Source organism: Salvelinus sp. IW2-2015, unplaced genomic scaffold (assembly GCF_002910315.2).
Source record: "Salvelinus sp. IW2-2015 unplaced genomic scaffold, ASM291031v2 Un_scaffold1724, whole genome shotgun sequence".
In the NCBI taxonomy this organism is placed as follows: Eukaryota; Metazoa; Chordata; class Actinopteri; order Salmoniformes; family Salmonidae; genus Salvelinus; species Salvelinus sp. IW2-2015.
In genome coordinates, this window is record NW_019943111.1 from 128,376 (window position 1) to 188,032 (window position 59,657).

At 41.5% G+C, this 59,657-nt stretch overlaps 1 protein-coding gene across 1 annotated transcript; it reads left to right on the top strand.

Annotated features, from left to right (window-relative positions):
- The first annotated feature begins 22,003 nt into the window (after positions 1 to 22,003).
- LOC112071798 (serine/threonine-protein kinase pim-3) lies at positions 22,004 to 25,302 on the top strand. The gene is made up of 6 exons (XM_024139222.2): positions 22,004 to 22,470; positions 22,780 to 22,889; positions 23,036 to 23,086; positions 23,202 to 23,565; positions 24,437 to 24,613; positions 24,814 to 25,302. Exons 1-6 carry the CDS (start codon positions 22,383 to 22,385, stop codon positions 25,008 to 25,010), a joined length of 987 nt encoding a protein of 328 aa, XP_023994990.1. The 5' UTR covers positions 22,004 to 22,382; the 3' UTR covers positions 25,011 to 25,302.
- Positions 25,303 to 59,657: the final 34,355 nt, after the last annotated feature.

Sequence of the window (59,657 nt, forward strand, 5' to 3'; positions counted from 1 at the left end):
GAATTCAAAGGAGGCGATAGACAGATGGGTCAGGGAGAAGGAGAGAATGTCCACTTGGGAGAGTTGAGGATCCAGTGCCACCACCCCGCTGACCAGAAGCTCTCGGGGTGTGTGAGAACACGTGGGCAGACGAGGAGAGAGCAGTAGGAGGATCAGTGTTATCAGTGGTAATCCATGTTTCCGTCAGTGCCAAGAAGTCGAGGGACTGGAGGGAAGCATAGGCTGAGATGAACTCTGCCTTGTTGGCCGCAGATCGCAGTCCAGAGGCTGCCGGAGACCTGGAACTCCACGTGGGTCGTGCGCGCTGGGACCACCAGGTTAGAGTGGCGGCGGCCACGCGGTGTGAAGCGTTTGTATGGTCTGTGCAGAGAGAGAGAAGAGGGATAGACAGACACATAGTTGACAGGCTACAGAAGAGGCTACGCTAATGCAAAGGAGATTGGAATGACAAGTGGACTACACGTCTCGAATGTTCAGAAAGTTAAGCTTACGTTGCAAAAAATCTTATTGACTGAAAATGATATAGTACTGCTGGCTGGTGAAGTAGGCTAGCTAGCAGTGGCTGCGTTGTTGACTTTGTTTGAAAGTGTAGCTGGCTAGGTAACCTCGATAATTACTCTAAACTACACAATTATCTTGGATACAAAGACAGCAAAGACAACTATGTAGCTAGCTAACACTACGCTAATCAAGTCGTTCCGTTGTAATGAGCTGAAATAAACAATTTCAGCTCTGTAACATAGTTTTCCTAAAGCTGTCATAGGTAATTAGAGCCAACAGAAAATATCAGGAGGTATCTCAGGCATGTAAAGGATGGTGGCAGTGGTGGTAGTGGTGCTGCAGGAGGAGTGTGGAGGATTGTGGACAGGACAGCTCAGAACTCGCTTCCTGCCCGCCAGCAGGCCATCTCTCTCTCTCTCTCTCTTTGCCAGCAGCAGATCAAGGGAACCATGTACATAAATAAAGGTGACTGATGATGATTTCCCATGAGTGCAATAGTCACAGCCACATCAGTCACATAGCCTATGGTCACATGCAGGGTCAGGCTGGCCTAAACGGTTGCATTGTAACATGCCTCTCTGATAGTGTGGTGAACACACGCCTGCATGCCTTTCTGAAGAAGAGATTCATACCACCATGCTACAATACATGATGCTGCACTCTTAGAAAAAAGGGTTCCAAAAGGGTTAATTGTGGAGGGATAAGTTTCTACCAATAACCGTTTTGATCTGAAGAACCCCTTTTGGAAGACAACGGTTATTTGTAAGGCAAAGGGTTCTACCTAGAACCTTTAACATCCTAATAACAATTTTTGGAAGAAAGTGTTCTTTGGAAGGCAAAAAGGATTCTTTGGAAGGCAAAAATGATTATTTGGAAGGCAAGAAGGGTTCTTCATAGAACCATATATCATATTTCCCAGTATGCTCTATTGCAGGGTGATTTTCAGAATTGTTTGTTTTAATATCTGTGTTTTTACATGTACATTGATTGATTAATTGTATGCTACACAAAGATACATAGCATAACTGTTTCTAAACTAATCCAATCTGTTTGTAGTTCTTGCACCCGTTACTGAGAAAGTTGTTTCAGTTTAGATGATTGAGGTAGTCTCAATAATCAATCTTCACAACCCTGGCAGTTGTTCTGAATGCAGGTTGGGAGGTGATAAAAAATTCCACTTGTTGGTTATCCCAACTTTGGCTGGTTTCCAATAGGAGCTAAACATCACTTTGCAAGCCAACATAATGTGATTTGCAGACCAGATGTGGCATGTAAAGCAGGAGTTTCCTAACACCACTGTGGTAGAGTGTAACTAGGCCCTCAAAGAAAGGCCTTATGATATGTCTTGTCATAAATCATTTCATTTTAAAGGCTAAAAAGGAACTGTTCATAGAGGGTTCTAAAAAGAACCCTCCAAAGGTAAAATGGTTCTAGGCAGAACACTTCATAGAGGATTATAGGTAGAACCATATACATGGGCTTCTATGAAGAGCCCTATATAAAGGGTTCCCTAAAGTGCATTCGGAAAGTATTCAGACCCCTTGACTTTTTCAACATTTTGTTACGTTACAGCCTTATCCGAAAATGGATTAAATAGTTGTTTTTCCTCATCAATCAACACACAATACACCATAATGACAAGGCAAAAACAGTTTTTTAGAAATTTTAGCAAATGCATAAAATATAAACAACTGAAATACCTTATTTATACAAGTATACAGACCCTTTGCTCTGAGACTCAGGTGCATCCTGTTTCCATTGATCATCCTTGAGATGTTTCTACAACTTGGAGTCCAAATGTGGTGAATTAAATTGAATGGACATGATCTGGAAAGTGACACACCTGTCTATATAAGGTCCCACAGTTGACAGTGCATGTCAGAGCATAAACCATATCATGAGGTTGAAGGAATTGTCCATACAAGAAAGGATTGTGCCGAGGCACAGATCTGGGGAAAGGTACCAAAAAATGTATGCAGCATTGAAGGTCCCCAAGAAAACAGTGTCCTCCATCATTGTTAAATGTAAGAAGTTTGGAACCACCGAGAAGGGCTTCGGTCAGAGGGTGACCCAGAACCCGATGGTCACTCTGACAGAGCTCCAGAGTTCCTCTGTGGAGATGGGAGAACGTTCAAGAAGAACAACCATCTCTGCAGCACTCCACCAATCAGGCCATTATGGTAGACTGGCCAGATGGAAGCCACTCCTCAGTAAAAGGCACATGACAGCCCACTTCGAATTTGCTAAAAGGCACCTAAAGGACTCTCAGACCATGAGAAACAGATTCTCTGGTCTGATGAAACCAAGATAGAACTCTTTGAACTCTTTCCTCAATGCCAAGCATAACGTCTTGAGGAATCCTGGCACCATCCCTGTGGTGAAGCATGGTGGCGGCAGCATCCTGCTGTGGGGATGTTTTTTAGCGGCAGGGACTGGGACACTAGTCAAGATCGAGGGAAATTTGAACCGAGAAAGTACAGAGAGATCCTTGATGAAAACCTGCTCCAGAGCTCTCAGGACCTCAGACTGGGTCGAAGTTTCACCTTCCAACATGACAATTACTATAAGCACACAGCCAAAACAACGCAGGAGAGGCTTCGGAACAAGTCTCTGAATGTCCTTGAGTGGCCCAGCTAGAGCCCGGACTTGAATCCGATCGAATATCTTTGGAGAGACCTGAAAGTAGCTGTGCAGCGACGCTCCCCATCCAACCRGACAGAGCTTGACAGGATCTGCAGAGAAGATTGGGAGAAACTCAGCAAATAAAGGTGTGCCAAGCTTGTAGCGTCTTACCCAAGAAGACTCAAGGCTGTAATTGCTACCAAAGGTGCTTCAACAAAGTACTGCGTTAAGGGTCTGAATTCTTATGTAATCGTGATATTTCCATTTTTGTTTTTTTTATACATTTACAACAATTGTTTTTTTTTTTTTACTGTTTTTGCTTTGTCATTATGGGGTATTTTGTGTAGATTGGTGAGGAATAAAAATGTAATCCATCTTAGAAAAAGGCTGTAACGTCACAAAATGTGGAAAAAGTCAAGGTGTCTTTAATACTTTCCAAATGCACATTATGTATATTGGTCTACTTAGCACCTTTTTCTCCCGGAGTGTGTTGACAGATTCACTCTGCAGGTCTCATAGGGAATATCTTATATAGGCTGCTACAGTAGGTAGGGGTAAATGCATTTCCCATAACACTTAAATGTGAAGCATCGAGAGTTTGCATGTGAAGGTTCTCACCTTGCAAGGTGCTGCAGTGTCGAAGACGTTACATCTGCATAAAAGAAAACTGTGTGTCCTATATGAAGTGAGAAATATTGCAAGAAAAAAAAATCAGGAGGTAAAAACTATGTATTCAGTCTATCAAGGTTAAAGCCCATAGGATAGTTGTGTCCTATATAGTACAATCTCCTTTTATTCTTTCCACTTATTCATATGCATGAAGTCCTCCTTCCATGTGTTTCAACTTGAGAGAATAATACCTCTGGGTGTCATTATACTCCAGGTACACGTTTTGGTTTTTGGCCTTACACTACACGGCTGATTCAAATAAACAACTCATTATCAAGCTTTGATTACAGTATTTGAATCAGCTGTGAAATGACACCCTATATTTGAGAAGGGCCCATAGGGCTCACAGGACAGGGCCCAATGGGGCTCTGGTCAATAGTAGTGCACTATATAAGAAATAGGGTGCCATTTTGGCTGCACATCACACATTTACATAACTCTGGAGCTGTATAGGAAGATTAGGTTCCAGAGAAGTCTCTAATGTTATAAGCATTATTTCGCTCTTCAGTGTACACAAGGGTTATCACCAGAGCAGAGGAGATAAAGGACACGTTACAAACATAGTCAAGGTCAAGTCAGACTGGATGGAAAAAGTACACAGCTTTCGCCTTTTGAACGCCCACTCACCATGCGTTTTTTTCCTTAGGCTAAACTGGATAAAGTCAGTCCTGTGTTATTATTGAGCCAACTCAGCCAAGGTCGATTCAGACTCAGGTGTTTAGGATGGAAAAAGCACACAGCTTTTTCTTTTCGAACACCCACTCACCATGCGTTTTTTTCTCCTTAGCCTAAACTGGATAATATTGAGAATGAGACATCTTAAAAAGGCTCATTGATACTGAAACACAAAGATACCATCTTGCCTATGCCCCTCTGTCATTGCTCACGGCGCCTATGCCACTCTGTCATTGCTCATCCATATATTTATATTTACATATTCTTTACTTAGATTTGTGTGTATTAGGGTAGTTATTGTGGAATTGTTAGATTACTTGTTAGATATTGCTGCACTGTCAGAACAAGAAGCACAAGCATTTCGCTACACTCGCAATAACATCTGCTAACCATGTGTATGGACCAATAAAATTTGATTTGATTTGATTTAAAGATAAATTGTGCATGACGAATGCACCAAGGCTTTCCTCCTATTCCATAATGGAAATGATAGATATAAAACAACGTATCTATCTTTCCTTAATCCCTCCATCCTCATGCAGAGAGAGCCTAATCACTATTTAATTCCTAGTAATCACCCCCCTTTGACCCCAACCACAGCCTATGGCCAGCCCCAAGATACATTAATAAAACATGAACTCTTTGTAATAGGCCCTGCATATCATAGACCTGGTTTCCTCTTTGCTCTATGGGAAAAATATGAATCATGGGCTGCTATGGCATGTCAGGATGTGGTGTCAAATGTAGCTCTAATATATTCATAATGACACAGAACTATGGAGGAAGAGGGCTCCCAAAGGCATCTCAGTGCTAGAGGCGTCACTGCAGACCCTGGTTTGATCCTGGGCTGTATCACAACCGGCCGTGATCGGGAGCCCCATAGGTCGGCCCACAATTGGCCGTGTGGTCTGGGTTAGGGGAGATTTTGGCAGGGTCAGGCCGTCATTGTAAATAAGAATTTGTTCTGAACTGACTTGCCTAAAGATTAAATAAATAAATAAACGAATCAACTGTTTTGATTATGCAGAGATTGTTGATTCTGCCCTTCACAAGTCCTCACTGTCAGCCCTAGCTGTGTAAACACAATTTCCCATTGTTTAACAGTTGAATTACAGTTGAAAACCAGCAATAAAAAGTAAAGGTTGGCTAAGCCTAACTTCAGTAACGGATGTTACTGTTTCATCAGGGAGCCACAAAGATGAAGTAAACAAATGTAATCGCTGAATTCGCCAGAAGAAACGGCAGCCGTTTTACAGACGCCTAACCAATTGTGCTAGTATGTGGGTTTTTTCGCGTTATTTGTAACTTATTTTGTACATAATGTTTCTGCCACCGTATCTTATGACAAAAAAGAGCTTCTGGATATCAGGACAGAGATCACTCACCTCGGATTAGATGAAGATTTTCTTCAAGAAGCAGGACGCACAGGATGTCCCTCAGACACCCGACAAGGCCGTTATTGGCAAGAAGAAGAGACGCAAGTATAGAGGACACAGGGRGGGGTGACTCGTAAGGATCCGCCGACGGCGAGTGGGTAATCTGCCCTTACCATCAATATTACTTGCCAACGTACAATCATTGTACAATAAATTAGACGAGGTACCATAACGAATATCCTACCAACGGGACATCAAAAAATGTCATATCTTATGTTTCACCGAATCGTGCCTGAATGACAACATGGAAAACATTCAGCTGGCGGGATATATGCTGCACTGGCTGGATAGAACAGCACACTCCGTAAGACGAGGGAGGGCGGTCTGTGTATATTTGTAAACAACAGCTGGTGCATGAAATCTAAGGAAGTCTCTAGATTTTGCTCGCCTGAAGTAGAGTATTTCATGATAAGCTGCAGACCACACTATTTGTCAAGAGAGTTTATCTATTTCTTTCATGGGTGTTCATATACCACCACAGACGGACGCTGGCACCAAGACCGTACTGAGTCAGCTGTATAAGGAAATAAGCAAACAGGAAACTGCTCACCCAAAGGGACTTTAATGCAGCGAAACTTAAATCAGTTTTACCAAATTTCTATCAGCATGTTAAATGCGTAACCAGAGGAAAACAAGTTCTAGATCAACTTTACTCCATACACAGGGACACGTACAAAGCTCTCCCTCCCCCTCCATTTGGCAAATCTGACCATAATTCTATCCTCCTGATTCCTGCTTACAAGCAACAAATTAAAGCAGGAAGCACCAGTGACTCGGTCTATAAGAAAGTGGTCAGATAAGCAGATGCTAAACTACAGGACTGTTTTGCTAGCACAGACTGGAATATGTTCCCGGGATTCACCCAATGGCATTGACGAATACACCACATCAGTCACTCACTTTATCAGTAAGTGCATTGAGGACGTTGTACCCACAGTGACTGTACGTACATACCCCAACCAGAACCCATGGATTACAGGCAACATTCACACTGAGCTAAAGGGTAGAGCTGCCGCTTTCAAGGTGTGGTACTCTAACCCGGAAGCTTATAAGAAATCTTGCTATTATTTATTTATTTCACCAGGTAGGCCAGTTGAGAACAAGTTCTCATTTACAACTGCGACCTGGCCAAGATAAAGCAAAGCAGTGCGACAAAAACAACACAGAGTTACACATGGAATAAAGAACCGTACAGTGAATAACACAATATAAAATCTGTATACAGTGTGTGCAAATGAAGTAAGGAGGTAAGGCAATAAATAGGCCAAAATCGCGAAGTAATTGCAATTTAGCAATTTCCACTGGAGTGATACAGTTGAAGTCGGAAGTTTACATACACTCAGGTTGGAGTCATTAAAACTCGTTTTTCAACCACTCCACAAATTTCTTGTTAACAAACTATAGTTTTGGACATCTACTTTGTGCATGACACAAGTCATTTTTTCAACAATTGTTTACAGACAGATTATTTCACTGTATCACAATTCCAGTGGGTCAGAAGTTTACATACACTAAGTTGACATACACTAAGTGCATTTAAAAAGCTGAAGCATGGCTTTAGAAGCTTCTGATAGGCTAATTGACATCATTTGAGTCAATTGGTGGTGTACCTGTGGATGTATTTCAAGGCCTACCTTCAAACTCAGTGCCTCTTTGCTTGACATCATGGGAAAATCAAAAGAAATCAGCCAAAACCTCAGAAAAAAAATTGTAGACCTCTAAAAGTCTGGTTCATCCTTGGGAGCAAACACCTGAAGGTACCACGTTCATCTGTACAAACAATAGTACGCAAGTATAAACACCATGGGACCACGCAGCCATCATACCGCTCAAGAAGGAGACAAGTTCTGTCTCCTAGAGATGAACGTACTTTGGTGCGAAAAGTGTAAATCAATCCAAGAACAACAGCAAAGGACTGTGTGAAGATGCTGGAGGAAACAGATACAAAAGTATCTATATCCACAGTAAAACGAGTCCTATATCGACATAACCTGAAAGGCCGCTCAGCAAGGAAGAAGCCACTGTTACAAAACCGCTATAAAAAAGCCAGACTACGGTTGCAACTGCACATAGGGACAATGATCGTACTTTTTGGAGAAATGTCCTCTGGTCTAATGAAACAAAAGTAGAACTGTTTGGCCATAATGACCATCATTATGTTTGGAGGAAAAAGGGGGAGGCTTACAAGCRGAAGAACATCATCCCAACCGTGAAGCACGGGGGTGGCATCATCATGTTGTGGGGGTGCTTTGCTACAGGAGGGGCTGGTGCACTTCACAAAATAGATGGCATAATGAGGTAGGGAAATGATGTGGATATATTGAAGCAACATCTCAAGACATCAGTCAGGAAGTTAAAGCTTGGTTGCAAATTGGTCTTCCAAATGGACAATGACCTCTAGCATACTTCCAACATTGTGGCAAAATGGGCAGTATTGAGTAGCTTGGATGAAAAGGTGAGTAAACGGCCAGCTCCTCAGTTTCAGTTGCTAATATATGCATATTATTAGTAGTGTTGGATAGAAAACACTCTAAAGTTTCCAAAACTGTCAAAATATTGTCTGTGAGTATAACAGAACTGATATTGCAGGCGAAACCCTGAGGAAAATCAAACCAGGAAGTGGCTTCTATTTTGAAAAGTCCATGTTCCATAGCCTGCCTTTGCTCCATTTAAAGGGATATCAACCAGATTCCTTTTCCTGTCGCTTCCTCAAGGTGTCAACAGTCTTCAGACATAGTTTCAGCCTTTTATTTTGAAAAATGAGCCAGAAAAATAACATTGCGTCAGGTGTTCCCATGAGTTTTGCTCGCGCAACAGAGTTTGGGCAGCCATTGCCTTTCCCTCTCCTACTGAAAAATACAGTTGCGGTTGATATATTTTCGATTATATATTTTAAAAACAACCTGAGGATTGATTATAAAAAACGTTTGACATGTTTCTGTGGACATTTACGGAAACTATTTGGAAGTTGTCTGCGTTGTCGTGACCTCTCTTTCCTGTGGATTTCTGAACATAACGCGCCAAACAAACGGAGGTATTTTGGATATAAAAATAATGTTTATGGAACAAAAGGAACATTTGTGTAACTGGGAGTCTCGTGAGTGAAAACATCCGAAGATCATCAAAGGTAAACAATTAATTTGATTGCTTTTCTGATTTTCGAGACCAAGCTACTTGATGCTAAGTGTACATAATGTTTTGTCGAGCGATCGATAAACTTACACAAACGCTTGGATTGCTTTCGCTGTAAAGCATATTTTCAAAATCTGACACGACAGGTGGATTAAAAGGCTAAGCTGTGTTTTCCTATATTGCACTTGTGATTTCATGAATATAAATATTTTTAGTAATATTGTTTGAATGTGGCGCTATGCAATTCAGCAGTTGTTGATGACAATTATCCCGTTAACGGGATTGCAGCCATAACAAGTTAAGGACAACAAAGTCAAGGGAAAAAGCGTGTGCGAGCAAGGAAGCCTACAAACCTGACTCAGTTACACCAGCTCTGTCAGGAGGAATGGGCCAAAATTCACCCAACTTATTGTGAGAAGCTTGTGGAAGGCTACGCGAAACGTTTGACCTAAGTTAAGCAATTTAAAGGCAATGCTACCAAATACTAATTGAGTGTACGTAAACTTCTGACCAACTGGGAATGTGATGAAAGAAATGAAAGCTGATATAAATAATTCTCTCTACTATTATTCTGACATTTCACATGATTAAAATAAAGTGGTGATCCTAACTGACCTAAGACAGGGATTTTTTACCAGGATTAAATGTCAGGAATTGTGCAAAACTGAGTTTAAATGTATTTGGCTAAGGTATATGTAAACTTCCGACTTCAACTGTATGTGCAGATGAGGTTGTGCAAGTAGAAATACTGTTGTGCAAAAGACCAGAAAAACAAATTTGGGGATGAGGTAGGTAGTTGGTTGGATGGATGGGCTATTTACAGATGGGCTGTGTACAGCTGCAGCGCAGACAGCTGACGCTTAAAGTTAGTGAGGGAGATATACAGTAAGTCTCCAACTTCAGTGATTTTTCCAAATCGTTCCAGTCATTGGCAGCAGAGAACTGGAAGGAAAGGTGGCCACCATTTGAATGACGATTACCGTAAGGAATTCTTTCAAAATAATTTTAAAAATAAAATAACAAATGTACTAAAAGATCAGTGCGAAGGCCAAATGACAGAGCAATAACTTTTTGAGGCTATTAAATCCTTTCAGTCTGGAAAAAACCCAGGGCTTGATGGCATACCAGTAGAGGTATATCAAGCCTTTTTATTATAAACTCAAAGCTACATTGTTAGCTTGTTTTAACTACTTATATAGAAATGGTAGTCTATCATGTACTCAGCAGGAAGGTCTGATTTCATTATTATTAAAACAAGACCCAGATGGCAAATATAAAGATCCAGTCTATCTAAAAAACTGAAGGCCTCTTACACTTCAATGCTGTGATGCAAAAATACTATCAAAACGCATAGCACTCAGAATTAAAAAGGTTTACCAGGTATTGTTTATCCTGATCAGAAAGGTTTTTTACATGGACGATACATTGAAGATAATATACGACAACTAATAGAAATAATAGAACAAAATTAAACATCTAAGAAGCCAGGCCTGGTATTTATTGCGCATTTTTAAAAGGCCTTTGATAAAGTAAGACTGGATTTTATTTATAAATGCCTGGATATTTTCAATTTTGGTGATTCTCTTAAAAAAATGGGTAAAAGTAATGTATAGCAACGCCAGGTGTAAAATAGTAAATAGCGGCTACTTCTCAGAAAGTTTTGAATTGTCAAGAGGAGTTAAACAAGGGTGTCCACTATCACCATATCTATTATCTATTCGTTATGGCCATCGAAATGCTAGCTATTAAAATCAGATCAAATAACAACATTAGAGGATTAAAAATCCAAGGCTTAAAAACAAAGGTGTTCATGTATGCCGATGACTCAAAATGTATATTAAGTCAGCAAGCCATATCCCTGCAATGTCTCATTGAAGATCTAGAAACCTTTCCTTGACTCTCTGGACAAAAACCTTTTATTACATATTGTATCTTTAAAGAAAATACAACTTTTACATTACTCTGCAGTTTACCTATCAAATGGGCTGACGGGGAAGTAGACATACTTGGTATTCATATRACAAAATATATATTTGAGCTCTCAAAAATAAATTTCAATAGAACACTTGTGAAGTAAAAATAGATTTTTTTTCAAATCATATGAGCACTTTTTTAAAATCTGGGATGCTAAACCAGACAAGATAATCTATACTGTATAATACATATGAACTAGGTGGGTTTAGATTATTAAATATAAAAGCACTAAACCTCTCTCTAAAAGCTTCACTTATCCAAAAGTTTAGCTTGAACCCTAAATGGTTCTCAAGTAGATTACTAAGAAAAGCTCATCCATTGTTTAAAAATGGCCTTTTTGCAGATTGCCATGTCTCATTTTCGATTAAATGAAAATGAAACTTTTTCGAAGTATTTCTCTTTTTCAAACAATAATTGCAGAGCTGGCTACAATTTCAATTTCATCCCCCTGAAAAGATAGAACAAATATTATAACAAACATTATGGCTGAACTCAAATGTGCTGGTTGATAAATGTTTGAAAAGGGTATTTTGTTTTTAAAGGATATTGTAAATTGGAATGGTAGAATTATGTCTTTCATGGAGATATCAGAATTGTATTGAAGGTCTGCTCAATCCAAAATGACACCAATTGATTACAGCATTACTGCAAAAATAGAGGAGGCAGGTGGCAGTGGGGGGAGGTAGGGAACTGGTCTGTCTGCTCAATATAAAGGATCAAAACTGGTGGAGGAATGAAAATAGCATAAATAGGAAAGTATACCAGTCTCATTTGAGGACCAGGATGTTGACAGCTGTGCCATACAGATTGCAAAATAGTTGGGAAGAGATTTTTGATGTACCGATTCCATGGTACATGGTACATGGTGTATGAGTTGATATATAAAATAACGCAAGATTCAAGACTTTGTGCTTTTCAGCTAAAATTATTGTACAGAATTCTTGCCACCAACAAAATGTTAAATATTTGAAACATACAATCAGCGCAGCTCTGCAGATTTTGTTGTGAGGATAAAGATTCAATAGACCATTTGTGTTGGTATTGCCCTCAGGTAGCTTGTTTCTGGTCTCAGGTTCAGGAACGGCTGAAAATGCATAACATTGACCGGGTCAGTCAATTACTAATATACTAATACTCTTGGTAAAATAATTTATCTTCAACTCCCAATCTGTGGATTCTATTCAATTAGATACATTCAAATTGTATGTTAACATCACAGCATAGTTGAAAGATATATGGTCCGTAGAAATCCGAAGAGGGTGGCCAGCAGAGATAGGTGGGATAATTTATCTTCAACTCCCAATCTGTGGATTCTATTCAATTAGATACATTCAAATTGTATGTTAACATCACAGCATAGTTGAAAGATATATGGTCCGTAGAAATCCGAAGAGGGTGGCCAGCAGAGATAGGTGAGATGGATTAAGATAAGCTGAGGGTTGGGATGTGGAATTTTAGACAAAGGGGATAGAATGACAGTCAAAGATAAAACTAAAAAAATGAAGTCAAAATAAAATAAAACAAAAAAGGAAGTTTGAATGATACTAAGGGGCTGTAACGATTGTCGTCTGGAGAAGGAGAGGAGGACCAAGGTGCAGCGTGGTAAGTGGTCATATTTTTTAAGAAAATATGAAAACACTTGACAAACAACAAAAACGACAAACGAACAGTCCTGAAAGGTGAAACAAAACACTAAACAGGAAACAACCACCCACAAACAAAAGTGGGAAAACAGGCTACCCAAATATGGCTCCCAATCAGAGACAACGATAGACAGCTGCCTCTGATTGGGAACCACACCAGGCCAAACACACAGAAACAGAAAACCTAGACCTACAACATAGAAAACCCAGACATAGAATACCCACCAAACTAAAAATAGAAACATACAAAGCAATCTACGGTCAGGGCGTGACAGGGGCAGTGTTGTTACAGCTAATGCATGTTTGCCTGAGGCTGATGCAAACATCTACACATGCATATACACACACTCTCAGGATGGTTGAGGGCAGCTCTTGGGGAAATGTGAGGGGGATCTTGGAGGGCTGGTGGCCTAGCGGTTGGGAGCTTGGGCCGGTGGCTTATAGGTCGCTGGTTCGGGTCCACATTCTGGATGGGAGTCTGTTAGATGACTACATGTGATGTAGATGTTGAGCGGCTTCACTGCAAGTAGATGGTATGTTTTAATATTCAATAAAATCAATCAAATACTTTAAAAAGACATGGGAAATTAACAGAAATTACTTTGGCAAATGACAAGAGTGGCAAGGATGGCAATAATGTTGGCAGTGGCAGTGGCACAATGTTGGCAGTGGCAATTTTCAAATCAAATTTAATTTGTCACATGTGCCGAATACAACAGGTGTACAACAGGTGTAGACCTTACAGTGAAATGCTTACTTACGAGCCCCTAACCGGCAGTGCAGTTTTAAGAAAAATACATTAAAAAAATAAGAAATAAAAGTTACAAATAATTAAAGAGCAGCTGTAAAATAACAATAGCGAGGCTATATCCAGGGGGTACCGGTACAGAGTCAATGTGCGGGGGCACCGGTTAGTCGAGGCAATGTGTACATGTAGGTAGAGTTATTAAAGTGACTATGCATAGATAATAACAGAGAGTGGCAGCAGCGTAAAAGAGGGCGGGGGGGGGACAACGCAAATACTCTGGGTAGACATTTGATTAGATGTTCACAAGTCTTATGGCTTGCGGGTAGAAGCTGTTTAGAAGCCTCTTGGACCTAGACTTGGCGCTCCGGTACTGCTTGCCATGCGGTACCAGAGAGAACAGTCTATGACTAGGGTGGCTGGAGTCTTTGACAATTTTTAGGGCCTTCCTCTGACACCGCCTGGTATAGAGATCCTGGATGGCAGGAAGCTTGGCCCCGGTGATGTACTGGGCCGTACGCACTACCCTCTGTAGTGCCATGTGTTCGGAGGCCGAGCAGTTGCCATACCAGACAATGATGCAACGCGTCAGGATGCTCTCGGTGGTGCAGCTGTAGAACCTTTTGAGGATCTGAGGACCCATGCCAAATCTTTTCAGTCTCCTGAGGGGGAATAGGTTTTGTCGTGCCCTCTTCACGACTGTCTTGGGGTGCTTGGACCATGTTGGTTTGTTGGTGATGTGGACGCCAAGGAACTTGAAGCTCTCAACCTGCTCCACTACAGCTCCGTCGATGAGAATGGGGGTGTGCTCGGTCCTCCTTTTCCTGTAGTCCACAATCACCTCCTTTGTCTTGGTGGGGAAAACTAAATCTTGGTGGGGCAAAAAAATAAATTATGTTTTAGATGCATGCCAGCAAAGCCACTACACAACACAACACCAAAGAATATATTAATTGCACTATAATCAAATCAAATTCTATTTATCACATGTGCCGAATACAACAGGTATTCATACCTTACAGTGAAATGCTTACTTACAAGCCCTTAATTAACCAACAATGCAGTTTTAAGAAAATACCTAAACAAAAAGTAAGAGATAAGAATAAATAATTATTAAAGAGGTGCAGTAAATAACAATAGTAGGGCTATATACAGGGGGTACCGGTACAGAGTCAATGTCAATGTGCAGGGGCACCGGTGTCGAGGTAATTGAGGTAATATGTACATGTAGGTACAGTTATTATAACGGTGACAAACGGTGCCCACAAACTGTTAGGGCCTATATGAAGCTGTCACAGCAGAGTCCCAACAGCAGTCTCAACACCTTACCACTGCTACACCTGGCTATCAGCGGAGACTTGTCTGGCAGAGAAACAGATAATTCAGCCTCATTTACTGCCTTTAAAAAAAACATAGCTGATATGGCTGACTTGCTTAAACAAATGTGGTTTCTTCTGACAATTGAGATGTACAAACTATGGCATAAGAGGCAATCCGTAATATCGATTAAAACATTAATTAGAGATCTAGGACGGATGTAGTCAATATAACTTTGTTCAGCAATTTTGAAATGTACAACGACAGAATTCAGAACATGGGCCGTTCTTACAGTATTCTCCCTGTACACCAAGTCAGAACCGTAGGATAAATAAAGGGGGCATATAAGCAGACAATGAAAGCTTTTACAAAATTCAATGATTACATTTTCTAAGACAGGCTATAGCCTACATGTTCACCACAAAGTCAGAACAGTAGGTGAAATTATGAGGGGAAAAGGGACCAAATTATTAGGTTGAGGCACATAGGCTACTAACAGCTTACTACACAGCATACACTTAGTATTACTTTCTTAGCTATTGCTTTGCAATGCTTGCAGTTAGCCACTGATTCCTTCCAAGCTCCTCATTGTTGTATTTGCGATATCCAACTTATTGTGTAATGTTTATATCCAATGGCCGATGAGCACCGATATGTTTTATCTATAATTTATTTTCATAATTTCTCTTCAAATGACAAGGATTGAAAATTATTTGCCAGTAGATTGTCGACTTGATTCATGATGATGACTGCTACAATGCTAGCTAAGATTTTGAAAGTGGAATGTTGACATGATCCAATCAAAGCTACTGTAGATATAACGTGATTTGACTTAATTTTATCTGTGGCCAATGACCTTGAGCCTTCTTGGATGGGTACTTCCAATGTAACTCTGTGGCAGCATCCAAGGGACTTGAATTAGAGAACTAGAGAACATTACCAACCCCTACGCTCCGCATTTTCCGCTGGCTGCCCCACCACTGAAGAAAGCACAAAGCTAGGCTGAAACACCTGCATTTCGGAACTGCCTTACTCAACAAAGCAAAAAAGAGACCAAGTTTGTATTCGGCTTTATTAACTCAATGATAATTTTTTATTTGTTTTACATTGTTTGCAAACTGATATGCGACACGTATTAATGCCAAAATAACATGCAAAACAGGCAACAAAAAAGCAGGTGGGGCTCTGCCCTGAATGACGGGTCGCCACTGAATGTTGGCTAAAATAACAGGTACCTTCCTTCATCCTGCAACGAGCCATTGCTTAAACAGGTGACTCGTTGCGCAAGCTTCCATAGCCTGGTACTTTACCTTACTATTTATAATTTGACAACTTTTACTTTTACTCTACTATATTCCTAAAGAAAATAATGTACTTTTAACTCCATGCATTTTCATTGACACCCAAAAGTACTCGCTATATTTTGAATGCTTAACAGGACAGGAAAAGGGTCCAATTCACACACTTATCAAGAGAACTGGTCATCCCTACTGCATCCGATCTGGCAGACTCACTAAACACAAATGCTTAATTTGTAAATTATGTCTGAGTGTTGGATTGTGCCCTTGGCTATCCGCAATTAAATAAAAACAAGAAAATTGTGCCGTTTGGATTGCCTAATAGAAGTCCATTTAAATGATTTATACTTTTACTTTTGATACTTAAGTATATTTTTGCAATTACGTTTAKTTTTCATACTTCATTATATTTAAAACCAAATACTTTTAGACTTAACCTCCACAGGATCGGTGTCCTCCTGCGTGAAAGTTGAGCTAACATGTGCTAATGTGAAGTAACAAGAACATTTCCCAGGACATTGACATGTCTTATATGGGCAGAATGCTTAAATTCTTGTTAATCTAACTGCACTGTCCAATTTACAATAGCTATTAAAGTGAAAGAATACCATGCTATTGTCTGAGGAGAGTGCACAGTTATGTACTTGAAAATGTATCAATAAACCAATTAGGCACATTTGGGCAGACTTAATACAACACATTGAACAGATATGCTCATATGTTCATTGGATCAGTCTAAAACTTTGCACATACACTGCTGCCATTTAGTGGCCAGAATCWAAATTGCCTAGACTCCTAAGTCATATAATGGCCTTTCTCTTGCATTTCAAAGATGAAAAAAAATAAATGAAAACGCTTGTTTTTTTCTTTGTATTATCTTTCACCAGATCTAATGTGTTATATTATCCTACATTAATTTCACATTTCCACAACCTTCAAAGTGTTTCCTTTCAAATGGTATCAAGAATATGCATATCCTTGCTTCAGGTCCTCAGTTAGATTTGGGTATGTCATTTTAGGCGAAAATTGAGAAAAAAGTGTCCGATCCATAAGAGGTTTTAATCAAGTAGTATTTTACTGGGTGACTATCACTTTCACTTGAGTCATTTTCATTAAACTTGTTTTGGATCGGTGTCCCGTCAACAGGACAGTTGTTGCTCAATATGCATAATGTGATTAAAACATAATAAATAAAATAAAAGTGGTACATACAGTGGGGCAAAAAAGTATTTAGTCAGCCACCAATTGTGCAAGTTCTCCCACTTAAAAAGATGAGAGAGGCCTGTAATTTTCATCATAGGTACACTTCAACTATGACAGACAAAATGAGAAAAGAAAATCCAGAAAATCACATTGTAGGATTTTTAATGAATTTATTTGCAAATTATGGTGGAAAATAAGTATTTGGTCAATAACAAACAAGCAAGATTTCTGGCTCTCACAGACCTGTAACTTCTTCTCTAAGAGGCTCCTCTGTTCTACACTCGTTACCTGTATTAATGGCACCTGTTTGAACTTGTTATCAGTATTAAAGACACCTGTCCACAACCTCAAACAGTCACACTCCAAACTCCACTATGGCCAAGACCAAAGAGCTGTCAAAGGACACCAGAAACAAAATTGTAGACCTGCACCAGGCTGGGAAGACTGAATRTGCAATAGGTAAGCAGCTTGGTTTGAAGAAATCAACTGTGGGAGCAATTATTAGGAAATGGAAGACATACAAGACCACTGATAATCTCCCTCGATCTGGGGCTCCACGCAAGATCTCACCCCGTGGGGTCAAAATGATCACAAGAACGGTGAGCAAAAATCCCAGAACCCCACGGGGGGACCTAGTGAATGACCTGCAGAGAGCTGGGACCAAAGTAACAAAGCCTACCATCAGTAACACACTACGCCACCAGGGACTCAAATCCTGCAGTGCCAGACGTGTCCCCCTGCTTAAGCCAGTACATGTCCAGGCCCGTCTGCAGTTTGCTAGAGAGCATTTGGATGATCCAGAAGAAGATTGGGAGAATGTCATATGGTCAGATGAAACCAAAATATAACTTTTTGGTAAAAACTCAACTCGTCGTGTTTGGAGGACAAAGAATGCTGAGTTGCATCCAAAGAACACCATACCTACTGTGAAGCATGGGGGTGGAAACATCATGCTTTGGGGCTGTTTCTCTTCAAAGGGACCAGGACGACTGATCCGTGTAAAGGAAAGAATGAATGGGGCCATGTATCGTGAGATTTTGAGTGAAAACCTCCTTCCATCAGCAAGGGCATTGAAGATGAAACGTGGCTGGGTCTTTCAGCATGACAATGATCCCAAACACACCGCCRGGGCAACGAAGGAGTGGCTTCGTAAGAAGCATTTCAAGGTCCTGGAGTGGCCTAGCCAGTCTCCAGATCTCAACCCCATAGAAAATCTTTGGAGGGAGTTGAAAGTCTGTGTTGCCRAGCAACAGCCCCAAAACATCACTGCTCTAGAGGAGATCTGCATGGAGGAATGGGCCAAAATACCAGCAACAGTGTGTGAAAACCTTGTGAAGACTTACAGAAAACGTTTGACCTCTGTCATTGCCAACAAAGGGTATATAATAAAGTATTGAGATAAACTTTTGTTATTGACCAAATACTTATTTTCCACCATAATTTGCAAATAAATTCATTAAAAATCCTACAATGTGATTTTCTGGATTTTTTTTTCTCATTTTGTCTGTCATAGTTGAAGTGTACCTATGATGAAAATTACAGGCCTCTCTCATCTTTTTAAGTGGGAGAACTTGCACAATTGGTGGCTGACTAAATACTTTTTTTGCCCCACTGTATAAGTGTCTTATGTGGGCAGAAAGCTTAATTTCTTGTTAATTTAACTGCATTGTCCAATTTACAGTAGCTATTACAACAACAAAAATACCATGCTATTGTTTAAGGAGAATGCGCAACAACAAAACACTTCTATGACAGCGACAGGTTTGATACGTTCACATCTGAAGGTAAATAATTTACTTACATTCTGAAATCTTGCTCTGATTTGTCATCCTAAGGGTCCCAGAGATAAAAATGTAGTGTAGTTTTGTTTACTAAAATCACTTTTCATATCCCAAAAAGGTCCATATAGTATGCACAATCGATTTTGTATTTCCACTCGTTCAACTTGCAAAGATAGAAGTCTGTGAAAATCGAACGCTAAACGTTGTTTCAACCAGTCAAATTACGTTCTTATTTATTCCTCAGACACTGTAAAAAGTAAACAGCCTTTGCTATATCATTCTGCATTCAGTATGTCCACTGGAAAGCCATTTTTAGCCAGGAAACTACGACATTGTTGCGCGCCGATYACACAGGCGGTGTTCACTTGATTGACTGTATCTTTGTCCAAATGACAACCTATCGTTTTGAAACCTAGTTAACTAGATAGCCAACGTGCTGTGCTTTATGTGAGTAGGTGGAAACGATTTGTATGAAGTAAAATCTTTCAGCTAAACTCGCGCGTATGCGAGTCGAGTGGAATTTGGACATTTATGCAAGAGCATGTCGAAGCGCGCTACGCACATCTGTGAGTTATGAAAACGAAGTGTTTTGCAAATTTTTAACTTACAATATGGCTACTAATACTGGAAAAGCTAAATCAAAGTACAGGTATACAGATTTTGGARGATTTTCTAGCAGAAATCTACCGGAAAAGTGTCACTGACTCGGTGAATATAGTCTAGACAACAGCTAAAGGAGAGGACGCTACCTTAGACTTGTAAATGAAATACCAGTCGTTATATTTATGTTATTTTATATTGTAAATCCGAGCTAATGTAGTTTGAATGGTTGCATAGTATTCATTTGCGAGATTTTTTAAATATTTTATTTGATTGCTATATATATATATAATCCCTAATGAAATATGTGTATGAATAGCAAAGAAGGTACTCGAAAGCCACAACATGTCAAAGTCAACATAAAATACACATTGTACTGGCGCAGTGGTCTAACACACTGCAGTACCTGGTTCGAATCCAGGCTGCATCACATTCGGCCGTGATTAGGAGTCCCATAGGGTCTTAGCCCAGCGTTGTCTGAGGTTGGCCGGGGTAGGCGCCATTCTAAATAAGAAATTGTACTGACTTGCCTATTTAAGTAAAGGTTCATAAAAAAAAAGAAATAACACACACTTCACCAGTGTTCCTCATACTCTATATAATATATGTTTATAGATGTGTTGTTTATTTTATGTATTGCTAAAATAAAGGTTCAATAAAATAAGTAAAAAACATGAATTCTTACAGATTTTTTAAAATCTTCAATAGCGGTAAAGACTGACTTCAAAGACACCACATTCAAGTCCTCCATCCCCCACTTAGTCTGACTGCTGCTCTCTCTGGCTCCACAACAAACCCCCGCCCAGCCATCTAGAGGTGTGAATACCCAGCCAGCCTACAAGTAGAGGATGGTAGAGCAGAAAGAGACTTGGGACCAGCAGCACAATCTTGTGTAGAGGGTGTTCTAAATACTGTAATTGTAAATAGTGTGTACATTTTATTTTTTTACTTTGTGTGTGGTTTGTGGTGTGTTCACTTATGACATTAGATCAGTGTTGGCTGCTAACTTGGCCCTAATCTTAAATATTTCACTTCTGTGTTTGGAGACATTGGATCAGCATTCTTGTTGCGTCTCCTGTATGTACTTTTTATGTAGGGAAGCTAATGATTCATCATGTATGACATTCCTGGGAGTGTGTAAACTTGTATTTTTTATTAGCATTTTTGTATGTTTTCAATAGTTATGTTCTTGAAAATGTATAAATTTACCAATTATGCCACATAGGTACATTTGGGCAAATCATGAGGGACACCTGGGTGACTTCATAGTAAATGTCATGTAGCTTGCTCATTCATGAAGTTATCAGTCTTGTGGACACCATCTTAAATCACCTCCAGCTTCCTAGCTGAATGTGTGGGTTTTCTTTTTCATGTCAAAGATGATGCAACAAAAATAAAAAACATATATTATCTTTTACCAGATCTATTGTGTTATAGTATACTATATTCCTTTCACATTTCCATAAACTTCAAAGTGTTTCCTTTCAAATGGTACCAAGAACATGCATACAGGCAGTTAGATTTGGGTATGTCATTGTAGGCGTAAATTGAAAAAAAGGGGCTAATCCTTAAGAGGTTTTAAGAGGTATCTTTACTTTTACGCAAGTATGACAATTGGGTACTTTTCCCACCATTGACCATTGGGTTTCACCAAAATTATGTTTTAATGTTACAGAGGCATATCCACTATCTCTAGGAACAATAGTTCAGATTCGTTGGGTCAATTGTGTCCCTCGCTATCAAATGCATTATTTCTGGCAATGTACAGCAAGGTTAGTTACGAAGAATAACAGCTGGTTCCACATGAATCGCGGAAATTTGCATCCCGTTTCAGTCACGTCTTTGGTTCCAATCGCCTGGGTAAAACTGCATGACTTTTGATCACATGCACATGGTTGTTGTAAAGTCCATGCAGTCGACATGTGGTCGCATGTTGGACATTTTTATCCCCATTGTGAAACACTCATTGTGAAACACTTTGATAGGCGGTGATCCACTCAGTGTTTCCCAGAGGAAATGGAGAGGAAGGGGCGTCTCGGAATTCCCGCCACGTGCGCGCAAATCACCCCTTTATGATAATGAGCATTTGATTGGTCCAAATCGAAAACATGGTAAATATATATACAATTTTATTGGTTGAGTCCTCCAGGTCGCTTGTCAACACAGCGCAAAACCTCCAGACAAGAGATCTTTGGGCGTCTCGTACTATGAGAAAGTAGTACGTGTATACATATCCTTATATCTGATAAATTACACAATGTTTTTTATTTTTTTTATTGTATGAATCATCATATTAAATCTCTACATTTCAATTAATTATTGCTGGATATTAAAACAAATTCCAGTAAAATACCGAGTAGTCTTTCGGGGCGGAGGGATATAACCATCCTCCACTCGTCAAAAAATATTGGCGTTATAGAAAAGGTAGGGAAAGACTGTGCCAGAGCTCAGAGATCAAATCCGTTCCGTGATATCAACACAGTCCCTTGGATTTCTTACAAACTTCTTCGATTGCAGTTAACCGCTCTGCAAGTGTCCTTCAGTACTTCAAGAAAACTGTAATCTTCCAAGTGCAGACATCAAGATACAGGATTATTTTTGTACGCGGCGTTTCTAATCTGGAAAAGCTAGAGGCGGCACTGTATTTGAGTCACAGCGACGGGCGGGTGGAGTTGGCACACTGGATTTATTAGCTAGCGTTAGCCTTTTCAATCATATTTCCATAGGATTGGATCGGATCCACCTTTTCAGATAAACAAGGATTTCGTGTTGTCTTCCGTTCGAATATGTTGCTGTCAAAGTTTGGCTCATTCTCGCACATTTGCAACCCTTCGAGCATGGACCATTTACCGGTGAAAATACAGCTCCAGCCAGGTATGATTCGAACCCGCTGTCATTCTTCGTACATTGCCAGAAATAATGTTGCACTGTTTAGTGAAGTAGCTTTATATTGCAATCATTAATGCGTCCAATAGTTAGTAAAATACAATTATTTAATTCACTCTAAAATCCTGTGCGTGGAATTATTTAAATGGATTCGTGCGGTGGATATGCACGCCAACGGTGATTTATTAGCAAACATAGCTAATATTAGTTAGTAACTGTCTGGAAAGTCTAGTCAACGGCTGCGACTCGAGTGGCTATCGTTTATTCTTATCTGCTCTCAATTTGATGTTTCTTCAGTTAAAGTGGAAAAGGAGCCATTCGAAAAGGTTTACAAGGTGGGATCCGTGCTCGGCAGCGGTGGATTCGGCACAGTCTATGCCGGTAGTCGGCTCTCCGATGACGCACCGGTAAGAATAGGAATGCTTTGATCTCGGCACATGGCGCCATCAAGGCATCCATCTCATGGTTATTGACAAATTTAGTTGTTGCTACAATGTATGTCTTCACGTCTGGCTACAATGTATCTAATGTGTATTTTTAACCCCGAAATTAGGTCGCAGTGAAACATGTGCAGAAGGAGCGGGTGACCGAATGGGGTACTATTGTAAGTATCACCACTCCGGTTTGTTTATGTTTTTCACCCATGCTAGTTGTCGTTGTTTGATATTTGAATCGATTCTAGGTAACTCAACTCATTTGTGATTCATGTTTTTTTACAGAATGGTGTGATCGTGCCTTTGGAGATTATTTTATTGAAGAAAGTCAGTTCGTCGTTTCGAGGGGTTATACAACTCCTGGATTGGTATGAGCGACCAGACGGCTGGTTGATTGTCATGGAACGACCGGAGCTGGTCAAGGATCTTTTCGATTTCATAACTGAGAAGGGCGCTTTGGACGAGGAGACTGCGAAGGGATTTTTCCGTCAGGTTTTGGAGTCTGTTCGCCACTGCTACAGCAGCGGAGTAGTTCACAGAGATATCAAAGATGAAAATCTGCTTGTAGACCTACGCACTGGGGACCTCACGCTTATTGACTTTGGTTCAGGGGCGATTCTCAAGGACACAGTCTACACTGACTTTGACGGTACGTACCCTACCCTTCCCTTTGGCCAGCAGTGGCTCCATTGTATTTTCTGGTTTTGTTTTTGAAGGTGCATGATGGTCTGCACTGACCCTTGACTTGCCTTCAGATATATTTGTTTGACTCCAGTTATTTTAGACTTTTTGGTTTAGCCTTATTAGATTTGGAGTCTTTTTGGCTTTAGTATAGATAGCTACTTGCCTTATTAGATCATCAGCTGGTAATTTCTCTTCCACCCCCTCTATTGGCGGGTGTGTCCACACAACGCTGTGACGCAGTGGTTTGTTTTTGGTACCTCATGAAATGTTTTCCCTCGGGTGGTAACGTTATCAGCCATGTTCACTTTGTTGTCCTAGTAGTTATTTATAAAGGTGCTTTACATTATTTCATATTAGTCAATAATATAACACTAGTGTAGTAAAATAGGTTATTGTTATATGTTGATCATTGCCTGTTATGTTACAAGAAACGCACATTTCAAAGCCTAGGTAATGGCTATTGGGCCAGCTGCCACGTAACATCTGTTTGTTGTGAAACCTGAGCTTGGGCTGATTCATGTCACATGATAGCTCGCATTGCACTCAAGTTTTTTTGGGTAGCCAAGTTACTCATGCCCGAGTTGTGGAAAGAAAAGGGCATTATAACGCCAGTATAAGTCCTTGTTTGAATGGAATTACACTTGCCTTGTTCAGCCTTTATAGAGACATTATCTGTCAATTTTTTTAAAATATCAATTTATAGTATCTTACAAAATCCTACAATATTGCAATATGGTCCTGTTATTGTCACATTAAATGCCCCAAATAAACTGTTTGATGTTTATTATAGAAGTAAAACCTCACTAATGAGCCTTTCCCCCCTTTTTCTCCTCCAGGTACAAGAGTATATAGCCCGCCAGAGTGGATCCGCTTCCATAGATACCACGGGCGCTCGGCTACGGTGTGGTCGCTAGGGGTGCTTCTGTATGACATGGTCTGTGGAGACATCCCCTTTGAGCAAGATGAGGAAATCCTCCAGGGGAGACTGTACTTCAGGAGGAGAGTGTCTAATGGTGTGTACTACCTCCAATATACAACCTACAATCATACACACATTGCTTAACGCTCATTTCTAATCTTAAAACATATTTCTAAACACTCATTTCTTTTTTATTTTATTGTGTGTTCCTATACACCTCTATCTCCCGCTTGAGATTCTCCCACAAAATAAAATACTCATTCATGTTTTCCCCTTTTCTCTCCCTCCTTCCAGAGTGCCAGCAGCTGATCAAGTGGTGCCTGTCGTTACGGCCCTCAGATAGGCCTACTCTGGAACAGATCCTGGACCACCCGTGGATGCGGTTGGCTGGGGAAGTGTCGATGTCCTCCAAGACGGAGGATGGTGACATCCGGCTGAGGACCATCGACACGGACATATCTAGCACAAGCTCCAGCAAGGAGAGCCTATGAAAGAGGGGATGAGAGAAAAGAGGAGATAACTGGACTTAAAGGGCTCTGGTCCTTATGCCCCACTGGCTTGAGCAGGCAGAATACATTTTTTTTGTATGGAATTATTATCATTTATTACAGTTTGTTCTACCTTTTGATCTTTTATTTTTATACCTCATTGTTTCCTAATGTGGGACATTTGCTGTTTGGGGCGGTCTTTACCAGTGACTATTTATTTTGTACTTTATTATTTTCTAATTTGTTATAACGGTGGGTTTATGCATCTGGTTTAAAGCCCCCTATTCAGACAGACATGGCTGCTCTCATAGAGCTAGGAGAATACTTTATTTTTAAACATTTTGATTTGTAGTGCCTTTTTGAAAGCTGCTTCTCGGGGCTTTTGTCCAAATTTTTGTCCAAACCCTTTCCGGCTGGTTTGTTTGTACGTATCCCACCCTGTCATGATGGAGATGAGGTGTCTTCCTCCATAACAGTGTGGTCAACTACACCACCCAGCATGCTTAGGGATCATAAGAGGGGGGGATGTGTTCCCCATGGAATACTTGAAACACAACTCACTCACACTGCACCCCCTTACTAAGCTGCTCACTCATACTACAGCCTCAGTTGTTTAGATTTCTCAAAATTGAATCCTTTCATTTCTGAATGTGTATTAAAACTACATATTTGTGTGTTTAGCCCCTTGGAAATGTATTTTATTTAAATGTATTGCCTTTCCCCCATCTCGTAGCTGGCACTAATTCTCCTGCCCTGAACTAATGTATCCATGGCTTAAGTGTGAAATGCACTATCAATGCAATATTCATGGGTTCTTTTTCAATACATATATTGTGCAGGTTATTTTCTTCCTATGCTTTTCATTTCTTCAGAACATGTAGACGTTCCACACTCTTGTAGCTTATTTATTTATTGTCGATGTTTAAGAGTGAGAAATCCCAGAGTTTGCATATCTTTACATGGCCTTTTGTTTTGCATTCCTGTAATATTATTTTTTTACACAATTTGTTTCAATTGTGGATGGATGCACTGAAGTTGTCTGAAGGGAATAAAACAAGGTTTACTTAAATTTGGAAGAGCTATGAATGTTATTTAACTCCTTTTTATATTCCTATCTGTGGTAATGTTGGAATAATTGATCTAAAAGTACATCTGTTTTTTTGGGGTACATTACACGTGTGTTGTCTCCATGCATTGAACTCCATGGTACACGTATGGCTATTGGGTTGGATAGGGCTATTCTAGTTAGATTCATCATTGTCACTATGTGGCTTGCCTGGTGTTAGATATTCTCTTTCAGTTTAGCTGTATGACATGAATGATAGAGATCTGGAGAGATTTTCTTTTTAATACAAACTTTTCAATTAAATCTCTTTTTGTACATAAATCATACTTGTGTCGTCTTGACCTATTGGTAAAACTTCCTCAGTCATTGATTAAACCCTATAAACCAAATGGGTAACGGTGTTTGCATATATACAGTAGTAATACTAGTGATCAAAATAGTTATTACAGCTCCTCTAAAGATGGCTCGACTTAAACATAGAATCCTTACTCACACACATACTACTGGTAGACGGAATTCATTACACACTAAGAGTTAAAGTATTGTTCATAAGATCAATCTGACAGCTTCACTTAGACATTACAGAATTAATTAAAATAATGACTGTGCTGAAACCATAGTCCCTAATAGAGGACATACACTGAGTATACCAAACATTTTCCTCAATTTCGTCAGGCTTGAGACAATGGTGGAGAATGGTGGACACTCAAGGTGTCAAGCATTCCACAGGGATGCTGGCCCATGTTTGTATTTCTATTTATTAAGGATCCCCAGCAGCTACTCTTCCTGAGGTCCAGCAACATAAGACCGTTACATACAGTTCATAACACCTTACCCAACACATTCAGTGTGTTCCCTCAGGTCACCACTCCACCACATATTAACAATACATTCTACTGCTTGCATCAGTTACCTGATGTGGAATAGAGTTCCATGTAGCCATGGCTCTATGTAGTACTGTGCGCCTCCAATAGTCTGTTGACTCCAATGCTTCCCACAGTTGTGTAAAGGTGGCTGGATGTTCTTTGGGTGGTGGCCATTCTTGATACACACAGGAAACTGTTGAGCGTGAAAAACCCAGCAGCGTTGCAGTTCTTGACACAAACCGGTACACAAAGCACCTACTACTATACCCCGTTTCGAAGGCACTTAAATCTTTTGTCTTGACCATTCACCCTCTGAATGGCACACACACAATCCATGTCTCAATTGTCTCAAGACTTAACAATCCTTCTTTAACCTGTCTCCTCCCCTTCATCTACACTGATTGAAGTGGATTTAATAAGTGACATCAATAAGGGATCATAGCTTTCACCTGGATTCACCTGGTCAGTATATGTCATGGAAAGAGCAGGTGTTCGTAAAATATTTTGGATACTAAGTGTATGTGACGTGGCTGTATTAGCTGTGCACAGAGGACTGGGTAGGAAAGTGACGCAGGAATGAGGCAGGAGAGCCAGAGACATGCATCATCACACTCGCAATACAACCCTGAACCTAGCTAAAGCTAATTGCTTTTCCATTTTATGCTGCCTGCTTCATCTGCCTGTCATACAATAACAATAACATAAGTCACTCCATTGTTGGTAGAGCAGAGCAGTGGGCTGTGAGTAAGTGAGAGAGAGAGAAAGAGAGAGAAAGAAAGAAAGAAAGAGAGAGAGGTAGACGATGGTCGTCATCATCTGTAAGTCAGTGTTTCCCAGGATCCAATAATAGGGGATGGAGGGAGGAGGGTTGTTGTTGTTGTGGGGAGGTGCTGCCCCCTCTGGTGACTCCCGGCACATGCTCTGTTATGGCACCTCAGCATAGATAATGACCATAGGCACAGATCTAGGCGCTACCCTTCCTCAAGCTAAACCTTAACTGTTCAAGGTGAAAAATATAACAGATCTTAGTTCAGTGTTTAGGTCAAGTGTCCATGGTTAACCGTTAAAGTGTATCCTAAATATGATATGTAAAGTACATTTTTATAGCTCTCCCTATCTAAAAATCAGACATCAAATCAGAGGCATGCACGTACACTTTAATTTCCAATTTTACAGCAGGCATATGGACATTTAAGGGTTTTCGCATTGGATATCTGGTTCCTAAAGCACTTTAAACATACACAAGGATCCACACAGTGATTAAGGAACTCATTTACAGTATGTGCTGAGGAAAAAGGCACGGCTTACCTTTTAATTAGCTATCTTGCCTTGCAAAAGTATTCAGACCCTTTGGATTTCTTCATATTTTATTGTGTTATAAAGTGGTATTAAAATGAATAAAACATTTAGTCAACAATCTATACCAAATACTCACTAATGTCAAGTGGAAGAAAAAGGTGATTTAAAAAAAATTATGAATAAAAAATGTAATAATTAAAATATATTTGTTGCATAAGTATTCAGGCCCTTTGTGTAGGCAAACCTAAATTAGTTAATTAGCAAAATGTGTCTTAACAAATCACATTAATTGTTACATGGACTCATTTTTAAGTAACTAACACTTCCTCGATCCCCCATACATTCAACAACTGTAAGGTCCCTCAGTCAAGTATTGAACTTCAAGATTCAAATACAAAAACCAGGGAGCTTTTCGAAAGCCTCATAAAAAAACGCAGTTGATTGGGTAGATGGGTAACAACAACAAATCAGACATTGAATATCTCTTTAAGCATGGTCTAATTAATAATTGTGCTGTTCATTATGTATTAAACAACCCAGACAAGATACAGTGTCCTTCTGAACTGAGCTGCGGGACAGGAATGAAACTGCTCAGGGATGTTACCATGAGGTCATTGGTGAGCAGTTACAGTGTTCAATGGCTGTGATGGGAGAGAACTAAGGATGCATCAACAACATTGTAGTGACTTCACAATAATATATGCAACAAGGCACTAAGGTACAGTGCCTTTGGAAAGTATTCAGACACCTTGACTTTTCCACATTTTGATAGGTTACAGCCTTATTCTATAATTAATCAAATATTTTTTTACCTCATCAATCTACACACAATAACCAATAATGACAAAGTCAAAACCTGTTTTTTAGAAATGTTTGCTAATTTATCAAATATAAAAAACGGAAATATGACATTTATATAAGTATTCAGACCCTTTACTCAGTACTTTGTTGAAGCACCTTTGGCAGCAATAACAGCCTTGAGTCTTCTTGGGTAGGATGCTACAAACTTGGCACACCTGTATTTGGGAAGTTACTCCCATTCTTCTCTGCAAATCCTCTCAAGCTCTGTCAGGTTGGAAGGGGAGCTATTTTCAGGTCTCTCCAGAGATGTTCGATCGTGTTCAAGTCCGAGCTCTGAATGGGCCACTCGAGGACATTCAGAGAATTGTCCCAAAGCCACTCCTGCGTTGTCTTGGCTGTGTGCTTAGAGTCATTGTCCTGTTGGAAGGTGAACCTTCACCCCAGTCTGAGGACCGGAGCACTCTGGAGTAGGTTTTCATCAAGTACTTTGCTCTGTTCATCTTTGCCTCGATCCTGACTAGTCTTCCAGTTCCTGCCCCTGAAAAACATCCGCACAGCATGATGCTGCCACCACCATGCTTCACCGTAGGGATGGTGCCAGGTTTCCTCCAGACGTGACGTTTGGCATTCATGTCAAAGAGTTAAATCTAGTTTTTTTAAGACCAAAGAATCTTGTTTCTCATGGTCTGAGAGTCCTTTACATGCCCTTTGGCAAACTCCAAGCCGGCTGTCATGTTCCTTTTACTGAGGAATGGTATCTGTCTGGCCACTCTACCATAAAGCCCTGATTGGTGGAGTGCTGCAGAGATGGTTGTCCTTCTGGAAGGTTCTCCCATCTCCACAGAGGAACTTTGGAGCTCTGTCAGAGTGACCATTTGGTTCTTGGTCACCTCCCTGACCAAGGCCCTTCTCCCCTGATTTCTCAGTTTGGCTGGGCGGTCAACTCTAGGAAGAGTCTTGGTGGTTCCAAACTTCTTCCATTGAAGAATGATGGAGGTCATTGTGTTCTTGGGGACCTTCAATGCTGCAGACACTTTTTGGTACCCTTTCCCAGATCTGTGCCTTGCCACAATCCTGTCTCAGAGCTCTACTGATAATTCCTTTAACTTCATGGTTTGGTATTTGCTCTGACATGCACTGTCAACTGTGGGACCTTATATAGACAGGTGTGTGCCTTTCTAAACCTATGAAAGGAGTGATTGCTGGTGTGGCTTTAAGTGTTGAGGTGGAGCAACTTAAATGGAAAATTCCCTGTGTCTGTGAAGCCCGTCATTTGGTGTGACACAGACCTGGTGGCGAGCGTGGTGAAACTGAGAAGACATTGGCTGTCCTTTTGAGTTTTGAAGCAGAGTCTTTACCTGATAAAGTCATGTTAGGATATGTCATTTTTCCAATGAGAGCTTTTGTGCAGATGCCAAGACTATGGTTATGTTTTAGTAGTGTGTAGGAGGGAGATGAATAGATGTGAGAAGTGTGTTGGAGGGCATGGACAAAGGAATGTGTAGTATCGGTGGGGAAAAAATGGCATGTCAATTCTGGGGGTGCCTATGTTGCTGGGGATCAGAACTGTCCGGTGCGATAGACAGGTTGAGATTGCCAGGGTCAGAGTAGAACAGAAGGTTTCATATTCTGAGGCAGTGAAGAGAGTAGAGGATGATGGGTCAAAGGGGTGAGTAGTAGACCTAGAATACAATACAGAGTGATCCGAATTTGTGCTTTGGGTAAAGTTGGCTTCTTAGCATTTATTGCCATGATTATCAACCGTACTGCAGAAATGGCAGGTAAATCACAGAAAATAGATGTTGGGGTGGGTGTACGAGGTTTTACTGCAGAAGAGTTACAAGGTGTGTTGAACGGAAGAGTCCCATCCTCCCAGGCCTGGTGTAGAATCAGTTAGGGGGAAAATAGTGGAATGGGGTGGTGATTTTTATATTTTTTATTAAATAGTGGTGCAATTTTTTCCTTTTAGGAACATGAATAATGAAAATAATTTATTGTAGGTAGGTTGTGACTGGCCTCGCACTTCAGCACTGTGTATGCACCTTAAAAGTTGGATGCAATCCGCAAACCCAAAGAAGAAGAAGAAGAGCAAGCAGACCCACAATGTAGCTCCAGACCCAGAGGTCAATGGTAGTACTCTCCTGTAGTCTGCTCGCTCCTGGTGAAGGTCTGATCTTTGGTATCTCCTCCGCGTCTCATCTGGTGGTCTAGTGCTGGAAACCGGGTACTGGGTGGATGCTGGTGCTGTGACTGGGCCTGCAGAGGGGAGGAAGGACAACCTGAGGAGCAAGCAGACACAATAGGGAGCCCTAGACCCGGAGGTCAATGGTGGCATTCCCCTGTGGTCTGGTCTGTGAAGGTTAGATGGTTGGTCCCTCCTCCATGCTTTGTCTGGTGCTCCGGCCATGATTGGTGGTGTGGGGCATGGAGAAGTAGCGATGCGGCGGCGAGGTTGGACTCTGAAGACCCGAGGACTGGTCTGGGGTTTTGGTCTGGGCGGCACAGAGGGCGGTTTACATGTTGATGTCCTTTCATCTTGCCACCCCCCATACTGCCCTCCCTGGTCCGGGTCTTTGTGGAAGTCTGTGATGGCGTGATCCCTGAGAAGGATAGTGATCCTCCTCCTCAGGGTTCTGGAGATAGGGGTCGCAAAGTACAGTTCGAAGTAGCTGGCTTTCTTATCTGTCTTGTGGATGTAGGATACCAATGTGTATAGACCATGTGCCCTAATGATGTTAAAACTTCTTCAGGCTAGGGTCTATTTTTCTCGACTTCCTGTCTGACTGACTTGCCCAAGGTAAACTGCCTCTTACTCAGGCCCAGAAGCCAGGATATGCATATAATTAGTATTATTGGATAGAAAACACTTTGAAGTTTGTAGAAATGTTAAAATAATGTATGAGACTATAACACAATTGATATGGTAGGAGAAAATCCAAAGAAAAACCATCCAGATTTTGTTTTTGAGAGCCCATGCTCTTAAAATGGAAAGCATAGCGGCATATGCAATTCCAGCTCCCAGATTGCAATTCCTATGGCTTCCACTAGATGTCAACAGTCTTTGTTCAAAGTTTCAGGCTTGTTTTTTCCCAAACGAGAAAGAATTTTGAGTTTTAGGACTGGGAGTCAGAGTTGGAAATCAGTCTATGCGCTCAACAAAGAGGATGCGCGCCTGCTAATTTTGCTTTCCTATTGACCATACTTCTTTCCATATGAAATATTATGGTTTAATTACATTTTAGGGTACCTGAGAATTAAATATAAATGTATTTTGACTTGTTTTAACAAAGTTTAGCGGTAGCTTTTTGGATTCCTTCCTCTGCATGTTGAACAAGTGGATTACTCAAATCAATGGTGCCAACTAAACAGACCTTTTGGGATATAAAGAAGGATTTTATCTAACAAAACGACCATACATGTTGTAGCTGGGACCCTTTGGATTGCAAATCAGAGGAAGATTTTCAAAAAGTAAATTAATATTTAATCGCTATTTGTGATTTTATGAAGCCTGTGCCGGTGGAAAAATATGTTGATGTGGGGCGCCGTCCTCAAACAATCGCATCGCATGCTTTCGCTGTGAAGCCTATTGTAACTCTGTTACGAGAATTATGTTCTCAATGTTCATAAACTGAACTTCAATTAACTACTCAGTCTGCAACCTAGGATTTGTAAGATACTGGTTGAAATGAAAACAGACAGAGGCCCAGCCTACAATAGTCAAATGTTTATTCACGAGAACGTTCTGAAGTCCACAATACAAAGACATCCATTTTATAGCGGCGCACATACTTCCACACAAACAGTAGGTATACCTCCACACAAACAGTAGGTATCCTGCGCACATACTGTCTCCCTACCCAGCCGACATAGATTACAGAGACTGTGAGAAGCACTCCCCGTGGCTCAGAGCGTCCGGGGGGTCTTTCTGGCTTGCTGCTATGCGGGAACAGGGGCAGGGAGGGCTAAGGTGGTGGATCTGGGTCACTAAGGAGCAGGGTGGAGGAGTCAGGGGCAGTAGGGGGTATGGGAGTCAGGGGCAGTTGGTGGCGGGAGGGGAATAAGGGACAGTAGGGGGCAGTGAGGAGCGATCAGTGGTAGCAATGGGCTGAGGGGATAAGTTATGGTATGGTGAGGGGTCTAGGAGAGGGAAACGGTTTCTTGGAGGGGATAGGGGGGTTTGGGGGTCGTGTTTGCTGTTGTCAGGGTTTGGGTTCTGGGGTGGTCTTCTGGTCTGGTACTGTGCAATCTATGGTAATATACTGTATTCAGTTTATACAGTATCTACTGTTGATTAATACAGTAAGTTACTGATAAAATTACAAAAATGGCTAACAGTGTACAAAACATACAGAAACTCACAAGCGCAGAGAGAGAGAGAGAGAGAGAGAGAGAGAGAGAGAGAGAGAGAGAGAGTCACACAATGGGTTGCACCTCCATCACTCGGTCACGTCATTGCCATTGTTATTGCCAGCATTGCACAGATGCCACAGCCATACCGATCTCCAAAATTAGAATGGGGTTAATGACTTTGAACGGGAGCTAATGACTGTTTCGCCCAGTGATATAGTCGTATCACTAAACCTCGAGTCCGAATCGAGTCCCAACCATAATGGCACTGACAGAGAGGGTTGCCTCGCTTCTAGTCCTTAGGAAATTTTGCAGTATTTTGTTTTTTGAGTAATATTTCTTACATTGTTAGCCCAGAAAATGTTATGTGTTATTACATACAGCCGAGAAGAGCTATTATATATCAGAGCGGCTGTAACATACCAGCATAACGACCAGGAATACGACTTTCCCAAAGCGGATGCTTTGTTTGCATCACCCAGTGCAATTGAACTGATTCCAGAGGCCGAAAACAACGGCGGCAGAGAAGAGGGATTCGGAGCGGTCTTCTGGTCAGACTTAGAGGGCGTGCAAACCACCCACCGCTTCTGAGTATATTACTCGCTAACGTTCAGTCCCTGGATAACAAAGTTGACGAGATCAGGGCAATGGTTTCTTTCCAAAGAGACACCAGGGACTGTAACATACTCTGTTTCACGGAAACATGGCTCACTCAGGATATACCGTCGGAGTCAGTCCAGCCATTTGGATTCTCAGTTCATCGCGCCGACAGGAATAAACATCTCTCCGGGAAGAAGAAGATTGGGGGTGTACAGTTGAAGTCGGAAGTTTACATACACTTAGGTTGGAGTCATTCAAACTCGTTTTTCAACTACTCCACAAATTGCTTGTTAACAAACGATGGTCTTGGCAAGTCGGTTAAGGACTTCATCTTTGTGCATAATTTTTCCAAAAATAGTTTACTAACAGATTATTTAACTTACACTGTATCACAATTCCAGTGGGTCAGAAGTTTACACACACTAAGTTGACAGTCCCTTTAAAACCTCTCTAGGGTACGTGAGACGTTAGCGTCCCACCTCTTCAACAGCCAGTGAAAGTGCAGGGCGCCAAATTCAAAACAACAGAAATCCTATACTTAAAATTCCTCAAACATACATGTATTTTACACCATTTTAAACATTTACTTGTTGTAAATCCAGCCACAGTGTCCGATTTCAAAAAGGCTTTACGACGAAAGCAAACCAAACGATTATGTTAGGTGAGTGTCTATTCACAGAATAACACAGGCATTTTTCCAGCCAAAGAGAGGATTCACAAAAAGCAGAAATATAGATAAAATGAATCACTAACCTTTGATGATCTTCATCAGATGACACTCATAGGACTTCATGTTACACAATACATGAATGTTTTGTTCGGTAAAGTTCATATTTATATCCAAAAATCTGAGTTTACATTGGCGCCTTACGTTCAGAAGTCACAAAACATCCTTTGATTTTGCAGAGAGCCACATCAATTTACAGGAATACTCATAATAAACATTTCTAAAAGATACAACTGTTATGCATGGACTGTTAGATGCACTTCTCCTTAATGCAACCGCTGTGTCAGATTTCAAAAAAGCTTTACGAAAAAAGCAAACCATGCAATAATCTGAGTCGGCTCTCAGAGCCCAATCAAGACACAAATATAGCCGCCATATTATGCAGTCAACAGAAGTTAGAAGTAACAATATAAACATTCACTTACCTTTGATGATCTTCATCAGAATGCACTCCCAGGAATCCCAGTTCCACAATAAATGTTCGTTTTGTTCGATAATGTCCATCATTTATGTCCAAATTCCTCTTTGTTGTTCTAGCATTCAGTACACTTTCCAAACTACCCAAGGCGGCGCGCGGAAAGGTCCAGCYGAAAGTACGGACGAAAAGTTTAAAAAAGTTATATTACAGTCCGTGAAAACAAGACAAACAAAGTATTGAATCAATCTTTAGAATGTTTTTAACATAATTCTTCAATAATGTTCCAACCGGAGTATTCCTGTGTCTTCAGAATTGCGATGGAACAGAGCTCGCTCTCACGTGAACGCGCATGGTCAGAGCATGTTCAGGTCATGGCAGACCTGACTCATTCCTCTCTCCTTTGTCCCCACTAAACAGTAGAGGCATCAGACAAGGTTCTAACGACTGTTGACATCTAGTGGAAGCCTTAGGAAGTGCAACATTACCAATATCCCACTGTATCTTCAATAGGAGCTGAGTTGCCTGCCTGATGAGTTCTGTTATACTCACAGACATCATTCAAACATTTTTAGAAACTTCAGAGAGTTTTCTCTACAAATCTACAAATATTATGCATATTCTAGCTTTTATGGCTTTGTAGCAGGCCGTTTACTCTGGGCATGCTTTTCATCCGGACGTGAAAATACTGCCCCCTACCCCAAAGAAGTTAAACAGCTTGGAAAATTCCAGAAAATTATGTCATGGCTATAGAAGCTTCTGATAGGCTAATTGACATCATTTGAGTCAATTGTAGGTGTACCTGTGGATGTTTTTCAAGGCCTACCTTCAAACTCAGTGCCTCTTTGCTTGACATCATGGGAAAATCAAAAGAAATCAGCCAAGACTTTCATCGTTCATCTTTTCACGTTCATCTGTACAAACAATAGTACGCAAGTATAAACACCATGGGACCACGCAGCCGTCATACCGCTCAGGAAGGAGACGCGTTCTGTCTCCTAGAGATGAATGTACTTTGGTGCGAAAAGTGCAAATCAATCCCAGAACAACAGCAAAGGACCGTGTGAAGATGCTGGAGGAAATAGGTACAAAAGTATCAAGTACGGTTTGCAACTGCACATGGGGACAAAGATCGTACTTTTTGGAGAAATGTCCTCTGGTCTGATGAAACAAAAATAGAACTGTTTGGCCATAATGAACATCGTTATGTTTGGAGGAGAAAGGGGGAAGCTTGCAAGCCAAAGAACAGGCTGGTGTGTTTACGGACATATACAATCTCTCCCTAACCCAGTCTTCTGTCCCCACATGCTTCAAGATGACCACCATTGTTCCTGTACCCAAGAATGCAAACTACATGACAATTGCCCAGTAGCACTCACTTCTGTCATCATGAAGTGCTTTGAGAGACGAGTCAAGGATCATGTCACCTCCACCTTACCTYRCACKKTAGACCCACTTCAYTTTGCWWACRGCKCCAARAGGTCCACAGACYATGCAATCGCCATCACACTGCKCACTYRCCTATCCKATCTGSARAAGAGGAATACCWATGTAAYAATGCTGTTCATTGARTARAGCTCAGCARTCAACACCATAGTACCRTCCAAGCTCATCATTAAGCTCGAGGCCCTGGGTCTGAACCCCGCCCTGTGCAATTGGGTCCTGGACTTCTTGACGGGCAACTCCCAGGTGCTGAAGGTAGGAAACAACGTCTCCACTTCGCTGATCCTTAACACTAGGGCCCCACAAGGATGCGTGCTCAGCCCCCTCCTGTACTCCCTGTTCACCCATGACTGTGTGGCCATGGACGTCTCCAACTCAATCATCAAGTTTGCAGACGACACAACAGTAGTAGGCTTGATTACCAACAACAACGAGACAGCCTACAGGGAGGAGGTGAGGGCTCTGGAAGTGTGGTGTCAGGAAAATAACCTCTCACTCAACGTCAACAAAACAAAGGAGATGATCGTGGACTTCAGGAAACAGCAGAGGAAGCACCCACCTATCTACATCGGCTTGACAGCAGTGGAGAAGGTGGAAAGTCTTAAGTTCCGCTGACAAACTGAAATGGTCCACCCACACAGTGTGGTGAAGAAGGCGCAACAGCGCCTCTTCAACCTCAGGAGACTTAAGAAATGTTGCTTGTCACCTAAAACCCTCACAAACCTTTACAGAAAAACAATTGAGAGCATCCTGTTGGGCTGCATCACCGCCTGGTACAGCAACTGCACCGCCCACAACCTCAGGGCTCTCCAGAGGGTGGTGCGGTCTGCACAACACATCACCGGGGGCAAACTACTTGCCCACCAGGACACCTACAGCACCCAATGTCACAAGAAGGCCAAAAAGATCATCAAGGACAACAACCACCCGAGGCACTGCCTGTTCACCTCGCTATCATCCAGAAGTCGAGGTCAGTACAGGTGCATCAAAGCTGGGACTGAGAGTAGGAAAAACAGCTTCTATCTCAAGGTCATCAGACTGTTAAATAGCCATCACAAGCATAGAGAGGCTACTGCCTACATACACAGACTTGAAATCATTGGCCACTTTAATAAATGGAACACTAGTCACTTTTAATAAGGTCACTTTAATAATATTTATATATCTTGCATTACTCATCTCATATGTATATACTGTATTCTATACTACAATATAATCTATGCCGCTCTGACATTGCTCATCCATATATTTATATATTCTTGATTCCATTCCTTTACTTAGATTTATGTGTATTAGGTATTTGTTGTGAAATTGTTGGATATTACTTGTTAGATATTGCTGCACTGTCGGAACTAGAAGCACATGCATTTCGGTACACCCGCAATAACATCTGCTTAACACTTGTATGTGACCAATAAAATCTGATTGGATTTTGATTTGTTCTCGAGTCCAAGTCCATGTCTGATTCACCAATGGTTGACTCACGAGCCCCTATGGTTAATTAAAGTCCGAGTCCCCTTGCTCTGAGTCACTGGGTTCACATTAACTCAAAATAAAATGATTTACCCTGTCAGATATAGTGCCCACCAGAGAACCTGAGGGGGGCCGAAACTGTGGACGTTTATAAAAGAAATCTTAAAACATACCTTTTTAGCTTTGCTTTTCCTTGGGGTGCTTTTTAGTCATTAGTTTTAATTGTTATTATTTTGTTTGTTGTGTTGTAAATATTTCATCTTTATTTTAATAGTTTTTAGTTTTTATTTTCCTGTGAAGCACATTGTGTTGCATTCCATGTCTGAAATGTGCTGTAAATAAAGTTTGATTTGATTAGTGTAGTGGCAAGAGGGATTTAGTCATTAAATTGTTTGCTATCCATTTTCCTTTCTTTCTGTGCCACCAAATGTTTGCATTTAGGCTACTGATAATGTTACCAGGACCACGTTCAGTTGCAAAACGTTCTCGAACGTTGCAGATAGAAATTCCATGAATGGAGCCAACATTATTTCTTATTCAACATGTCAGAGAGGCATGTTTGTTCTATATAGCACATTTCTATCGAAACGTTCCAAAATGTGATCTCCTGCTGAACAATTGTTAGCTGTAGCTAGGTAATGAGGTAACATAACTGAACAAGGTGTAGCCTAAACAAATGGTTAACGGTCCGGTCCACAAGTAACATAGTTTTAGAACGGCCAGCGATATTCTTTATGAATGTAAAATGCGGCCTGCCAATCCACAATAGAAATAAGAAAATGTGATGCTGGTATTATAGGTCATATATTTTGAACTGTAATGGCTAGAATCAAGCCTTTTTCTCTGAGTCAAAGAGGGAGACTTGGCTGGTAGACTATGTTGACTACAGAACCTGGCTATGAAATGCATTGGGGAGAGTGTGAGGGTTGAGCGGGACTACAAATTCAAAAACATTTTATACTCAAGGGAGAGATAAACAGAGCTAGACTGTTGTTTTGCTATTAAACTTAATGGTGCTAATATTTTTAATTTCGTAAAGCAGCTTGTGTTTTTAACCAGCCAAAGGGTATCTAACTAGAAGGCTGGTGGTGTCTGTTTAGCTACGAGGAAGTAAGAGAGTCACCTGTGCGATGTGTATAATCGGAGGTGGAGGTGGAGGTGGAGCCTGAGCGGAGCCTGTCTGCCCACACTCATCACCTGCTCCCCTGAAGCTCACCAGCTAATGTAGGCTAGGCTGTGTGTGCCGGGTGTGGTGTGTCCTTCTCGCTACTGAACAGAACTGTGCTGCGCATCTGTGCTGCTAATATTAATTCTGCTTATCCCTGAAAAGCGCTCAATCCCTCCGAAAACTTTTGTCCAGTCCACTTAGTCAGATTCTACTGAGATAATTTCATCACTAGATAACTGAAATGAAAAATAATTTTTGTTTAATTATAGTTTTTTCTGGGTCTATTTAGTCAGTTATAGCAACGTTTCTAAACTCTTTCCTGGGGTCCCCCTGGGTGCACGTTTAGTTTTTTGCCCTAGCACTACACAGCTGATTCAAATCAAATTGCTTTGAATATTTGAATCAGCTGTGTACTGCTAGGGCAAAAAACAAAATGTGCCCCTGGGGAGGGAGGGCCCTGAGTTATAGTCCCGCCAATTGCCACTGACAAATATGTTTCGACAAATATTTAGTCACATAAGATAACATAAGATCAAAAACAATCCATGTACAGTACATGCGAAAACACAGATATTGAAACAAACAATTTAAAAAATCTACCTGCAACAGAGCTTGATGGGAAATATGAGAATGATGCCCCTCCAACATCTGTGGATAACTCCATAGATTTAATTCCCTGTCTCTGGTTACTCTTAATGGAGTTAAAAGTACTCCGTCCCAATTAACTCCAATTAGCAACACTAACTCCAGGGAGCATATCACTCTCTTGAGGGTTAGGATAACTACCAGTAGAGTTAATTTAACCCATTTATTTTAACACTGTGATTTCAACTATCCTTGATTTACTGTGTAGTGTCTCACACTCACACCATAAAATCCTCATTAAATTGTGTGAACATATGTCACCCTGCCGTTGTCTCATACAGTTTATATCATATGATCAAAAGAACTGAAGACATGTTAAACCATTAATCAATGCTACTCCATTATACTCTATAAAGGTTTTATAAGTCTCCCACTACAGTAAATAAAAAAACAAAGTTTGTTCGTATAAAGTTGAGAGAGAGCTTACAGGGTTGATCTACTCAAGACTGAATTGACTGCTCTGTTTCATGTATAGCTGAGAGGAAGTTACCTGAGGACTTGTGACTAAGTCCTCAGACATTCATTCTGTTGATCATCCTCCTCACTAGACTAGACTACTAGATGTGTGAAGATAGGATGAATCATGGCTTGGAGGTGTTAGACAATAGTGGCTGACTGTCTTGGTATGTGAGTGGTGAGTAGAAAGAAGAGATTAAGAAGAGAAGTCCACCTCCAGCAGCATTCAGCTCTCGTCAAAGCCGAGCCAGACAGTCTAGACAACATAGCAGAACTCTGAACTGACGGGAGGCGTGTGCCAGATGGACGCTCAGGGCTGCGACGGGCACAGATGGGGAGGTGGGTGGCACACAGGCAGGACAGAACAGAAGTGACACTTCCACTTCCACAGCCAGGGTATGGAAAGAGAGAGAGCGAGAGAGAGAGAGAGAGAGAGAGATGGAGAGGGGGAGAGAGACAGAGACAGACAGAAAGAGAGATGGAGAGAGAGGGAAAGACAACAAGATACAAACCCATACATGGTAACAAAAATGAACATCTTTCCTGAAGCATGAACAACAAAAGGTGGGAATTGATTTACAAAATGTGCAGGGGGGGTTTGTAGTTGCCTGCGTTTCCAGATGGCTGCATCTGGGCTCCACTGCTGGTCCCTCTGCTTCAGGAAGCGCTTCGTCTCCATGAGATAAACTCTGTGCAGTGGCAATATTTAAAACTGTCATATTTTTCAGCAGTTATTCAATGAATGTGTCTTTCTTTTCTGATGGATTCAGCATCACCCCTTTCTCAAGAAGAGATGCTCTGTGAGTTGTCTTTAAACTCACCTCAATTCCATCCCATTTTCTTTACACAATGTATTTTTTGTTTGCGTCAGATCAAGATTTATTTTGGGGTGGGTATTTTTAGTGTGTGTTTTGGACTAAAAGCATTCCTCCTCAAGCTCTCCCTGTCCACCTGAGCCCCTTCCGGGCTGTCTCCTCAGCAACATGTCATTACCCTGTCATCATTCATGTCCCTTTAGTAAAATACCAAGTTGGGAATACAGTGACCCCAATGTAGGGGACTGGAGCGAACTGAACACAGCAGAACTGAGGGAGTGAGTTCACTGACGCACACAGTTTTATTCCCTAGGCAACTCTCAGTCCCACACGATCACTATGACCCATCCATTCCATCATACACTCTTACACTCAGAATTTTTTTTTGTCGTTGAAAAAATTGGTGCAAATTTATTTTGCCCTTGAAGGCGAAGACTTTTTTGGGCTGTGGAGAACCTTTTTATATTGGTTKTTTGTATAACCATCCATTCTACCAGGAACAGGGATTCATTACACTGTAAAAAAAAATCCTAGCTAGTGTTTGCAGTGAAAATATACAACAAATTACTGTATTTATTAAGCTGGATCAAGATGTTCTTACTGTAAGAGACAGCAGGCTGACGTATTCGGAGTACTTTGGAATTAACCACACTTGGGCTATGAACTCACAACCTCTTGGTTGCCAGCAACCTGAATATCCTGCTATGCCACCGGGACTGTGGGTATGACAGATATTGTTAAAAGATAAGAACCAATAGAGCGTTGTAAATTCAAATCCCAGTAGAGGTTGAGTCCCAAGTATGCTCAAAGTACATAATTTTACAAGATTTTACTGTATTACTTATCCTGTGAAATTACAATAACTTACTGGCTACTGTGTTTGTTAAAATACAGTAAATATAATTTACAACGGTGTACTGTAATCAGAATACAGAAGCATAGCCATTTTACAGCAATAACACCTTTAAGTTTGTCGAATATTTACTTTATTTTTACTGCAACTTTTAGTAAAGTACTGAAATGTATACTTGGCAATACATCTATGGCCAATCTCTGTCATGCCCATAGACATGTTGGCTTAGCAGTAAATTCTGGTCATTAGCAACCAAGAGGTTGTGAGTTAAAATCTCCAAGTGAGGTATAGTCTCAAGTAATCAGCAGCTTACTTCACATTTACAGCAATAACAACTTAATTCTACTGTAAAAATACGGTAACACAACCAGTAGCCAGTAGTGTGCCGTAAAGTTACAGGAACTTTTTAACATTGTAGGATTTCATTGCCTAAAGGGAAAACATGGTGAAGAGGGGAAGAACAGGAAGTAAAGAATCCTTCCCGATATGAAAATAACCCTTTGATGAAAATGGTTCAACATATAACCCTTATGCTTGACAAAAAAAATATTCAGGAATGTAAAAAGGTGTTACCTAAAACCATTATGGGTTATTCAATTGTCCCAATAGGAGAACCATCTGAAAATATATATTTTTGGTTCCAAGTGGAACCCTTTCACGATATATTTAAGGTCCTACGTGGATCACTTTCATCACTAAAAGCGTCTAAGTAGAACCTTTTTCACCAGCAAAGGGTTCTACCTGAAACTATTCTACCTGAATAGTTCTCCTATGGGGGAAAAAAATATATATATTTTTTAAAGAATGTATATCTCTCCATTCTCTTTCATTTATAAGTCAAAGTCACTAAGTAAGTGTCAGAGTCGTGTGTATAGGTGGCAGGGAAGTCAGGCGCAGGAGAGTCAAATGGAGTGTAAAATTGAGTCTTTTAATGAATGTCCAAATACATGCTCCATAACACTAATAAGAAATGAACTTAAACAAATATGGGTACGAAGACCCGTCGCGCACCTATACACATAAAAAACAATACTAACAAGAAACAATCTCTGACAAAGACATGAGGGGAAACAGAGGGTTAAATACACAAGAGGTAATGGATGGGATTGAAAACAGGTGTGTGGGAAGACAAGACAAAACCAATGGAAAATGAAAAATGGATCGATGATGGCTAGAAGACCGGTGACGTCGACCGCCGAACACCGCCCGAACAAGGAGAGGCAACGACTTCGGTAGAAGTCGTGACAGTAAGTTTGGCAACATAAAGAGTTGTCCAATGGATAAGATATTGTAAAAAACCTTAAGGCATCACCAAGTGACCTCGTCAAGAGGTTAGGACCTCTTGGCATACCGGTTAAAGTGTTAGCTAGACATTTATTTGACCCCGGTTTAAGTCCCAGTTGAGGCTACCCCCCTGAATTCACTACAATATAGTCCATCACCTTCATATCTATTCATGTAGCGCTCTATTCTCTGCCATTCAAAAGTCAATGTGTCAACATAAAATATATATCTATTGAAATATGCCACAGATATATTAAAATACAATAGACATATGAGTAGAGATATGAATAGTGTTCTGTTTCTGAGGTAGATAGGTGAGGTATTTTAGCCAAAGGGAACACAGAAAGATAACTATTGTCAATAATGTTTCCTGGAAAAAGGATAAAAGGCCTTAATGCTGAGCACAAATACTTTTGTTTCCTTTTTTGTTTGTACTGGAGGTGCCAGACTCAGTTTTTCATTGATGGCACTGAAGCACCAATGGCCTCAAGCAACTCATGTAAGAATGCCATGCTATTTGAGTGTTATGTTCCTATTGTCCCATTTTAACAATACAGGTCATATAAACTAGCTAGTGAACTGTTCCTGGGTGACCATTTCCTACAGCAAGCGAATTTGTAAACAACAGTAAACTCCCATGAAGGCTGCTCTTATTGTTGTTCTTGGGAGAGAGTACAAGTCTTTGTCTGTCAGTCACTTTTAACCTACAAATTTGAACCTTCCTCTCATCTCTGTTGAACTGAGTTCTATCCGCTTCCCCCACCTCCTTCTTTTTCCTCCTCCTCCTCCTCCACCCCTCTTGTTTACCTGTCCTAGCCCTGTGTGTGCACACTTGTGTGCACGCAAGGGTGTGTGTGTTACCTCGCTGTGTGTGTGTGTGTCACCTGGCTAATGGTGACGTTCCAGGTTGTCACTGCTCTCCTTGGTTTCAACTAGGACAGGTTTTTCACAGAATCAAACCCTGTTTTGTGTGTGAGGGCTGGGGGGGCTCTTTCACTTACGGGAACTTGTCACCAGACTTCCCTGTTTCAACAAAGACTTTCCTGGCATGGACTTGTGAATGTTCCCCCGGCCTCTGTACTGTTACTCAACCGGGATTTACACAAAACACGGTCCCTAGTACAATCTGCTCCAAGGCCTGTGGAGAGGAGAGGACATCTGGGGAGGAAAAGGGAGAGAGAAAAAGAGAAAGTGTGAAGAAAGGGCTGATAACAGAATTTCAGTGAAAAGAGTTACAGTAAACCAGTGTTTTCCTCATGTACTGAGTGACCTGGCTGGATTTCAGCTTGACCTTCATGTAAACCAGTATCAGTAGGATACAGAGTCCTCTATTAACAGTGTTTTTATGTAATACTTGGACAGAGTTTGTGTGTGTTTGTGCACATGTATGTATCTGCTAAGGTGTGTGACCTACAGTAGCTAGAACATTCAGTTCACCTCAGTCATTTAAAATAGATACATTTAATGTCAAATTTACATTGTCTATATTTACCTTCCAACAATATCGTGGTGGCTGTATACTGTATGTCAATGTTAACTCAAACGAACCACTGAAAGGTTACGGGTATCAAGTAACACACCTGCTGCTGTTTACCTGTATGTCTATCTCTAGAAATGTCCCATTCATTTCTACTGTCAACATATGGCTCACAATGATGACCTCACAGGTATACCTGTCCAGTGTGGTTTGGTTTGCCTTAGTGATGACATCCTGTTGTTGTGGATGGAAACCAGGTTATTTAGGGATCTTTGTGTATGTGTGAGTGAAAGTGTGTGAGTGCGTGTGTGTGCGTGCGCACCAGAAGACCACAGAGTGAGGCTGAGGTGACGTCCCACACAGGACCAACATCCTGTAAACACCTGGCTTTATTGTCCCTTGTCGCCATGGTGACCAGGTTTATTGTCCAGGTGTTTGTTCTAGTGAGGTTTAATTATGCAATGACATCTTCGCCGCCATCATCCAATCCATCCATCCGTGGAATGGAACGGAACCAATTTCCAGCTGTCATGGTTCCAGAATAATCATGGAGCGTTTAGATGATGTCATAAAGATCCTTTCCTTTCTGACCCGCTGGGGAGGTCTGTTGATGGAGTGGCAGTAGTGCATGGCATAGCTGTTACCATAGTAGCCTAATACGGCTCAAGTCAATAATAGCACAGTATTAATATTCGGTGCGAATTGAGATTTGCCCAGAGAGTGTGTGTGATCCAGAGACACGTCTTTGTTTTTCAAACTTCTGCCCAGCACATATTCTATCAAGGGCCTTGACAGACACACATCTGTCACATAGTTGCATGAGTTCCTTGAATAATACATGCATGGCCGTTGGTTGCCAATATGACATGTCAGCATACATTGTGTTGTGAACAAGAAGGAAGAAACGGAAAGTAACTTGGAAGTAGGAATATAAAGGGGCTGGTCAGCAAGTTTATCTTGAGTAGAAAGCAGGCACACATAGGATTACCCAACAGAAGTTGTGGTTCACGGAATGGCCAGAGCTAAAATCTGGGTCACACTACAGATTAGAAGAGAGATATAGGGAGACCCTCTTCATTGTATACTTGTACTCCTATTTGTATCATCCCCCATAGTATCATGTTCTTGGCTTTTAGATCGTTATCTTTCCCACATTGACATATTGCTATGGGATTTAGCACTAGCAGTTTTAATATTATTGGTTTCATATGCATAAGGTTGACAAAACTTTGCACTGGTAGTGTACTAGTGTTATTGGTTGCAGAAGTAGTTTGTTGTTGTTGATGCTGACGTAGGGTATAAAGAGAGAGTGTGATGGTAAATAGCTTGTAGCAGCATTGTTGCTATTATTGTCATTGTCATAATGAGCAGTGTTATACTGGTACGTTGTGTGTGTGGGTGGACTGCACTATAAAACATTTCCTGTAATTTTTACAGAAAATGACTGGCAGATTTACAGGACCTATACTGTAACACAAATCTACAGCATATTACTGGAACACCTGACTAAACCTTTGCAGATTTACACTGCATGTAGCTAGTGCCAACGATGTGCAGTATTTCAATACCTATTTTGTATTTTACTGGCATGATCAACAATTCATGTAGCCTATTTTGGAACAATTGAATTAGAATACATTCATTTTGTATTTTCTAATACAAATATAGACTTGCAAGTAGCCCGCTTAACTACAACATTCTCGCTAACAGTAAAATCATATTTTTCCTTGCCTATGACTGTGGTATATTCTTGTTTACCTTAGTTTAATACACTGACTAAGTCGCTCTGGATAAGAGCGTCTGCTAAATGACCAAAATGTAAATGTAAATATGAACACTTGCAAAGCACACTGCTCGGTATTATTCTAATGATCCGCCCCCAAACAAGGCCACATTTGATCAAAATACAAATAGTTTGAGGGCAGAGCTCATTAGAATAATACCCAACAGTCTGCATTGCAAATTTCCATTTTTAACATTTACATTTGCCATTTAACAGACGCTCGTGTCCAGACAAACTTACAGTCAGTGCATTCATCTAAGGTTTATAAAAAAACACATATCACAGTCATAGCGAGTAAAACATTTCTGTAACCGTTACTGGGAATGTTTTTGTGTTTAAGGATACATTGGTCTTCAAAATTTACTGTATTAAAAACAAGATATCTTTTGGATGTATCTCTAGCTTGTGCAAACTATTTTATTGTAATAATCACAGTAATTTGCCTCCAGATTCCTGTAAGTTACTGGAAAATGTAGAACAATGTCACAGTAAAATACTGAAAAATATGCCTATAAGAATATGCCTGTAAGAAAGTAAATGTTACTGTAATCATGTTGGTGTTTCACAGTATTTTACTGTAATTACATGGGATTAGTGCAAACAGGTTATTACAGCATATTTCTGAATATTTTGTGTTTTATATAACTTGCACTTGTCGGGGCCTCAACAAAGGCTTCTAAACTGGCAGTGACCTCGAATCAAAAGGACATGGCTATCAATCATTATAGGTTTGAGACTTGCTGCCACTCTGATCTGTTCACTGTATACATTTGATTATAGGGAACTACTACCACCTACAGTACCTTCAGAAAGTATTCACACCCCTTGACTTTTTGCACATTTTGTTGTGTTACAGCCTGATTTTAAAATGACACAATACCCCATATGTCAGTGGAATTATGTTATTAGAACTTTTTACTAATGAATAAAAATGAAAAGCTTGTCTTGAGTCAATAAGTATTCAACCCCTTTGTATGGCAAACCTAAATAAGTACAAGAGTAAAGATGTGCTTAACAAGTCACGTAATAAGTTGCATGGACTCTGTGTGCAATAATAGTGGTTAACATGATTTTTGCATATTACACCATCTCTGTACCACACACATGCATGTAATAATGTGTAAGGCCCCTTAGTCGAGAAGTGAATTTCAAGTAGATTCAACCACAAAGACCAGGGAGGTTTTCCAATATCTTGCAAAGGGCACCTATTGGTAGATGGGTGAAAATAAAAAAAGCAGATACTGAATATCCCTTTGAGCATGGGGATGTTATCAATTATGCTTTGGACGGTGTATCAATACACCCAAAGATACAGCCATCCTTCCTAACTCAGTTGCCGGAGAGGAAGGAAACCAATGAGGCCAATGGTGATTTTAAAACAGTTGCAGAGTTAATGGCTGTGATAGGAGAAAACTGAGGATGGACCAACAACATTGTACTTACTCCACAATACTAATCTACATGACTGAGTGAAAACAAGGAAGCCTGTATAGAATACAAATATTCCAAAACATGCATCCTGTTTGCAATAAGGCACTAAAGTAATACTGCAAAGGAAATGTGGCAAATTAATTAACTTTTAGTCCTGAATACAAAGTGTTATGTTTGGGGCAAATCCAACACATCACTGAGTACCACTTAATATTTTCAAGCATGGTGTTGGACACATCATGTTCTGGGTATGCTTGGGAGTAGGGAGTTATTTGGATTAAAAATAAATCGAATAGAGCTAAACACAGTCAAAATCCTAGATTTAAAACTGGTTCAGTCTGCTTTCCAACAGACACTGCGAGACAAATTCGCCTTTCAGCAGGACAATAACCTACTACACAAGGGCAAATATACACTGGTGTTGCTTACCAAGACAACGCTGGATGTTCCTGAGTGGCCTAGCTACAGTTTTGTCTTGAAAATCTATGGCAAGACTTAAGAATGTCTGTCTAGCAATGATCGATGACCAATGTGACATAGCTTGAAGAATGTTTGAATAATAATGGGCAAATATTGTACAATCAAGGTATGCAAAGCTCTTAGTGCAGGGGTGTCAAACTCATACCCTGGAGGGCCTAATCTCAGCTGTTTTTTAAGCCCTAGACAACCAGGTGAGGGAAGTTACTTACTAATTAGTGACCTTAATTCATCAATCAAGTACAAGGGAGGAGCAAAAACCTGTAGACACTCGGCCCTCCGTGGAATGAGTTTGACTCTTGTCTAAAACCTTGTACACACTTCAGGCATAATGCTGAAATCAGTTTTGTTTTTCAAATTCATGTGTCTACTGACTTTTCAAACAACAAGTTGCAAGTAACCAAATCGGATGTGTGTTCAGACAGCAGTCATTTGCTGACAAGGCTATGCTAGTTGTCATAGCAACGACCGGTATGTATGCAGTGGTGTAGGCTGATTGGTGGTGGTGCTGGTGCTTCCTATCACTCAGAAGTTATGTAGCAAGCTACGGTGACAACAAAGCCTGCCATGGACATTTCCAAGATGCTTTGAATGTTAAAAATCATAGGGTAACAACACTTAAAACCTCAAAGGATAACATGATCCAACTTTCAAAATGAGTCCTTTTTGGCTAGCCACACTAGTCAACTTGTCACGACTTCCGCCGAAGTCGGCTCCTCTCCTTGTTCGGGCGGCGTTCGGCGGTCGACGTCACCGGCTTTCTAGCCATCGCTGCTCCATTTCTCATTGATCCTTTTGTTTTGTCTTGTTCCCTGCACACCTGGTTTTCATTCCCCAATCACACTGCATGTAATTATTCCTCTGTTCCCCCTCATGTCTTTGTGTGAAATTGTTTGTGTTACGTGTTCATTGTTGACACGCCAGACTGGTTTGCTTATACCATGTTGTTCACAAAGATGTTTATTGTTAAACATAYATTATTGTGACTGTTTTGCGCATTTTGCACTTTTGCCTATGGGCTGGAGGTTTTGACGCAGTTGCGTCCGTCTGTTGGTTTCTCCTGCCTCAATAAAGTGGCTGTTCACAACTCTCTGCTCTCCTGCACCTGACTTCGCTACCAGTACGCACACACCTGACACAACTAGCTAGCTAGGTAGTTGTTTTGCTTTTTAGCACAGTCACTAATTTGTTTGTAAACAATTAACAAGCTAGTTATCTACCATATGTTCTTGTCAGAGTAGCTAGCAAGCATCAAGATATGCCAAATAACAGTCTAAAGACTAATAAATATATCAGATTTGACCATTCAGATACAAATCTGATCCCTGTCCATGTGTATCTGACTTCAAACCACCTATGAAGGTGGCTATTCTGACTGCAGGAAAAATAACAGATTTGAATCGGATATGCACAATTGTATTTTATTTAAATAGGCAAGTCAGTTAATCTGATTGGGCTACTTCAAAAGTCTCCTGTAGGTATGCGCACGTTCATCCAAAATCTAATTCCAGCATCCTCAAAATGGGTTGACATTAACCAGGTTTCCGTCCAACCTTTTTATGCAGTAAAGTAGCCTACATGTTGGGTAAAAAATGTCATGACATCATGGGAAAGCATGCAGTTTATTCGTCTACAGATTAAATAAGTTATGATGAACTTCCCAGGGTGGTGAAAGTGCACAGTGATCAGGTTTAGGGATCCTGAGTGGCAAAGAGGTCAAAGGCACTGCATCACAGTGCTAGAGGCATCACTACAGACCCATGTTCACCCCGGGCTGTATCACAACCGGCCGTGATCGGGAGTCCCATAGGGCAGCGCACAATTGGCCCAGCGTTGTTTGGGTTAGGGGAGGGTTTGTCTGGGGTAGGCGTCATTATTGATCCAAGATGGCGTAGCAGTCAGAAGTCTTTGTCCTTCATCTTGTCGTGTCCCATGTATATATCTTTTTAGATATTTTTCTTCGCATATCTTTTTTATATTTTTCTAAACCGCAACTTCAAAATACTCTCCTGCAACCTTCCTCACCCAATGTGGTGTGGATCTGTTTTTTCTAAAGTATTTTTTTTAACCTCAGAACCGGAATCCCACAACAGAAGCTAGCCAGCTCACTAGCTACTAGCTAGTAGTCAGCTAACCACTGCTAGTGGTCATCAGCTAACCTTCAGCTCGGAAAGCTCTCACCAGTTTGTACAACATGACTCAAACCAGAGCATACCGGACCTATTTTCTCTCCATATCCCCGGATTCCTACCACAAGCTCTGAACCTTTTCACCCGATCATTGCAGCTAGCTATCTGCAACCCAAGTGACTACTCCTGGCTAACGTCTGTCCCGAAGCAAGCACCAATTAGCCTGGAGCTAGCCCATGCTAGGCCCATTCTCCCGGCTAGCTGAAGAGGCCCATCAGCCACTCCTGGGCTACAATACCCGGACCCCTTCTACTGCCGGTACGGGGAACGGAACCCCACCGATCCTTCACGACTGGACTACCGACATAACCTGCTCGAGGGAGTACTCAACTAGCCCCTACGCCACGACGTCCCATGAATGCCCATCTAATAGCCTGCTAGCCACGGCACGCTAGCTGTCTAGAGCATAATTGGACTGTTAGCTGAATAGATCCATCGGCCAATTTCTTGGGCCACTATACCTATTTTGCCAATTGGACGTGGACCTCTCTGCTACTCGGAACCCTACTAATCCATCACGACTGGTCTATCGACGTCACCGCACGTGGAGGCTAAAACAGAATTTTCTCCATTGCGACGTCCTTCTAAGGCCCTTCTGCTAGCTTGCTAGCCCCGGCCTGCTAGCTGTCTGAATCGCCATGTCTCCAGCCAGCCCAACCACTCACTGGACCCCTATGGTCACTCGGCTACGCATGCCTCTCCCTAATGTCAATATGCCTTGTCCATTACTGTCCTGGTTAGTGATTATTGTCTTATTTCACTGTAGAGCCTCTAGCCCTGCTCAATATGCCTTAACTTCATCGGGATAGGGGGCAGCATTTCGACTTTGAACAAATTGCGTGCCCAAACGAAATTTCCTCCTACTCTGTCCCAGAAGGTAATACATGCATATTATTATTACTATTGTATAGAAAACACTCTGAAGTTTCTAAAACTGTTTGAGTTATTTCTGTAAGTATAACATAACTCATTTGGCAGACAAAAACCTGAGAAGGGAAATGAGAACTCGATTTTCAAAACAGCGTCAAATGATACCCCTTCTAGTTATGAATGAACAAAGACTTCCTAGGGCTTCCACTAGATGTCACCGTCTTTAGATTTTAGTTATATGATTCTACTATAAAGGAGAGGCTCATAGGAGCTGTTTTAGTGAGTGGTCGTCAGAATCTTTCAGTCTCTTTTGGCGCGCTCACGAGAGAGAGTGCTCTCGTTCCAATGCTCTTTCTTCAGACAATGAAATTCTCCGGTTGGATCCTTATTGATGATTAATGTAAAACACATACTAAATATGGATTGCAAACATCATTTGACCTGTTTCTACGACCTGTAACGGAACTTTTTGAGTTTTTGTCTGGAGGGATTGCTCGTGCGTTATGAAAATGGATTCCTGGGCTGAATATGCTAACAACAAGTGGCTAAATGATGGGCTTTATGGAACTTTTCAGTCATTTATTGTCGATCTGGGAATCCTGGGAGTGCCTTCTGATGAAGTTATTCGAAGGTAAGTGCATATTTATAGTGTTTTTGTAGCTTTTGTTGACGCCAAAATGGTGACTATTTCTTTGGCTGGATTGTGCTCTGAGCGCCGTTCTCAGAATAATCTTTTTCCGTAAAGTTTATTTTGAAATATGACACAGCGGTTGCATAGAGGATAAGTTTATCTTTAAATATGTGAATAACACTTGCATCTTTTATCAATGTTTATTATGAGTATTTCTGCAAAATCATCAGATGTTTTGGAATCAAAACATTACTGCACGTAACGCGCCAATGTAAACTGAGATTTTTTAAATATATATATATGCACATTATCGAACAAAACATAAATGTATTGTGTAACATGATGTTATATGACTCATCTGATGAAGATTTTCAAAGGTTAGTGATTAATTCTATCTCTATTTGTCGTTTTGTGAAAGCTACCTGTGCTGTGAAAGAAATGTCTGTGCTTTTTTGGATTTGGTGGTGAGCTAATATAAATATACGTGGTGTTTTCGCTGTAAAACATTTGAAAAATCGGACATGTTGGCTGGATTCACAAGATGTTTATCTTTNACATTAGCATCAAATAGCCCCCGCGATATGCAACTTTTCAGGGAAGTCAAGAACCAATATACACAGTCAGTTAGGAAAGCAAAGGCTAGCATTTTCAAACGGAAATTTGCATCCTGTAGCACTAACTCCCAAAAGTTTTGGGACTCTGTAAAGTCCATGGAGAATAAGAGCACCTCCTCCCAGCTGCCCACTGCACTGAGGCTAGGAAACTGTACTACTGGTAAATCTACGATAATCGAGAATTTCAAGAAGCATTTTTCTACACCTGGCTACCCCTACCCTGGCCAACAAATTCTGCATCCACCGCAGAAACTTGACCAATCCTCCCCCATTTCTTCTTCACCCAAATCCAGACAGCTGATGTTCTGAAAAGCTGCAAAATCTGGATCCCTACAAATCAGCAGGACTAGACAATCTGGACCCTCCCTTTCTAAAATTATCCACCGAATTTGTTTGCACCCCTTTTACTAGCCTGTTCAACCTCTCTTTCATATCGTCTGAGATCCCCAAAGATTGGAAAGCTGCCGCGGTCATCCCCCTCTTCAAAGGGGAGACCACTCTAGACCAAACTGCTACAGACCTATATCTATCCTACCCTGCCTTTCTAAAAATCTTCGAAAGCCAAGTTAACAAACAGATCACCAACCATTTGGAATCCCACCGTACCTTCTCCACTATGCAATGTGGTTTCCGAGCTGGTCATGGGTGCATCTCAGCCACGCTCAAGGTCCTAAACGATATCATAACCGCCATCGATAAAAGACAGTACTGTGCAGCCGTCTTCATCGACCTGGCCAAGGCTTTCGACTCTGTCAATCACCGCATTCTTATTGGCAGACTCAACAGCCTTGGTTCTCAAATGATTGCCTCGCCTGGTTCACCAACTACTTCTCAGATAGAGTTCAGTGTGTCAAATCGGAGGGCCTGTTGTCCGGACCTCTGGCAGTCTCTATGGGGGTTGCCACAGGGTTCAATTCTCGGCGACTCTTTTCTCTGTATACATCAATGATGTCGCTCTTGCTGCTGGTGATTCTCTGATCCACCTCTATGCAGACGACACCATTCTGTATACTTCTGGCCCTTCCTTGGACACTGTGTAACAAATCCCAAACGAGCTTCAATGCCATACAACATTCATTCCGTGGCCTCCAACTATATCTCCCTTTTATCCAAAGGTCAAAGTTCCCATTGCTCCAAACATTAAAAGCTCACTCCCCCTAGCGTCCGACAGACATCCAATTTTGTGAAGTCAATCTTGAGCAGGATGTGTTTAGTGTGTGTGTGTGTGTTTTGCGAGGTGTGTGTGTGTATGTTTTGCGAGTGTGTGTGTGTGTGTGTGTGTGTTTTGCGAGGTGTGTGTGTGTTCACGAGGTGTGTGTTTTGCGAGTTGTGTGGTGTTTTGCGAGGTGTTGTGTACCTGCCACTGCACCAGAACAGAGGTAGTAGTAGAGGGTTAACTGATACTATCACTGGAGCCTCTCAGGAACTAGACAAGAGGAGAGAGAGATGGACAGATGGAGATGGACAGAAAATGTAAAAATCTTAATTTGGACGATATAAACAGTCATTTTCTCCCTCCTCCCTCCCTCCCTCCCTCCCTCCCTCCCTCCCTCTCCCTCCCTCCCTCCCTTCCCTCCCTCCTCCTCCCTCCCTCCCTCCCTCCCTCCCTCCCTCCTACCATCCTGTAGTGTGATAACAGTCTCCGTCTCTTTGCTGTAGTTACTGTCTCCTACATCGTTGGTTGCCAGCATCCTCAGCTTGTACGACGTGAAGGGTTTCAGTCTGTAAAACACATAAACACACTTAACATTCACATAGAATTATCTTGTGTAGAATATATTCTCTGCCCTGTAGAAGTGGGAGCCTATAAATAAAATATCAAATTCAAATCTTATTGGTCACATTCACATGGTTAGCAGATGTTAATGCGAGTGTAGCGAAAGAGACAGAGACAGAGAGAGAGAGAGAGACAGAGACAGAGACAGAGACAGAGACAGAGACACAGACAGAGAGAGAGAGGAGAGAGAGAGAGGAGAGAGAGAGAGAGAGAGAGAGAGAGAGAGAGAGAGAGAGAGAGAGAGACACACAGAGACAAGACAGAGACAGAGACAGAGACAGAACAGAGACAGAGAAAGAGATGAACCTGGAGAAGAGTCCCCTAATCAACTGGTCCTGGGGCTCTGTTCAAAGGACAGCAACACAATTAGACCCAACCAAATCATGAGAAAACAAAAAAATAATTACTTGACACATTGGAAGAATTAACCAAAAAACAGAGCAAACTGGAATGCTATTTGGCCCTAAACAGAGAGTACACAGTCGTAGAATACCTGACCACTGTGACTGACCCAAACTTAAGGAAAGCTTTGACTATGTACAGACTCAGTGAGCATAGCCTTGCTATTGAGAAAGGCCGCTGTAGGCAGACATGGCTCTCAAGAGAAGACAGGCTATGTGCACACTGCCCACAAAATAAAGTGGAACTGAGCTGCACTTCCTAACCTCCTGCCAAGTGTATGCCCATATTAGAGACACATATTTCCCTCAGATTACACAGATCCACAAATAATTTGTAAACAAATCCAATTTTGATGAACTCCCATATCTACAGGGTGAAATACCACAGTGTGACATCACAGCAGCAAGATTGCGAGAAAAGGGCAACCAGTGGAAGAACAAACACCATTGTAATACAACCCATATTTATGTTTATTTATTTTCCCTTTTGTACTTTAACCATTTGCATATCATTTCAACACTGTATATATACATAATATGACATTTGTAATGTCTTCATTCTTTTGGAACTTCTGTGAGTGTAATGTTTACTGTTCATTTTTATTGTTTATTTCACTTGTTTTTGGCAATGTAAACATATGTTTCCCATGCCAATAAAGCCCCTTGAATTGAATTTAATTTAATTGAGAGAGAGAGAGAGAGATTGTGTTGTGACTGTATGGTAATGTGACCGTGGAGGGGGACAGGAAGTGTTCCTGGGGGGTTGTGGGTATCGTAGGAATACAACATCAAAGACAGCTGCCTCAGAGGGGGCGGGACGGCAGCAGCACTGGGACAGGGGGGGTGTGCAGCCTGGGGACTACGCTGAAAACAACTATTAGGGATAAATAACGTGTGTGTGTGTGTGTGTGTGTGTGTGTGTGTGTGTGTGTGTGTGTGTGTGTGTGTGTAATCTGGAGTAGTCTAAATCACTGTGAACTAAATCAACCAGCCACCTCAGCAATCAACAACATAAACTACAACAGCAACAACAACAATAACAGAGTTTTACATGTCTGTCTGTCTGTCTGGAGTGGCCATCTACACACAACTGACCTGGTAGAATAACAATAGAGAGAGAATGGAGAGAGAGAGACAGAGAGAGGGGGAGAGAGAGAGAGAGAGGGGGAGAGAGAGAGGGAGAGAGAGGAGAGGGAGGGGAGGGAGAGAGAGAGGAGGGGAGAGGGGAGAGGAGAGGGGAGAGAGAGGGGAGAGAGAGGGAGAGAGAGGGGGGAGAGCGAGAGAGAGAGAGAGAGGGGGGGGAGAGCGAGAGAGAGAAGAGAGAGACAGCGGGAGAGAGAGTAGGAGAGAGAGAGAGAGAGGGGGGGCAGAGAGAGAGGGAGAGAGAGAGGGAGAGGGAGGGGAAGAGAGAGAGAGTGGGAGAGAGAGAGAGGGAGAGAGAGAGAGAGAGAGAGAGAGGGGGAGAGAGAGGGGGAGGGGGGGAGAGAGAGAGGAGGAAGAGAGAGGGGAGAGAGGGGGGAGAGAGAGGAGAGAGAGAGGGAGATAGAGATAGAGAGAGGGGAGAGAGAGGGAAGAGGGAGAAGAGAGTGGAGAGAGAGAGAGGAGGAGAGAGAGAGCGGGGGAGAGAGAAGAGGGAGAGAGAGAGGGAGAGAGAGTGGGTGAGAGAGGGGGAAAGAGGGGGAGAGAGGGAGGAGAACTAGTGTGATTAATGTCTCCATTAGGTGATTGGTTCCCAGGTTACTACTCTTCACTTATGATTCTCCTCGCTCCATCTCTCTCTCTGTGCTCTCTCTCTCTGTCTCTCTCTCTCCGGTGTCTCTCTCTCTGTGTCTCTCTTTGTCTCTCTCTCTGTGTTTCTCTCTCTGATGTCTCTTCTCTCTGTATCTCTCTCTGTTGTCTCTCTGTATCTCTCTCTGTGTCTCTCTCTGTATCGCTCTCTCTGTGTCTCTCTCTGTATCTCTCTCTGTGTCTCTCTCTGTATTCTGTCTCTCTCTCTCTCTCTGTCTTTCTTGCTGTATCTCTCTCTGTGTTCTCTCTCTGTGTATCTCTCTCTCTGTGTCTCTCTCTGATCTCTGTCTCTGTGTGTCTCTCTCTCTGTATCGCTCTCTCTGTGTCTCTCTCTGTATCTCTCTCTGTGTCTCTCTCTGTATCTATATCTCTGTCTGTCTCCCTCTCTCTTTACTCCCTCGTTTGTTCTCTCCCCCCTATTAATAGTTGTAATGATGGTCTTCACAGGGCCGTTGTTTCAGGGGCCTGGAGGAAACAGCCAACGCAGATTCCTTCAATCCAAAGCCTACATGTGAAGAATATTAAAGAACGCATCAGTGATTCGTATTTCTTGCAACTTTCTGAAGCCGTAACGGCTCGGGAACGCCTGTGTCTAACACTTTGTGAAACCAGTTAGCGATGCCGCCACAGTCTAAAGGCTTTCCCCATAAAATGTTAACTACGAAGTAGACTTAAAAGTAGGCTCATCTACAAAGGACAGTGATCTCCATAGTGAGTTTCCAGATAAACAGGCAGCCAGACATCAGTCTTCTGAAGCAACTGAAATGAAAGCACAACTATCCTTCCAAAGGGTGTTGATCCTGATGTGGTTTAAACACGTAAGACCTAGAACATCCAATCTAGTTGTTTTTCTATAACGACGGTTACTATGGAGATCACTGTACTTTTAACAAAAAGGTATGATATTCTACAGTGAAAACCTGGAGAGAAAAAAAAACCTGAAACCTGGAGAAAATAAATGAGAAACAATTTTTTTGTGTGTTTTTTGGTGTTATTAAATAAATGTATTGGCTGGTAAGAATTCTGAGTCTATTTTCCTATCGACCACAGTGACTGGTGGACCAAAACGTTTGTTTTTAGGCCCAATTCATAAACCATGTCGCGGGTCGTTCCAAAACCACACACAGGTATTTGTTTACACTTTGTTCAATCACGTTACCTCATTAATTAGCTAGCTAGCTAACAACCTGGTTACTTTACCAGCATATCTTGTTCAGTCAAGTTCTGGCCTGGTCTAGATCTTATCTGTCGGAAAGATATCAGTTTGTCTCTGTGGATGGTTTGTCCTCTGACAAATCAAATGTAAAATTTCGATGTTCCTCAAGGCTCCTTTTTAGGACCACTATTGTTTTCACTATATATTTTACCTCTTGGGGATGTCATTCGGAAACATAATGTTAACTTTCACTGCTATGTGGACGACACACAGCTGTACATTTAGATGAAACATGGTGAAGCCCCAAAATTGCCCTCGCTGGAAGCCTGTGTTTCAGACATGAGGAAGTGGATGGCGGCAAATGTTCTACTTTTAAACTCGGACAAAACAGAGATGCTTGTTCTAGGTCCCAAGAAACAAAGAGATCTTCTGTTGAATCTGACAATTCATCTTGATGGTTGTACAGTCGTCTCAAATAAAACTGTGAAGGACCTCGGCGTTACTCTGGACCCTGATCTCTCTTTTGACGAACATATCAAGACTGTTTCAAGACAGCTTTTTCCATCTACATAACATTGCAAAAATCTTTCTGCCAAAAACGATGCAGAAAAATTTATCCATGCTTTTGTTACTCTAGGTTAGACTACTGCAATGCTCTAATTTCCGACTACCTGGATTAAAGCACTAAATACACTTCAGTTGGTGCTAAACACGGCTTGCTAGAATCTTGACTAGAACCCAAAAAAAAAACACTACACATGACACCATCTAGTTTAGGAGCACCAGTGCTAGTTAGGGCCACCAGTGCTAGTTAGGGGCACAGTGCTAGTTAGGGGCACCCAGTGCTAGTAGACATGTAGAGGGCACCAGTGCTAGTTAGAGCACCAGTGCTATTAGGGGCACCAGTGCTAGTTAGGGGCACCAGGCTAGTAGCACTCTAGTTAGGGGCACCAGTGCTAGTTAGGAGCACCAGTGCTAGTTAGGGGCACCAGTGCTAGTTAGGGAGCACCAGTGCTAGTTAGGAGGCACCAGTTGCTAGTTAGGAGCACCAGTGCTAGTTAGGAGCACCAGTGCTAGTAGGGGCACCAGTGCTAGTTAGGAGCACCAGTGCTAGTAGGAGCACCAGTGCTAGTTAGGAGCACCAGTGCTAGTTAGGCAGGCACCAGTGCTAGTTAGGAGCACCGTGCTAGTTAGGAGCACCAGTGCTAGTTAGGGCACCAGTGCTAGTTAGGAGTCACCAGTGCTAGTTAGGAGCACCAGTGCTAGTAGGGCACCAGTGCTAGTTCAGGAGCACCAGTGCTAGTTAGGGAGCACCAGTGCTAGTTAGGAGCACCAGTGCTAGTTAGGAGCACCAGTGCTAAGTTAGGAGGCACCAGTGCTAGTTAGGCACCAGTGCTAGTAGGAGCCACCAGTGCTACCAATGAGAAAATAAAGTTAATTTCTAGCCCTGGTTGTAGTTGTTTTGTGGTTGTGTGGTGGTCATGGTTACCTCTCTACAGTCCAGGCTGTATAATTGTGTGGTATATCAGCAGAGTGACTGGTCCAGTCTCCTGTCGCGAAGCTCTCTGGTTTGCAGGCTGTAGTACCGTAGGGGGAGGAGCCTGTCATCCGGCAACCCAGTGGAGGCGGAGCCTACGTGACTGGACCTCCCCTGGGGGACGGACAACTTCCTGGGGGGGAGGGACGCTCTGGAGGGGGAGAGAGAGGTAGAGAGACAGAGAGATAAAGAAGAGAGAAAGAGGGGGCGAGAGAGATTTAACTGGCCTAGTAAATAAAGTCTATTGAACTGAGAGACAGA

Bases quoted from the DNA above. Each gene is read 5' to 3' on its own strand.
- LOC112071798 (XM_024139222.2), top strand. From the start codon at position 22,383: ATGTTGCTGTCAAAGTTTGGCTCATTCTCGCACATTTGCAACCCTTCG. The intron at 22,890-23,035 runs GTAAGAATAGGA...CCCCGAAATTAG, and splicing joins GGCTCTCCGATGACGCACCG to GTCGCAGTGAAACATGTGCA. The intron at 23,087-23,201 runs GTAAGTATCACC...GTTTTTTTACAG, and splicing joins TGACCGAATGGGGTACTATT to AATGGTGTGATCGTGCCTTT.